General features: G+C 41.8%; 2 protein-coding genes across 2 annotated transcripts in view; both read right to left on the minus strand.

Moving 5' to 3' along the window:
* Positions 1 to 20,486: 20,486 nt before the first annotated feature.
* Positions 20,487 to 47,580, minus strand: cdh27 (cadherin 27). Its single transcript, XM_084315792.1, has 17 exons — positions 47,523 to 47,580; positions 46,251 to 46,373; positions 44,046 to 44,195; positions 43,510 to 43,651; positions 39,937 to 40,100; positions 33,790 to 33,921; positions 31,493 to 31,675; positions 30,097 to 30,407; positions 28,204 to 28,346; positions 26,284 to 26,508; positions 25,945 to 26,166; positions 24,683 to 24,804; positions 23,930 to 24,031; positions 23,759 to 23,848; positions 23,142 to 23,183; positions 22,914 to 22,991; positions 20,487 to 20,925 (listed from the first exon to the last, which is right to left on the minus strand). The coding sequence occupies exons 1-17, from the start codon at positions 47,544 to 47,546 to the stop codon at positions 20,713 to 20,715; spliced, it is 2,466 nt and encodes an 821-aa protein (XP_084171918.1). The 5' UTR covers positions 47,547 to 47,580; the 3' UTR covers positions 20,487 to 20,712.
* Positions 47,581 to 59,070: 11,490 nt separating this feature from the next.
* LOC311229718 (dysbindin-like) overlaps positions 59,071 to 72,089 on the minus strand; it is a gene marked incomplete at its 5' end in the record, with an annotated part of 17,557 nt that continues 4,538 nt past the window's right edge. The window contains 3 exons of the mRNA XM_084315793.1: positions 59,071 to 61,252; positions 63,749 to 63,877; positions 69,157 to 69,312. Of these exons, the coding sequence (XP_084171919.1) occupies positions 60,948 to 61,252; positions 63,749 to 63,877; positions 69,157 to 69,312 (590 nt within the window). The 3' untranslated portion in view covers positions 59,071 to 60,947. The remainder of the gene's footprint in view (positions 61,253 to 63,748; positions 63,878 to 69,156; positions 69,313 to 72,089) is intronic.

The raw sequence follows: 72,089 nt of genomic DNA on the forward strand, positions 1-72,089 counted from the left end.
TCAGTGACGCCTCAGAGGTCGCATACGGATCAGTAGCCTACTTGCGGGCCCAAGACCAGGGGGGAGAGATCTACACAGCATTTGTCCTCGCCCGCTCGAGAATAGCCCCACGCAAGCAACAATCTATCCCACGTCTAGAGCTCTGCGCAGCCCTAGCCGGAGCGCACCTAGCCACGCTCATCCAACGTGAGCTCACCATACCGGTGTCTAGAACAATCCTGTGGTCAGATTCCACGACGGTACTCGCCTGGATCAAATCGGACTCATGCAAGTACAAAGTCTTCGTGGGAGTCAGAGTCACCGAGATTCAAGACTTAACCGAAGAGTTAACCGGAGAAACAGAGTGGCGCTATGTTGATACAAAACAGAACCCAGCTGACGTCATCACCCGGGGGATGCCCCTGGATGACCTCACCCGTCGCAATGTCTACAGTGACGGCCCCGCATTCCTAAGACTCCCGGAAGGACAGTGGCCCATGCCTATCCCGAGGGAAGCAAGTCCAGAGGAGGTGGAAATTAAGAAGTCTGTGTTCTGTGGATTGAGCACCGTAGCCTCCACCGACCCTAACATAGACGATTGCACGTCCATAGAGAGTGCACAACAAAGAACATTCCTGCGGTACCACCCGGAGTGCAAGTCCCCCGCTGATATGTCAGCAGCTAACTACGAGGAAGCAGAATTGCTTCTACTGCAGCGAGCCCAGAGAGACTCGTTCCCCGATGAATTGGCCTGTCTACAGGGAGGAAAGCCCGTCCCATCCGAGAGCAGATTAATTCACCTGGCCCCCGAGAGCGACGCTCACACCCTCATCAGAGTGGGTGGTCGCCTACGCAGAGCCCCCAATCTACCGGATGACATTAAATACCCGATCGTATTGAACAGCCGACACAAGGTCACAGAGCTGATTATAAAGAAATACGATGAGGATGTACATCACGCAGGAGCAGAAAGAGTCTTCGCGGAAATCAGACGTCGTTACTGGATCCTACAAGGAAGAGAGGCGGTACGACGCTTCCAGCGAACATGTCTAGACTGCCGCAAGTGGCGCGCGCAGCCCAGCATACCAAGGATGGCTGACCTTCCTCCATGTCGCCTCCGAATCGGTGACAAGCCATTCCACTCAACGGGTATGGACTGCTTTGGCCCGCTGCACATAAAGAAAGGAAGAGGAACCGAGAAGCGGTGGGGTATTGTATTCAAATGCATGACCACCAGAGCGATACACATCGAGCTTCTCCCGACCATGAGCACAGACTCATTCCTTATGGCCTTCCGTAGATTCACATCACGGAAAGGAAGACCGTCTACCCTATTGTCCGATCATGGGACAAACTTCAAAGGCGGCGAAAGAGAGCTGAGAGAGAGCTTCCAAGCTATGGGCCCAGAACTTAAGACCCACCTCGCTCCAGCACAGGTTGATTTCCAATTCAACCCCCCAAACGCACCCCACTTCGGTGGCACTTGGGAACGAGAAGTGCGCTCCATAAAGACAGCCCTGTACGCAGTACTTTGGGCCCAGACTGTGGCGGAAGAAGTCCTAATGACAGTCCTCACGGAGATTGAGGGAGTACTTAACTCGAAGCCCCTCGGATATGTCTCCAGTGATGTGGCGGATATCGACCCAGTTACCCCCAACACACTCCTGATGGGGCGGCTAGATCCTGCATTACCACAGACAATGTACCGGCCTGAAGAAGCGAACGGCCGACGAATGTGGAGGTACAGCCAAGTATTAGCCGACAAGTTTTGGAACAGTTTCCTACTGCACTACCTACCGTCTCTACAGACCCGCCAGAAGTGGGTAAAGGAGAGAGACAATTTGACAGAAGGAACAGTCGTCATGATTATTGATCAATCACTGCCCAGAGCTATGTGGCCGGCCGGCCGCGTAAGCAAAGTGATCACCGGTGCCGACGGCAAGGTCCGAGCAGCTGAAGTGCTCGTCCAGGGTCGCACTTACACCCGTCCCGTGGCAAGGCTCATAGAACTGCCTCGACTCCCAGACACAATCGATGATGACCATGACCCTACAACCCTATGACTTTGTGAAGTTGACTGACCCCTACAGCAAACCCTTATGTGTAAATAGACAACGCGATTAATCTGTCTCTGTTTAACTGATTAGGTCTGGGACCTATTCAGGGGGCGGCTGTTGTGAAGGGCCAGATTAAACCGAATATATATATATTATTTATATATATATATTTAATTGTATTTGTATATTCTCTAATATTCCCTGATATCCCTTGTATATTCCTTGTACAATATGCATTGAATATCCATTCTAGCCTACTGAACATCCCATAATAGTCTCCATTCTACTATTGGTCGAGACCTTGGTGCCAGGCTGCCATACCCCTCAGACCCAGTTCAAACGTACCGCTCGACATGTACGAACAAGTCCTAGTTCTGCGTAGGAATTTGGCTACCGCACCACTAATGGGACTATTTGTTCATAGTGCGTATATATACTGCGCTACTAAAGTAGGACTTTCTTTTCAGTCCAGTTTCTTACCCTCCAATAGAGTCACAGACGTAAAGCCTCCCCGCGACGCCACGTGTGGGAGTAAGGCCAAGTTCGCCTACCATCGGTATTGAGACATTGTGTATATTAATATTTGAATAGTCATATTTGGCACTATATCGTCGAGTTGGACGTAGTCTATTAAGCTAATAATAGTCTGTTAATATATAGTGCTTCGTGCGGTGAGAATACTACCGTAGTCAGTACCCCATCGTTTCGGGCAGAGAACTGGCTGCTTACCCAGGGTGGTTGACCCTATGTGAAGCTGCACCCGAGGAGCCCCAGAGCCGACGAGCGAGTGGACCTGTATACCGGATTATTCTACCGACGACAGCCCGCCTTCCCAGGCACGGATTATGCTTTGGATACTTTGATTATTCCATGGATAAAGACCCCCGACACTGCCGTGTGTTGGAACCCCCCCCCCCCCTGGAGAGGACGCAAGGTGAGGAGACGCTCTGCAAGACGAGGTCGCTTCACGTCTCTCCCCCGTGGACCGGAGAGAGCCGGCCCACAAAGAGTCCACCTGCTTTCATCTGTGGTCCAAGGATCGCCGGCGCATTGAACGGCACTACAGTGGGTTCACCTGGGATACCCTTGGCCGGACGAGGCAGCCGGATTCTACCCCCCCCCCCCTCCTACTCCTGTCGGCTTACAAGCGACCGGATTAACCCCCTCTAGTGTATCTAGTATAATCATTAAAGTATCATTGCTGTTATTCCTTAACTATTCCAGGTCGTATATTTACCACCTGCGCCTTCAGAGATTGGACATTCTCTATTGATATACCGACGAATACTCCTTGCCATAAAAGTGCATACTATTTCAATTCATAAATGTAATTAAGTGATTAAGTGCTTCTTCTACACACCATCGCTGTGTAGAAATAAAGACCTGTTTCTAATTCGTACATTTGTGTTGGATCCGTTTCATCTACGTGAGAGTGTTCATGATAATATATTTATGCCGTGTACTGGGTGGCCGAATATTAAGTACAAAGGTAGTGGTAGTAAGTATCATATCTAGTAATACAGTCAGGGAATTGTACCCCTCAGTTACAATAACGATAAAAGCAATAAAGTCATAGTGATCAGTTAAGTTCAATGTTTAAAAAAAATAATAATAATAATAATAGTAACGTAAAAATGAGAATAACGTAAAAACAGTCATTTGCTTACCAGTTTGGGAGAACAGGTCCGCACAAATATTTCCGCTCAGTGGCAACCGGAAGTGCACTAAACCAATGCACTTGTATGGTAGGTAGCAATGTTTAGGTCTTATAATGCTAGTGTAGTTACGTTTTTATCAGTGGTCATAGTTGGGTCCATAGTGCTTTACCAAGTCCCATGGATCCATCAGTGGCCGTGTATTGTGTGCGTATGTACCCGTTCGCTCATGTGGTCAGTGGCCAGAGTTGGGTCCACAGGACTTATCCAAGTCCCATGGACCCATCAGTGGCCGCGTCTTGTGGTAGAAAGAAAGAAAAAGAAAAACGTATAAAGAAAACAGTCTAAAGTTTGAAAGTTTGGGAGGTCCGCAAAAACACGCCTTCAGCTCAGAAGCTGAGGCGTGTCAAAAACTTTTGAAAAACTGGAGGCGTGTCTCCTATTGTACCCATTCCTTCATCTAAAAAGTTTGAAAGTTTGGGAGGTCCGCAAAAAGGTCCTATAGGCGGAGCTGTTAATGCTGCCGCCAGGTAGAGGGTATATAAGGAGATGCCGACTCCCCCTCTGTCTTTTCCACCTTCGCTCTCATAAGAGAAGGATGTCTCATGTACTGCTGTGGACCAATGTGAAATAAACCATGCCGTTTAATGGCTAAAGATAGAAACCATGCCTCATGAACATATTATTGTCGCCCCATAGCAGACTCTGTCAACAGTAGGGGTCCATGCTACATGTCTGGTGAGCCCTTTTACAACTCTCTCTAGCAAATGTCAGTTGGATCTCAGATAGGTTAACCTTGGACAGCTGGCTTAGTGAGGCATAATGGTACCAGTCTATTCGTGGGCATCCCAAACCACCTTCCTCGACTGATGCATATTGTAAGAGCCATATGAGTGTTTTTAGTTATGGATTATTATTATTATTATTATTATTATTATTATTATTATTATTATTATTATTATTATTATTATTATTATTATTATTATTATTATTATTATTATTATTATTATTATTATTATTATTATTATTATTATTATTATCATCATCATCATCATTATTATTATTATTATTATTATTATTATTATTATTATTATTATTATTATTATTATTATTATTATTATTATTATTATTATTATTATTATTATTATTATTATTATTATTATTATTATTATTATTATTATTATTATTATTATTATTATTATTATTATTATTATTATTATTATATCAAATAGAAGGATATGTGAATGTTATGATTTATCTGTGTAGCCAAAAAGGGAATGCTTGCCCAGTGTTTGCCTATTCTGGGGAAAAATGGATTGGCCTCAGTTGTATTGTGGGCTGTGGTTCACCTGACTTGCCTGAACGGCACTGTCTAGGCAGACCCGTCACTGCGCAGCTGAGGGCATAAATTAGTGATGGTAATATCTTCAACGGCTCTGGGTGAGGGGTAGAACGGGAAAGGCACACAGTTTTCTGACCGCTTTGTTCCCATCTTCAATGTAAATTGCTTTTCTAAATAAATCGGATATCCATTGATATCTGACAACGGAACTGAAAGTGTGGAGACTATTATTGAATAGAAAGCGCGTACGGAATACCTCCCGACTACCACCAGAAGCGGACCCAGGCAGAGGCCGCTACACATATAATTTTGTTTTGTTGAAAGAGGGTTCCTTAACCGCCCACAAGAAGCAGCTCAAGGCCATATTAAACCTCGTTAGAAGAGGAGGAGGGAATTCCAAAGGCAACATGTATGTTACATACATTTTTTAAATACATTTTTACAGTATTTATCTTTCTCATCAATGACAAACTAAGTTTTGACCAGTTCAATAGATTATTTAAATTTGTTTGTGTAGACACCTGAATATGTTCAACAATAATTCAATGTCTCTAACCTAATTCCTTGTACTCTACTGTGTTCAAGATAACGTTGTGTAAACTCCCCTTTCTAACATTGACTGTTAATAGTGGAGCGTGCACTGGACTGCAGGGGGAACTGGTGTGACGTTGGGCAGGACAGATGACAGAAGAGGAAGAGAGGGCTGAAGGAAGAACCGAGACAGCGGAACACCCTCTTCGTCGTTTCTACACAGATGGGAGCGGACGCGTGGAGCGGAGCTCTAGACACTAAGGACACATGAGATATGACCCCCGTCTAGGGGCGGGTTAGTAATGTCGTATGCGATAGCTTAGCTTCCAGTTAAGGCTAAAGAGACATTGTGAACAGAGAAGCAGACGTGTTACTGCCGAAGAGCGTGGTAGATATTGTACCTGTTGCGTTTTAGTTAAAGTATAGGCGCCAGGACAGGGGCTCGCTTGATCCACAGCTTAGCTTCAGTTAGGCCTAGGGCCACAGTTTAGCCCGCGTGTCGCAGCAGCGGACTCCCCAAACGGACGTCGCCAGACTACAACCACCTCCAGCCGTCGCCTGCGTAACGTCAACCCAGCCCGCCCCTGCCTGTCGCAGGTGACAAACACGGGACCGTCCGACGGCCATCTCGCAACGCGGACCTTCATTGCGAGAGCAGGCCCGCCCGGGTTAAGTACACACGAGCCAGTTACAGTGAGTACTCCGAGTGCTGGAGCCTGGGGTAAAAATTCTCTTCGTGCGGCGCAAGCCCTTAAAGAGGCGAAGAGAATCACTACTTTGAACTGGCCCGTGTACCATTGTTTAGGGGCGCCGCGACATTTGTTATTTTGTTATTTTGTTATTATAACTGCCTGCTTAGATAGGACTTTTGTTTTCAATGTGGGCCCACTGTCTTTTGGGTAACTGTGTATTGAAATGTGTTGTGTGATAGCCCAGCATTTCAACCCTTAAAGGGACGGGTTCCATTACTGTGTATTGACCAGTGTGGGAATAGCGGTACCTATTGTGTTGCGTAAGCGGGAAGAGCTTTGGTCATTGCACCTCGTGTAAGCGGGAAGAGCTTTGGTCATTGCGCCTCGTGTAAGCGGGAAGAGCTTTGGTCATTGTGCCTCGTGTAAGCGGGAAGAGCTTTGGTCATTGCGCCTCGTGTAAGCGGGAAGAGCTTTGGTCATTGCGCCTCGTGTAAGCGGGAAGAGCTTTGGTCATTGTGCCTCGTGTAAGCGGGAAGAGCTTTTGTTAACCAGAGAATAAGACTTAGTAAAGAGAACGAAATGGGATCACTGTGTCTGTTAATGTGTTGTGTTGTTTAACCCCTTCTTACCCACGGCCTATACATCATTGGGACAGGTCTCTGCTCATCAGCAAGGAAAGGTACTGCTTTGGGGAGAAAGTATATCATCTATCACTACTGCCACCGGGTGTGGGAGGGTGCGGGAGGTATTAGGAGAAGGGTGGGTGTGTGGGGAATTACTGCGAGTCGCACTGGAGGGCAAGAAGGACCAGCGCACTACCCCTAGGTTAGTAAATCCTAGGCGCCATCCACTCCCGCTGCTAAAGCTCCACTCTAATACCCCTGCACTACAGTCAGGGATGCAGCCGGACTCAGATCTGCTGCGTTCCCACTACCTGGTGCCAGTGTACATCTACTCTCATAAAGTAGGGATAATCCACCTTGCTACATTTGGATAAGTGGTAATAAATTCACCTGCATTATATCCTTCAATCCTGGAGTAATTGTGACACTCAAGTAGACCTCATGGTACCAAAGCACCTCAAAGGCGCTAAAAACAAGATTACAAACATCACAAAAGAAACTGGTCAGACTACTACTTGACCTTACTCCTAGAACCCACCTCACCCCTGCCCACTTTGCCTTCCCAGGATGGCTTAGAGTAGACGACAGAGTACAGCAACTTGCAATGGGCTTGGTCTACAAGATACACGACTACACCACACAGGTACCCATGTACATGTCAAAATACTTCCCAAAGGTCAGTGAATACCACGCCCACAACACCAGAGGGAGTTCCACAAATCATGTGCAACCCAGATTCGGCACAAACAAGGGACTAAACACATTTCACAATTATGCCAATATAACAAGTGCCTTTTTGCCTTGTATGGATAATTACACCCCATCACAAAATACACTTTAATACATTCCACTAATAATCCTTAACGTTTTATTTTATTGCTTTGGTTTTATTTCATTGCTTTCGTTTTATTTTATTGCACGTTTGGGAGCTAAGTCTTTTATTTTTAAATCGGCACCTCCCTTCCGGAGCACGCATATTGTCTGGTTCCTGTTTAATGCGCCAGTGTCTCCATGGATTGAGACAGGTGAGGTCTAGCTCTATGTTCAATGATAGACTTCGGTCTAAAAGTTGTTAAATATTGTATATTATATTCCTAAACTGTGAAACGAGTTTGTAATGTAACTCATGTTGATAATATGTACCTGTGCAGTTGTTTTGTGGGAGGTTTGACCTGGTTAGGAGGGAACTTGATAAATGCACTTTAGTAGCTAGCATGTAGGGCGGTTCACACACAGCACGTGCCCTGGTAACATGCTAATGGACGTCACATCTTTTCTCAATCGTAGCTCGTGCTGCAGATGCCATGACTGTGTCCCTAATGCTGATGCATTGTGTGCCTTTGTAACAACAGGTATGTGTGTACAGTAGCTCCCATTGTTCTGCCTCCCAGGCAGTGTATATGGTTTTGATTTGCTTTGGCACCACCTGTTGGTCGAACGTGGTATATACAGGAAGTAGGATCTCACAGATAAACAGGAAGTGGGACCTGCAGCTGCTTAGAAGAGAGTTCTCATTATGAACAACATGCTGTTCTTATCTGTTGTAATCCTTTGATTTGCCCCTAAGCATTGTCTGTAAGTAATCCTTTATTGTTTGCAAGGTTATCTTTCAGTTTTGAAGTATATTGTCGTCGATGGGACTCTGTTATGTTCGTATTCTATTACCTATGATACATGCTAATGGCCGATACAGTAGATGTTCATAATACTTGGAATGTTTAGTACAACATGTCTACATATAATCGTTTAGTAAACTTACTGTATATCTATACTTTTTACGTGCACTAGTAGTAACACTATGCACTTCATTCTGTTTCAGTTTTACTCCTATCCTAGCAACATGTCAACAAGAACTACATTAAACAAGGAAGCTACGTTTGACTCTTGTGTTGCTTATTGAAGAGTTTGGCTGGCCGTCTACCTTTGATTAAAAACATCATTGGGAGGACAGCACACCCATGTTTTTGGTCCGTTTTGTATTGAATTGTTTATTTTTCCAATGTATTTTTCTAATGTGTAATTCTAATGTGTAATTCTTATGAGTAAGTGTCTCCATGGATTGAGACAGCTCGTGCTGCAGATGCCATGACTGTGTCCCTAATGCTGCTGCATTTTGTTGCCTTTGTAACAACAGGGTGAAAATAAATACAACCAACAGTCTCCCTGTCTGTCATCTTTAACACAACGCCGTCTAAGTACACCGGTCACACTTGGTGCCGTGACCCGGATGCCCTGGGTGGAGTGAGTTTAGGGGGGTGAGTGTAACGGAGGTACTGCATGTCTATCCACAGTCACGAGGGACTTGTATAGTGAAGTGGCTGTGGACGTTAAGTGGTACTGCAAGTTAAACTCACTCCCCCTTAAAAGGCATCCAGACCCATTACATCTTGGTATAGTGGTCTGTGATGCCGCCCGCGACGCAGTAGACCGGGGTTCAACTCCCACTCCGGGCAATCCCTTAACAGGGGTCGAATCTGAAACACAACGCAGAGCAATACGAGACCGGCTACACCACAACAATGTGGAACGCCCTACCCACAGCCATAAAAAGATGTGAATCTCTACCCACATTCAAAACCACTCTTAAAGAGCACCTACGGGAGGCTGCAATTCGAAACTGGCCACCATAAATGTCCAACCCCCTCCTAATAGACAGTCTCCTCCCCACCGTATGTATATATTTTCTCCCCATCGTATGTATATTTTTCTCCCACCCACCCACTCCCTCCTAATGTACAGTCTCCTCCCCATCATATGTATATATTCTCTGTTAGGATCTATGGGTAACAGTACTGTATATTTGCATATCGTATATGTCACAAATGTAACAGTACTATATACCTGTATGTCATGTATGTCCTTATGCCATAAATGTCATGATGTCATGTATGTTGTGTATGTCATAAATGTCACTATGAATTGAAAATGGGGGACCCTGATGTAAACAAGACAAACGTCTTTCTCTGGTCTGCATCCCCTTAACACATCCAGTGACATTCACGAGAATTCTCGTTTCTGTGGCCCAACGGTTCAGTGCTAGAAACGAAGATTCTCGTTTCTGGGTCGTTATTTCTTTTATTCACTATTTTCATTCATTATCCATCGAAACAGCCTGTGCAGGCTGTCCTGAATGGGTCTGCGATCGCAAACGTCCAATACCGCCGCCTACAGCGCTTGCGGCCGGTATTGCACATCCTTGGAAACCCTCTGGCTCAGCCTGTACGTCAATCTAAAAAGTCCGGTCCGGGTTTTCCTAGTCAGGCAGGAGTAACGTTTATAACACATGGATTGGAGAGAATCAAGCACCGCCGATTCATGTTCTTTGGTGGATTATGTTGGCAACATGATTGACATCAATACTTGGATGGCAATCAGATAATTGGAATATTCTTTTTGCAGTACATCCTAGTCAAGGTAAGGGCTATATGGTATCAATCTTGCGTTGATCCAAGCATGCCTTCGTTGTGATCCGAAAGTGTTATTGTAACGTTACTCCACAACGTATGCCGTTGGTGACGATCGAAGCATAGAACCCCCCCCCCCACACCCCACCCTTTCATGCATGCATGATGAAACATAATACCAATAATATAGCGTTGATTTCAGATTGATTGTTGATCCAGGCGAGGAATGGCACGGTTTCTAGTCAAATGCACTAAATGCTGCTTAGCGGCGTTTCCTGTGATTACACAGAATTACTCTAAAACTATACTCATAATCACCATGGTATAAAACGGGAATGTATGGATGCATTTTTTATTTTTTTTTACAAATTGAACGATAGATACTCGATGTCAAATGGGCAATAGTTTTATATCCATAGCCAGGGCCGCCTCAGGGGGTGGTCGCACAGGGCCTCGCAGGAAGGGGGGCCTCGCACAAAAAAAAATAAAGATTTTTTTTTTTTTTTTTTTTTTTTTTTTGCGAGGCCCCCCTTCCCGCGAGTCCCTTTTTCATCACAGACCTAAAATCTAGTTTTGCTTATATGCTTATATATTTCACATTAGACACGTTTGTAGAATGTTCCTGGCTCTGCGGCTCTGCAGCAGACATACTCACTATTGGAGCTCTGGGGCTCTGCAGCAGACATACTATTGGTTTCAATGAAGGGAGGGGTTACATCATGTGTACGCCGGCGTGCATCAGCTGCGTTTGACTATTTCGTGCGTGCAGCTTTGGAGGTTATGCTTAGTTATGCCAGCCAAAACGAAGAGGACGGTCATTCGGCAGATGGACTGAAGATGAAAGTTGTTGCATGTTAGACAGTTCAGTCAGGCTAGCCATCCCGGCTAAAGGCAGGGACAGCTAGTTAGCTTTAGCTACGTTATAATATTGAGTGCTAACGTGTGGTTCAGTCGGGATAGCCATGATGATGTCGGCTAGTAGCTAGCTTAGCTAAAGGCTAACTAGCGTTAGCTAACCTAGAGAGAGCGCGTGCAGCATTGTTATGCCAAGATGAAGAGGACGGTCATTCGGCAGATGAACTTCGTCAACTCCACGCGGTTGTCTCCATCCTCTTGGACGTTTGGTGAGTTTTTAATGCACTCTATTCTATTCCCGCCGTGGACATATCTCTCTCTCTCTCGGGAGCCAAACGGGCCGGCTAGCTGTTGTAGTAGCTACCGGTGTGTGGCCTGGTGTCAGCACCTGGTGCGAGGGAGGTGAGCTTGGTGTTTCATTATGAGAATATCTCCATGCTCAAGTCGGCTATAGTCCGCGAGGCACTTGTTGCCGGCACCGCTATGGTAAACACCACTCTGTAGTGGGACGTGTATTGCCTTCTTTTTCCCTTCTCTCTTCGGATGAGAAGAGGAAAACACAGCGGCTGTCTGAAGTGTTGGCCTGTATTGCTTTTCTCACGTTGTACAGTTTTTCAGTGGTAGCCGCATAGCTTGCTTCTGCGTTAGCTAGTGGTTAGCGATAGCCGGGTTGAGCTAACTGTTAGCCAGTTAGCTGTTTAGCTACGACGTTAGCTGCTCGTTTTCGCTCAGCTGGGAACGTTAGCTTGATGCTATCAGTTAGCCTAGAGTTAGCTGTTAGCTTGTGCTACGACCATTGACATTAGCCGTGAGAATAGCAGGCCCTGGCACTCTGACTACGACATCATCTTTGACAGAAGATGTAGTCGGGCCTGCACCATGACAAGGCTCCGGCCATAGCTTCTTTTTGTCCCGCCAGCGAGAGGCCTTTCGTCAACGTGGAGACCTGTGTTGCGGCCTTTCGCCCTGCGTTCCTTGGTGCAGGTAAGATGTCCATTGGACATTACCCCACTCTTCCTTCCTTCCCCTCCCGAATGTTTTGTTAATAACGATGTTTTTTTCCAGGCAAAACATGTTACTTCACAACATTTGGAGATACGACATGTGCTGTGTGTGAATTGTCTTGGTCGTTTGTGTAGCTTGGGTAGCGTTGGCCAAAGCTGTGTGTGGCCTGGTGTCAGTACCTGGCTACTCTATTTGCAGTTAGCCTATTTAGCTGATGTCTGCCATTGGCTCCTTGCTACTTTGTTTTCTCTGGTATAGACCCTTTTCTCTTTGGATTTCGCGTTTAAATCTTGCACAGGGCCTCGCATTTCTCCCAGGCGGCCCTGTCCATAGCTATGATATTTAATATAGTTTTAGCACTGCAAACACCGGCATGTATCCCCATTCATTAAAGCGCAGGCACACACGGCCATATGGCCCACAGCGACCTCTGGCGCTGAATGTGTTAACACTTGTGTGTATTGAGCCGTACTGTATTGTACCCATTCTGCAATCTGTTAAATAAAGTTTTCATTCATTCACACCAAACCAGATGGGAGCCATTTAAATCTCCAATTCTTGCGGATATCCGGAGGGCACAATCTAGACAACGGCATTGCCTCTGACTTATTCCAATTAATCTTGTAACCTGATATACGTGAAAAGGAGTCAATCACAGATAGAATCTCTGGTACCGCAGCCTCTGGATTGCTCGATAGCAACAGAATATTGTCCGCATATAATAGCATCTTGTGTTCTTCTTGACCTGCAACAATGCCTTTTATGTTCACGTTTCCCCTGATGGCCGAAGCTAAAGGCTCTAAGGCCAGTGCGAATATAAGAGGGGAAAGGTGACAACCCTGTCTGGTCCTGCGCAGAAGCTTGAAAGGGGCGGATATGTTCCCATTGGTAAGGACTGATTCCCTTGGGCATTCATACAGTAGCTTCCTTTCTGGTGATGAAAGTATTCAACCTCTACTATTTTAACTATGTTACATTACCAGAAAGGATTCAACCTCTACTGTCTTTAATTATGATACATCACAAGAAAGTACTCAACCTCTACTGTTTGTAACTATGATACATCACCAGAAAGTAGTAACGTAAATATTTGGGATGGGACTAGGTTACCCATCTCAACTCTATTCTCAACCCATTCTGCAATCTGTTAAATAAAGTTTTCATTCATTCATTCATTCTGTTGATAATGACGCTTACCACGACGTCTGACCGATCCTCTACCTGTTGTTGTTGCCCCATATCTCCATCTCCTGGCGATATCGAGGTCTGACAGGCACCTGCTGCTGGTCTCTCTTGCCTAACAGGCTCGAAATTGTATGCTGGTCCATCAAAGTCTCTCCGACGATTAAACCCATTTTCGTCTTGTAAGTGTAGCACCTGTGTCACTTACTTGTAACAGCTGTTCGCCACGGGCACAGTTCTAGGTACGAATGAGGAGAGGAGTAATATGCACAATTAAAAGAATAGTGGACCAGAGACAGAATTATAATAATAACCAGTTTATTAACTAAAAGCGCGCTAGCTAGACAGTAACAATACATACAGACGTAAAGTGGTTCGAAGTATCCCTTTTAGGTTTTTTTCGGTAACCTCTCCTTTAAGGAGGGTTAGTTCGATATCAAGCCCTAGGTTGATTCAAATACAAAACACAATATCAAAATAACAAAAGGTGAACGGGGTCGAAGCCCTTGGAATGTCCTTGTATTCTCGTTCAATCAGTTCAATCCGTGGAAGTTCTTATAATTCAAGTTCAATCAGTTCAATCCTACCGGACTGTTGAGGTAACAGGAGTTGAGCAACAGGGGTATTCAAATCAGGCTGGCATTAGCCTTGAGCTATATCAGAGGTTCAGTGGGTTGGCTCGCCATCTTGTATCGGTCCGGCACACCGCCTCGTCCCCGCGTGGGCACACGTGGTGATGGGTGGTCTGGAACTGCTCCCAGGGTGGAACGGGGTGCTAGAAAAACCTGGCCTGCGTCAAGCAGGCATTCAGACAATAAAAGCTATTTACCATCTTTTATCGCTTCATCATCTTTTCATTGCTTTCAGAATTAATAATCAATCAGGCTACTTTTAGCTATGCTAAGATAAAGTAGGCTATCTTATCACAGCACGTGGGATTATCATATGCCACATGCTAATTTAGGCTAAAGTGCGCTAGCATATGGAACGTTCCCCACGTTCATATAAAACTCTCAAAAACATTCAAAATGTATATAGACCTTGTTCTTATCGTACAGCATATCAATACAATTATAAGTACCTCTGAAATGGTTCCTTCCTCAGAATGAAACTACGTTAACGTTATTAGCTTGTAGCATGGAGCACACTCGACTGAACACCCTGGCCCGCCCCCCTTTGCACAGACGGGCAAGCATCTGTCACTGACTGACACTGTTACCGTGACTGTATTTATGTATATATGTATTTATTGTGGGATTGGGAGGGGGGCGTCTTTGATGTTTGATGTCTGTTTCATGTTTGATGTAACCAGTGCTTAACAATCTGTACCGAAAACAATTACCACCAACCATTGTTGTGTGGCATTAAAGTATCTTGTATCTTGACAATTGAATAGCACAATATTGATTGAAACTCACCAAAACCGCAGGCTACAGCTACTTTACTGCAACGCTTCTTTGGCTTTGCAACTGGGGGAATCTTTTATAACTGTTTGATAACTGGTTTTATCATGCTATTTCATCTCGTTATCCAGCAGCATTCAACTGCGTGTCTTTCTCCGTGGTTTCTGTAATCTCATTTGCGCGTACTCTCCGAATAGCTTGTTGAATTCTACCAATCTTGTCACCTTCCAAGTTACCGTCGTCGTCCTCATCCATTAATTGATTAATCTTATTCAGGTGACCAGTTAGCTGACCTAACTTAGCCTTCCTCTTTTTAATGGCATTACGGACCTTTTCCTCATGGACCTTTTGTGTCCTCTCAACCTTCTTAGGTTTCGACATTTTTGTTGTTATCCTTCTTTCAGCGCTCCAGTAGTTCATGTTGTTCCTTTTTCCTCTTGGAACAGAGTTTTCTTACTATTGTGAGGGCCGGCGATCCACTCCACTGGTCAAATTACTTACTTGTGAGTAGTACGTCCGTTGATAAAGAAAAGCAATGTCCACAGCCGCTCCAAATGGTTTATTTGCAAAGTCTTTCTTTACAGAAGTGGTCCTAAATCTACTTTCCTAAATATTCCTGTCACTACTACAAATACTACTACAAGCTACAAGTACTACTACAAGGTAAGAAAACTGTATTTTCCCAGTCTCCAAATCACTGCAGACTCGACATCTGAAGATTCCTTCGTAATGTGAAAGCCGTAAATCCACTTGCTGGCTCCTGGCTTCAGTCCATTGTTGAGTCCATCTGTTCAGTCTTGTTCAGTCCGGTTGAAGATGCAAACTGCCGTTCTGAGAGAACGTCAAGCTTAAGAGACCCAAATGTTCTAGAATGTTCGGTTATGACATCATACGGTGACATCACGAAGCTTCCATAACTTTCTATCATGACGTACTGTGGTTCTAGAATGTTTTTTGTTCCAGAAAGGTCTATTATGACATCACTACAAACGTTCTAGAAGGTTCTATGTTCTAGAATGCCCTATTATGACAAATACGACTGTTCAAAGACTTTATCTAAATCCAATCAATATTAAACATTCATATAATACAATAACCTAAATATATAGCGTTGGCTCTTACAGGCTATCATACCAAAATATAATCTACAGACATAGATCTTTAAAAAAATCATATGTAAGTTTCGTCACCTTGAGTGGTACCGATATCTGGTCTGGCCCATGGACTATTAGGGGAATTCAGGCGTCATAGCAGCACGGGGGAGGGGAGGTACAGGTACGGGAAGGGTAAAATAATAAAGATAGCTGGCAATATAGTTTAAGCTCTTCAAAAATGCGGTGTTTGTAATTTTCAATTCAAACTTTTTGATTTGATTTGAAATCTTTATTTCGAACATGTAAATGAATACAAACAAAATAAATAACTAAACAAAATCTAAACATAACTCAAACTAAATAAATAACTAAACAAAAGCAAAACATAACTCAATTTACATGTTCAAAAAGGAGTAGGAAGAAGTATACACTTATTTAACTTTAATACGGACTCATGGTCCAAATAAAAAAATAAAGCATACACAAATATAAAATTACACACAACAGGCAAAAATAACATCACTTAAAATACACATCAATGCCCCAATGTAATAACTATTAGATGTTACTTTTAATTGATGCTTGTGCTTTCCTGCAGATACATACAGTAGATACATAGAAACTTCAAGCAATGGCAGATAGGGAGGTGTAGTTGTTACGTCATTGCTGTTTCCCATGTGGTCCACCCCTCTTGAAATCGCAATGTACACATGGACACATTTCTGAATCGTCTCGTTTTAAACAAATAAAGCATGGAATGAATGAATGAACAGATTGCAGAATGGGTACAATACAGTACGGCTCAATACATACAATTGTTAAGGGGATGCAGACCTGAGAAATACGTTTGTCTTGTTTCCATCAGGGTCCCCCATTTTCAATTCATATAGACATTTATGACATACACAACATACATGACATTTATGGCATAGGGACATATAGGTATTTAGTACTGATACATTTGTGACATAAACGGTATTCAAATATACAGTACTGTTACCCCTAGATCCTGACAGAGTATATACATATGATGGGGAGGGGACTGTACATTAGGAGGGGGTGGGTGGGTGGGAGAGAAATATACATACGGCGGGGAGGGAATATATACATGCGGTGGGGAGGAGACTGTCTATTAGGAGGTGGTGGGGGTTTTGGGCATTTACGGTGGCCAGTTTCGAATTGCAGCCTCCCGTAGGTGCTCTTTAAGAGCGGTTTTGAATGTGGGCAGGGATTCACATTCCTTTACAGCTTTGGGTAGGGCATTCCACATTGTTGTGGCATAATTGCGAAACGTGTTTAGTCCCTTGTTTGAGCCGAATCTGGGTTTAACATGATTTGTTGAGCTTCCTCTGGTGTAGTGGTTGTGGTATTCGTATAGTGTATCTTGTAGACCAGGCCCATTGCAAGTTGCTGTACTCTGTCGTCTACTCTAAGCCATCCTAGGTTGTCAAAGTGGGCAGGGGTGAGGTGGGTTCTGGGGTTCAGGTCAAGTAGTAGTCTGACCAGTTTGTTTTGTGATGTTTGTAATTTTGTTTTAAGCGCCTTTGAGGTGCTTTGGTACCATGAGGTGCACGCATAGTCATAGTACCCTTGAATGAGTGCTCCTGCCAGAGTCTTCAAGGTATTCTTGTTTACCAGAGAGGAGATCCGGTACAAGAATCTAGTTCGTTGGTTGACTTTTTTTATTACATTGGATGCCATTTTGTCACAGGAAAGATTTGCCTCTAGGATGGAACCCAGGTAGGTAATTTCGTCTTTCCTTGTGACAATATTGTCACCCACTGTAACTGAGAAGCCGTCGGTCTTGCTGAGTTTGTTATTTGAACCGAAGAGAATGGACTCTGTTTTGCCCATGTGTAATGATAGTTTGTTATCAGCGAGCCATATGCAGATTTTGCCTAGTTCCGAGCTGAGGGTTTTTTCAACCTGCAACTTGTTCTTGTCAGAGACCAGCAGGGCTGAGTCATCCGCAAACAGGAACAAGTTGCAGTCACAGGCTGACGACATGTCATTTGCATAAATTAGGAAGAGTAGCGGTCCTAGTATGCTTCCTTGTGGAACACCACAGCTCACTGTGAGGGGGGAGATAGAGTACCGTTTACCTCTACCATCTGTTCTCTCCCCTCCAGGTAGGATTGCATCCAGCTCACTGATAAGCTATCAAAACCAATTGCTTTTAGCTTGTCCATCAGAATGGAGTGATTGACAGTGTCGAAGGCCTTTTGTAGGTCCAGCATGACCATGCCGCAGTATTTGCCCGCGTCCACCTCTTGTTTGATGTGGTCGTTCAAATAGAGGAGGCATGTGTCAGTGGAGTGGGACGTTCTGAAGCCAGATTGGAATTCGTAGATTCGATTTTTTTCCGCCAGGTACTTTTCGACCTGTTCGTAGACTATTTTCTCCATGACTTTCTCCCTGTCTCCGGCTGTCCCTGAGCAATGACCGGAGTGTTGAATGTCCCGTGACTAAGACGGGGAGGACGTGACCCTCCTTGCGCCGCCCCTGTGCCTCAAATAGATCCGCTATCAGCTCTATCTTTAATCTTTCAAAATGTTCAGTTGCTATCGCTATTAGCTCTATCTTTAATCTTTCAAAATGTTCAGTTGCTATTGCATGCACTCATCTGTGTTTCACTACACACATGAGTGCATGCTTACCAACTGTCCGTCTGCAACACTACTATCACCAACATCTAAGAAGGGAGATCCCCCCTTGAATGGCCCTTCTAAGGTTTCTCTCCTCCACACTGCATGTGGAGCTTTTTTCCCTATTGTTAGGTTTTAGTGAGTTTTTCCTTACCTTCGCGTGGGGTATGTCTGGGAGTGCTTGCATTCTTTCATTTATTTGCATTAATCTAAAAATGTTTGGACCTTATGGTGTTCTTGTTCTGTTCTTGACTTATTGTTATGTTTTCTTCTTGACTTGTTTAAAGAAGACCTGTACGGCCCATGGGGACATTAACGTGTGTTGTCGGGCCTTATAAATACATTTGATTTGATTTGATTTGAATAGAAACAGGGCGGTAGTTGCCTGGGTCTAATTTGCTGCCCTTTTTGTGCAGAGGGGTCACTCTCGCAATTTTGAAGTCCTTGGGGACGTGCCCCTGTTTTATAGAGAGGTTTATTATGTGTGTGATGACTGGGGTGACGTCTCTGAGGAATTTGGAGGGACATTGGCAAGCTTTAAATCCCTGCTTAAGACTCATCTTTTCTCTCTCTCCTTCAACCTACCTTGATCTCACCTGGTCGGGGACTGACCTTTAGATTAATCTGTGTAGTTTAGTTATGGTACAGGGTACTACATGGTACCACTGGGTAGTTTACTATAGGGTAGTTTAGTTAGGGTACAGGGTACTACATGGTACCACAGAGTACTACTTGGTACTGCATGGCATTACAGGGTACTACATGGCTTACATAGCTCTACATGGCACCACAGGGTACTACATGGCACTACAGGGTACTACAGGATACTACGGGGTACTACATGGCACTATGGGGTACTATAGGGTACTACATGGCACTACGGGGTACTACATGGCACTACAGGGTACTACATGTCTGCTCCTTTGCAGCACCACAAACATGGGAACTCTCTAACTCTTCCCCCCCCCCCTCTCCCCCCCCCCCTCCCTCCCCCTTCTCTCTGAGTACCCGTCTCCTGGCGCTGACCAAGGTGATGGATGCCTCGGGGTCCTGGCCAAGCTTGTAGTGACTGCTCTACATGCACCTCCGAGGCATTGGATCAGTTATTCACCGCCGTCTGTCCGTGGTCCTGTCAACTGATTAACAGACTGTTAACAGATTAACAGTCAACGCGGTTTCATTGCTGGGTTAAGTACTTCTATTCTATTCACATAATACGCTTACTTCATATATCTACTCCATTCACATATATGCCTACCACTTGTATCTATTGCTATGTCCGCCTACTACAATCTCATGAGCTGTCTAACGCCTGTCCCGTCTCCCTGTCTTCCTATGACTTGCTGTCCTGGAGTGTTGACCGGAGTGTTGGACGTCCCGTGACGAAGGCCGGGAGATTGCGACCCCCTCTGCGTGCCCCCCTGTCTTCGGAGGTCTCGTAGTGGTGACCGGAGTGCCGGATGTCCCGCGATGATGTCGGGAGTTTGCGACCCTCTCTACGCCACCCCCCTTCCCCCTGTCTCCGGCTGTCCCTGAGCAACGACCGGAGTGTTGAATGTCCCGTGACTAAGACGGGGAGGACGTGACCCTCTTGCGCCGCCCCTGTGCCTCAAATAGATCCGCTATCAACTCTATCTTTAATTTTTCAAAATGTTCAGTTGCTATTGCATGCACTCATCTGTGTCTCACCACACACATGAGTGCATGCTTACCAACTGTCCGTCTGCAACACTACTATCACCGACATCTAAGAAGGGAGATCCCCCCTTGAACGGCCCTTCTAAGGTTTCTCTCCTCCACATTGCCTGTGGAGCTTTTTTTTCCCTATTGTTAGGTTTTAGTGAGTTTTTCCTTACCTTCGCGTGGGGTATGTCTGGGAGTGCTTGCATTCTTTCATTTATTTGCATTCATCTAAAAAATGTTTGGACCCTATGGTGTTCTTGTTCTGTTCTTGACTTATTGTTATGTTGTCTTCTTGACTTGTTTAAAGAAGACCTGTACGGCCCATGGGGACATTAACGTGTGTTGTCGGGCCCTATAAATAAATTTGATTTGATTTGATTTGTGTACCTTTCTGTGTGTATTCATCCACAATCTATAGCTCAACATGAAACGATTTATCGTAGCAAAATAACAACGTTTACGTCAGCTAGCTTTTTGAACTTAGGGCCCAACTTTGTGCACTTGGTGGCCTGCAGACGTCAGCTAGCTTCTTGAACTTAGGGCCCAACTTAGGGCTTAGGGCTCAACTTTGTGCACTTGGTGGCCTGCAGACGTCAGCTAGCTTCTTGAACTTAGGGCCCAGGTTCTCCAGCAGCTCCTCGCTCAGGTCCAAAGCGTCATCAGAGATGAAGATGTGCTCCAGGTCTGAGACTGTGTCAAAGTCGCCCTCATCAGCATAGAGGTGGGGTTTGTAGTCCACAACATTCACCTCTGTGGCCTGAATGGAGGATAGCCTCTGCAAAAAGGGATATAAAAGTCAGACCTTACAGTACAGACTGGACTCAGGTTGACAGACTGGACTCGCTTGTATCGGGGTCAAAAATTGAGACAACCAAAAGAGGGTAACGTTTGGGTTGGGTATCAAACTCTGTACTTTTAAGGGTATCGACTGATTTACATCAGTACTAGTACCGATTCACGCTAGATCAATCGGTACCATATTTCGGTACCTTTACATGTTTAGAATAAGAGTGTAATATACTAGACAAGAGGGAGAATTTTCCACATATATATATATAATACTTTGTCTGGTATTTCCAAAGACCCAAGAGATAGGACAGTAATATATATATATATATATATATATATATATATATATATATATATATATATATATATATATATATATATATATATATATATATATATATATATATATATATATATATATATATATATATATATATATATATATATATATATATGTATTACTGTCCTATCTCTTGGGTCTTTGGAAATACCAGACAAAGTCAGAGGAGTTTGATAATATTTACTGAGGATGGCCAGATAAATGTTGATATTTAAACATTTAAAAACACAATACATGATCATGCGTTTTATTTTGTGTGGTGTGTAACATGTTCTAAATAAATAAATAAAATAAAATAGTGTTATTACAGAGAGTTAAGTACTAATAAAAAGGTACCAATACCGAATTACCGAAAGTAAGTAATGTAAAGACCCAATGAATAGAGCGGCTGGGTAGCGTAGATGTCTAAGCACTCGCCTACCACCGCAGAGAATCCAGCTGTCCGGGTTTTAATACAGCTGTCAGCGGTACCTCCGGCTTGCCAGTCGTCCCTACGAACACAATTGTCAGTGTTCGCAGGTGGGAAGCCGGTGGGGTATGAGTCCTGGTCGTTGCAAACAGCAACTCATACCTGCCTGTTCAGCAGGGAGGGGATCTGGGGGAAATAGCGTGAACCTCTGCAGTCTGCACATGTTACGTTCTCCCAGTGAAACTCCTCGCTGTCAGGTTAAAAGAAGCAGCTGGCGCCTCCACATGTATTGGAGGATGTGATAGTCTAGTCTACACACCCTCCCCAGACTGACAGTAGGGCAGCATGTGATAGTCTCTACACCCTCCCCAGACTGACAGTAGGGCAGCATGTGGTAGTCTCCACCCTCCCCAGACCGACAGTGGGGCAATGCGTGCAATGCCCAGGAAGGGAATTGGCAAAAGACCCAATGAACTAACTTTCAGATTGTGTTTCCAAATGACACAGCATGCTTGGGTGGGAACTTGACACCAGGAGGGGTTTGGGTTCAACGGTCACCAACGATAATGGAAGAAAGCGGAGAGTGATGTTGGCATTAACCTTCACTCCATTGCTGAGGATCACTGGGAATATATCGTTGTATAAGATGGTTGGAGGGAGCTGGAATTATTTTAAGATGAATGGTCACAATCAGTGGGATTTTTTAATGCATGCCACATAGAGTGCAAGGAAATATTTTCTGTTTTCCAGGAATTACAGAATGGAATTTAGTTTTTTTTAATGAAGATTTCAGCACATACTGGTACATATCAATAGCTATACAATACTGTACGTCCAGGGGGGGGAGGAGGGGGGGGGGGGGGGGCGTTACAAGGTGAAAAAGGCACTTAAGTTCTTAAGGTGATCTTAAGGTGTACAACTATACTGGATTATAATTTGTTAATTTATAAGAGCTTTTAGTGGCTCCCACACTGTTATAACAATGCTACATGTAATACTTGTTATGGAAGCAAATTATAATTGGTCTGATAATTGCTGTAATTCTCATATGTTTTATATATGTTTTACAGGGTCATTGTGAGCTCTCCTCCGGGTGTGCATAAACACACGTAACAATGCATTCAGATTGTGAATAGCCTCAAACAACTTAATACATGTTCAGAGAACATTGCAGTAATTGTGCAGTAGAGAAAAGTTACAACAGATAATAACACATTATACACACCTGATGAAGCAGGGTGGAGAAAGCTGCATCTGACATGAAAGTCCTTCTGTTGGGAAGGGAATGCGCTTTGCACCCTTCCTGAAACACAAGATGGTCAAGTTAACACTTGTGATTAAATGCCTTGTAGTGAGGATGATGATGATGATGATGATGATGATGATGATGATGATGATGATGATGATGATGATGATGATGATGATTAGCATACACCATAATTGTTAAATATACCTGGTAATGGAGGCCATTATCTAGCACCCATTGTGAGGACATCTAAGATTGGGGATAAAGGAGGCATAATAATAGGTATTGGGTTACAGGTATGGGCATGGTAATAGTAGAAAGACATAAATATAGGCAATACAATTATAGTAAAGATAAAAATAAGCAGTGTAAACAAAATAATTAACTGAATATAAGCATTTTATCTGAGGATCATGGGAATATTGAGGCACTTCATTGAAAAACAAAATCTAACAAAAGACTGTTTTGTTTATTATTTTATCTTAATGTACTTGTACTTAATGTATTTTTTTAATTAAACAAATGTACAGCAAATGAACGTTGTATTTTCTTTACATTGTTATTTCTTTATGTTTATTGTTCAAAATAAACTATTCATTCATTGAAAAATGTAATCTCACAGGTATAGTTGACGATATATATTTTCAAGTCGATACGTTGTTTTACATACTTAGTAAAATGTCCTTTTGGGAACTAATATAAAAACAAAGAATTAGAATGGCAACAAAATATCTGAATCCCAGCACAAAATAGAAACGTGTTAAGGGTGACTTGTCCCTTTATGTAGACCTTTGGTGTATTTGTAGTAATGGATACATTATTACCTTGTATGAAGAGTTTCCATTGAGAGTATGGTAAAGGCGTTCTCTCCTGTGATCTATTACATCATATTGATTGTAACACTGATCTATAACCTGTGAAATTGAGTGAGAGAAGGTTATTGTGTTATTGTCCCAATTATGAAATATTATTGAAACTCATCTGTTGATACATACATTCAGATATTGGTTTTGTTGTAATCCATATGTAAATTCCCAAGAGGAAAGATCCTTTTGGGTATGATCGTCTGTGTACTTTGTTTGGGGTCCATCAGGTACCTTGGTTAAAAAGAAAAAAGAAAAATCTAAATAGTGTTATGAATTAAATACTTGAGACAAATTACCAAAATCCCATTCTGAAATAGATTAAACAACATACTAGCAGTAAGATAGTGATAGTGAATCGGAGTGCAAATGATAGGCTACAACTCTACGTCTTATACACCGTTTTATACATGGTCATTATTAGATTAGTCATGAAAAGAGTTTTGGCATCCAACCAGAGTGCAAATGTAACAGTAAAGTGCAATAATAATATACAATGTACAGGTGATTAAACTGGGTACAAAATATACAAATTAGTACTACTGAGTGTAGTGTGAATCAGATGTATGTACAGAGTTGTAGTATAATATGTACAGTGATACAGGTGTAAATACAGTATGGTAGTAGTCATACTGGCCAGCAGTGTGACTAGTAAGAGTAGGATATGTACATATATAGATATAGTAAAGGACTATGTGCTGGTAAGTACGGGTACATGTACTGTATGTATGCGGTGAGAATAAATATATATATATATGGTATATACAGCACTGTTGTACATGCCATCATACAGAGTATATGGGTAGACTATAGTATGAAATGATCTATTATCTATTAATTTCTGTATCATATGTGTTCATTTGCACATTGTTTAAAAGGACTTACATGGCAGTCATTTCCTGGATTCTCAATGTTGGATGGGAGAAGAGTTTCTCCTCCAGGATAGTTGTCTATCTGGACGGCAGAGAAGGCTTTACAGGACATGAAGAGTGCCGACAGCAGGAGGACTGACAGAGGGACATGACATAACCAGTTGGTTAAGGGTAGAAATCCCATGGCACACTTTCCTAGGTGTTGACTGTTGACTATTTGTCCTTCATTGATGTCATCAGAGGACACTGAATCCTTTGGTTAATTGCAGCTCATTGAAATGATGTATAATGAAAAAACGACATCACCTAAAGCTTTTTAGAGGAATAATGTTGAGGGGGAAGGGAGTCAATTTAGTAGGTTTTATATACATAGGCTACATACATACAGTGTATGTACAGTACATACATACACATACATACATACATACATACATACATACATACATACATACATACATACATACATACATACATACATACATACATACATACATACATACATACATACATACATACATACATACATACATACATACATACATACATACATACATACATACATACATACATACATACATACATACATACATACATACATACATACATACATACATACATACATACATACATACATACATACATACATACATACATACATACATACATACATATATACATACATACATACATACATACATACATTGTATTGTTGTATTGTATTGTTGAGACTTTATATGCTGTGTGATTTTATATGCCCTTTTTTGTGCTTAATTCTATATGTTACAGTACACCCGACGTAAGGGAAACCTCAGTTGCCTTTTCGAGTTTAAATAAAGGTTTGAAATTAAATGAAATCACACAGCTGCAAAAAGGAACAAAAGATAATAGTTAGGGAGCAAGTCCCCCCCCTATTAAAGCAGTAACAGACCGGTGTGGATATATATCAGACGACCGCTCTACCTCCTGAGCCACTGTCACCGCATAATATATTATATTATGCGGTGACAGTGGCTCAGGAGGTAGAGCGGTCGTCTGATAGTCGGAAGGTTCCCGGTTCGATTCCCGCTCCACTTGGGCAAAGTGTCCTTGAGCAAGACACTTGACCCCTAACTGCTCCCAATGAGCAGGTCGGCACCTTGCATTGTTGCCTCCGCCATCGGTGTGTGAATGTGTGTGTGAATGGGTGAATGTGAGGAAGAAAAATTGTAAAGCGCTTTGGATAAAAGCGCTATATAAATGCACCATTTACCATTCATTGAAATAAGAGTTACTTACGCAGCAGGATAAACAGGGAGAGGAACACTATCAAAAGTGCCCCATAGCCGACTTTATTGACCGTCGCCCTCCTCGCCTGGCAGACGGGCGTGACGGAACAGTCGCACACGGTCACAGAGAGGTTGTAAACGGCAAACTGGCTCTGCGTGTCAAAGATCTTCAACTCCACCGTGTGATGGCCGGCGTACACACTGGAGTCCCTCACCAGCTTCACCGTGTGACCTGGGAGAATTAAAAGAGAGGATTCGTGAAACGGCTGTCCACTTTAAGTCACACTGGGCGACAGTGGCGGCTTGGGAGGTATAGCTGTCGTCTGGTAGCCTAGAAAGTTGTTTCTACCATATGAAGGATCTAGGCTCCATTTTCCTGCGACGTCCCCTTGCAGTTTAAATACGAAAGGCCCGGCGAAGGGCTCGGCATCCAGGTCAAAGGCTGTGAGGTTGGTTGCGGTCGGACCATCAGAGACACACATGTCCACGTGCTGCTCTTCCAGCTGCGGCACGTTGTCATTCATGTCCTGTATGTGGATGAGCAGGGTGGCTGTGCCGGTCATCTGTGGGTCACCTGTTCACAACCCGGGGATAGGAGGGGTTACTTTTGTTCGTTTGTTTTATTAAGATCCCCATTATAATTTTCATAGCAGCAGCTATTCTTCCTGGGGTCCAATAACTTACTTGGTGATGACACCGAAATATACATTCAACACTCACCGTCCATACATTGACAAAGCACATAGAAAAATAAAAAAAAATAAATAACACACCTAAACAAAACAAACACTGCAATTAGACAAAGCAAATAGACTCTGAATCCACCATGATCTAATTAGTAGATAAATATAATTGAACATAGATAGCCCATGTATCTCCCCAATGATGACGTCACAGCAAACACTCAAACACAACATTCAAATGCAGGGATTTTTTTTAAATTCAATACAGCCCTATTACTTACCAAAATGAATTAAAAATGATAATCTTTAAGCTTTTTCTTAAAACCATATATATTATTATGTTGTGTAATATGATTTGAGAGTCATAAAGTTAAAGCATTCCTCAGTATATCACTGTACATTGAAATGATGTAGTCTTGCATTCTGGCAAAGTGAAACACCCTCCAGCAGCGTGCCTAGTCGAATAATTATGTGTATCAGAACTAAAAGATATTTCTTACCTATTATCTGCTTAAAATGGTAATCAGTAACGTTACTGTGTGATTCATCTGAACACTAACAGATTTATCGTATTATAGTATGATTAGTCAACTACTGTATACACTGTACTTAATCTGTTATTCCACAACCCTGGACGACAGAAAACTAGCATCCCAAATACAGTGGCCATTTAAATCAGTGATACTATGGAAGATATGCTGCCCCCCCCCCCCCTCGACCTATGTCAACTCATGTTCAACCCAGATTCGGCTCAAACAAGGGACTAAACACGTTGCGCAATTATGCCACAACAATGTGGAACGCCCTACCCACAGCCGTAAAATAATGTGAATCCCTACCCACCTTCAAAACCGCCCTCAAAGAGCACACGGGAAGGCTGCAATTCTAAACTGGCCCCCGTAAATGTCCAAACTCCCAGCCCCCACCCACCCCTCTCCTAATGTACAGTTTCCTCCCCCTCAAATGTATATATTTTCTGTTAGGATCTTGTATGTCATAAATGTAACAGTACTGTATATCTGTATGTCATGTATGTCATAAATGTCATGATATATATCTGTATATCTGTATGTTGTGTATGTCATAAATGTCATTATGAATTGAAAATGGGGGACCCTGATGTAAACAAGATGAAAGTCTTTCTCTGGTCTGCATCCCCATAACAATTGTGTGTATTGAGCCGTACTGTATTGTACCCATTCTGCAATCTGTTAATAACATTTTCAATCAATCAAGCAATCAACTACAGCAGTTATGTCTCTAGTAATCACTTGTTGACATTTAATAATATTTTATATTGTTATTGCACTTCACTGTTACCTTGCACTCTTATCTTATCTAAGACAAGGTATTGCTATATCATCTGCATCATTTTATGGTGCTGTAATTAACACACTGTCCGCAACGACGTCACCGGTGGCCATATTCAAACTCCTTTACTGGCAAAACTAAATTAATGAGTGCAAAACTGTTTAGAGTTTTTGGATATGTGCGAGATTATGTGCAAAATAAATCTGTATTGTTTTTTGGTGAAGTGCCCCTTTAGGCACCAAAAGGTAGAATTAGAACTGGGCAATTGGTTTTACCATTGTCAACTGCATGCATGATGACGGTGTAGATGTTGTTGACCACATAGGAGGACTCTCGGTCCAAACTCGTGACTGTGGTGATGATGCCTGTGTGGGAATCCACAGTCACCCAGCCACCAGGATCCTGTCCTACCACGTACCTGTTTGTGGATGTAAGGAATAGACTCAATCTGAACACAACAACAAACCATAAAGAAAAACATTGATTTGTCTCTGCTACTACTACTACTACTACTACTACTACTACTACTACTACTACTACTACTACTACTACTACTACTACTACTACTACTACTACTACTACTACTACTACTACTACTACTACTAGTACTACTACTACTACTACTACTACTACTACTATTACTACTGCTGCTGCTGCTGCTACAATTACTACTACTACTACTACTAATACTAATACTAATACTACTACGACTACTACTACTACTACTACTACTACTACTACTACTACTACTACTACTACTACTACTACTACTGTTGTGAAGGGCCAGATTAAAGCTGAGAATCTACGGTTTATTGTTTTATATACCTTGTATATTATTTATATATATAAGCTATATCCCTTTAAGCCTGCGTTTAAATCCTAGTAATATTCACTTTCCTCATTGGATAACGCCCTTGACGTTCTCGGCGCCAGACAACGCGCCCCTGAAGTCAGGTTCAAAGGCGAGTCTGGGCATGTTGGAACATGCCTGGTGCCGGCGCATTGATTCGAGACGAGAGCTGAGGCTTGGCACTAGAAAGCCACTTAAGTATATATATCGTGGAAGGCGCAGCAGCAGTAGTGTGATTCTAATGTAGTGTGAAGCAGTTAGTCTAAACAGAGTGTTGTGAACCTAACGTGCGAAGTGAATAGTAAAAGTGTCAGAGTTAATGCAGTAACGTCAAGTTCGACTTAGCTTAATGTGAAGTAAAGAGTCGTCATTTAGTGTGAATCGTGTTACAGCAGTTTGTTCGTTTAGTAACTAGTGCAACCTTAGCAAGTGTGCGTGGACTTAGTAGTTAGTGCCAATACACGAGGAGGGCCTAGTCGTGGACCTACTGGACATGTGCATATTGGAACCTACGGTGGCGATTGCAGAACCAGTATTGGTTGGATTATAGTGATTGTGGAACGTACTACCGTGGAGAAGAGCCTCGTTAATACCCACTGTCGTTTGGATTTAACCACCTTGAAGATCTTACCTCGGGCTAGCTTCGAGGACCAAAGCTAGCTGGCTATCGTCATTGCTATCGGGCAATGGGATTACAGCTATTGCTTTGTTGCTGAGCATTTGGATTACAAGGACTGGATCTATACGAGAACCCCTTCTTATTCAAGTGAACAGACTGAGTATCCGAACATTCTTCTTTCCTCCAGAGCTTACATCTCTGGGAGGATACCCCCTGTCTCCAGCGGTACCATCGTTTTGCCCCTATAGTGCCACCCTACGCCAGGCGGCGTTTAGTCTATAGTATCCCAGCTTAGGAATTATTCATTTCAACTGACTTTGCTACTGACTGACTTTATTCATATTCTTCGCCATACAAGCCCTTAATTCCCATTCTGTACAATTGCTGCATAATAATAAATATTCTAAATGATATTTCTTTGTCACCGTGCCGTATTATTCTGAGTGTCTGCCATATTATAACTGTACTTTCTGGCAAGTAATAATAATAATAATTAGCAGTGGTTTAATCTATCACAATCTTTAATACAGTCAGGGTTTTGTAACCCCTCAGTTACAACTACTACTACTACTACTACTACTACTACTACTACTACTACTACTACTACTACTACTACTACTACTACTACTACTACTACTACTACTACAACTAGTACTACTACTACCCACTAGTGGAACAGATAATAGGTATCCCACTTACACAAACTCTCTGGCATGACTGGAGTCCGGATCGGTAGCAATCAACGTTGCCACCAGGGTTCCGATATCTGCATCCTCATTCACCACAGCCTCGGTGACGGTCACACTGAATGTTGGCGGATCATTGCAGTCCTCTATTTGAATGATGATTTCAGTCAGCGAAGTTGACACGCTTTGATGTGAACCAGTGCTGGTGTCAACAGTCCACAGTCCAGTGTTGGTTCTCTCCTTCACTGTACAGGAGAAATACGGCACCTCATTCTCCACCGAGATGGAAAGCGTTCTGTTTGCTCCCTCCTCAAAGTCCAAAGGCTGAAGACGTCACATGGCACAGAAAATGTTAGGAATCTGACTTTTGAGTTTAAAAACTATTCAATAAGACATCACTGGTCTTCCTTCTAAGAACATAGTTCATAGTAGGGGGTGGCAACCACCAGAGAGCTCCTGTTACAGTTGATACGTGGCCACCATACGGTACTATTGCTATTTATAATTTTGTGTGAAAGATTAAATATAGTGATATGATAGGCTATTGCAAGGTATTAATAATTCAACACTTTTTTATTTAATTTGACTACAGTCAAAAGCTGAAATAGGATCAATCTAAGCAATTAAAATGTCAAAATCTATTTCACCCGTGATCAATGTCAGAATCAAGAATTACTACATGAATTTCAAGGCCTTTCTGACTTTTGAAGTGGTCTCTCAATGATCATTATTTTTCATTGTCAATATAATTTGACAAAATGTCATTATTTCATTAAAAGCTAAAAGTACTGTACTGTGAAAAATATCACGATACATCAACGTATTGAGAAAATATCACGATACATCGACGTATTGAGAAAATATCACGATACATCGACGTATTGAGAAACTATCACGATACATCAAAGTATTGAGAAAATATCATGATACATCAACGTATTGACAAAATATCACGATACATCGACATATTGACAAAATATCATGATACATCGACATATTGACAAAATATCACGATACATTGACATATTGACAAAATATCACGATACATCGACATATTGACAAAATATCACAATACATCAACGCATTGACAATACAGTATATTGCTGGGGGAAGTATTTTCCCCCACTCAGAGTTTCCATTGTGTTTAAGTATATCTTTGAGTGTATTTTGTGACTTAAGAAGTGTATTTAATATCTTTGGATTTAACCAAATCAAATTAAATCATATACAATTTATTGAAATGAACATTAAGTTAGTTACATCATCTAAAAACCTTATTAACAAAATATTCCAAATCCCATTAGGATGATACCGTGCTTAGAAGTGTTCCAGAGCAATAGAATATATAATAATAATATAATAATATAGAGAGGCGACAATAAAAAACAAAAGCATGCGGTCTAACTCACTTTTACAACTGTCAGGATTCCATCGTTGGTCTTAGGGTCAATGTCTATCTTGAAGTTCCCTCCCACATCGCCGTGGATACTGTATCTGACTCTCCACGCTGCAGTGTTATGTGTGTCCCTGTCTGTGATGTGGAAAACCAGAGGAGACGATCCAGTTTCCCCTTCAAGCACCTTCCCGGTACCCTATCATTAAAGGTATAATGAGTGGAATTATGAAAAAAAATAAAAAAAAATAACAATGTCTCATATGAACAAAATCCTTCTCAATTATCATCTAAAAGACACAAGTGTGTGGAGGTGTCCTTCTCTTCTCTCCTGTATGTTCTGTCTTTAATTTTATTCCGCTGTGCACTGGAAGTTTCTGGGGCGTCAGCCTTTGGCCAGCGAGTGCGTGTTATATGTAGCCTAATATATTAACATATTGTACAATGTGTACATTTATGACAACATTTTAGTGGTTGGTTTTTGGGTCTCATTCCCCAACATTTTCCAAAGGGTTCTCTTGGAAGACTTATCTTGGAACCGACTGAGACAGAATCAATGACAAGTTCACTCTGAGTCCCCAACGTGCTGGTAATATGTCTTAAGTGGCTCAAACGGTCGCACCTGTGACATCTGCTTGGGGAATGACACCATGTCTTAAACACGAAAGCGTGTCCCTGTTCAAGTCATTTGCATACAAAACAATGCCTCCAGAGCTCCTTATAAGGCAAAGTAATGACGCAGCCACGTGAAAATGGAATGGCGGAAGTGCCATGCGAGTCTTGCGACGCATCAAAATTAGATTAGATTAATGTATTGGCATCATATATAGTACGCACAGTACTGTATATGAATGAATGAATGAAAACTTTATTTAACAGATTGCAGAATGGGTACAATACAGTACGGCTCAATACACACAATTGTTAAGGGGATGCAGACCCCTATATATATAGCCTACGGCGTAATGAATGAACGCAGTATAGGCTCACTATTCCATTAATGACTTGTTTCATTAGGATCTAGTAGACACCACACACATGCTCTGCCCCACGCACAGCACAGGCACAGTCCACACACATGCTCTACCCCACGCACAGCACAGGCACAGTCTGCATACATACAGACCGTATATATACTGTACGCAGGGCAGAGCACACATATACAGCATCCACCAAATCCCAATGAAACAAGTAACTAGAATATATTAAGCCTATAATACCATTCACTCATCAGACATGTAGGCCATACTGGCGCACACAAGACTTGTTATGGAATATTAATGCAGTATATTTCCACCGATTAGCTTTAGTTCTTATTTATTTATTTATTTATCCACTGTCATTTCAGTGTTGGTGTATAGGCTATATATTGTATTTCAATATAAGTTTAATTGATTAATGATATATTCAAAGGAATGCAGGTTTATATCAAACAAAGGTCTGTCCCATTGTATACCATTAAAACAGATATGTAACAAATAAGAAATACAAATTCCACAGAAGGCATTAAATAATTATTATTTTCAATCATTTCACAATAATTGCATAATTGTGTTTGAATATTTAATTAAAGTAATTATACATTTGTCCAAAATAGCTGGTTCAGATATGGTTAATCCAGCTGCCCTGTGATCAGATGAATCCATATTATTTATTTTCCCGACATCAAATGCGTAATTTCTTATCGTACAAATATTGTCATATTTATTTTAATTATGATTAAATAATTAATTCCAAGGAGGCCTGTAGCATTGACATGAAGGAATCACTATAAGAACACAGTCTGCCAAGTTAATAAAATGTTCAATTAGTCAATTAATCATAAGTGTGCTCCTCAGCACTCTTAAATCTGCTCTCAGCCACGCTCAAATCTGATCTCAGGAAAATGTGGTGAATCGCGCTACCAGCCCTAATATGTCTTAAATGGGCAGAAATCTGCCTAAGAGGACATTTTTGGTCGTAAATCCGTTCGGGAATGAGACCCATTGTCTATGGAGGAGTAATCCCAGATTTGACATCGAGGTGACGTTATAACTTTGAGGGTTCTCTCTGATTTCTAGTTTAAGAGAGTGGTGTATGTTCTTCACAAATTGACTGTCCTAAGTCACAGGAATAATATTATGTGTTAGTCTGGGTGGCATAGAGGTCAAGTAAACATATTTTATAATATTATTCTCACTCACTGTCATCGTGGAGTGTGCTGAAAACAGGTGTGCTAACGTGGCAGTTGAACCTATTCTGATTCTGATATAGTAACATGATGCATCGTACTGTTTGTCAGAAACCACTGTGACGTCATCAACGATTGCTTACTGATTGACCACTGATGGTCGGGAGGTGGTTGTTGCCGTCCTGTACGTGGACGATGACGGTTGTTGAGCTGGACAGGCTGACTACTTCCCCGTGGTCCTTAGCCTCCACCAGAATCACGTATCGATCACCCACCTGAGTACACACAGACAGGTGGACATGGTGGTCATACTGTGAGTACACACAGACAGGTGGACATGGTGGTCATACTGTGAGTGCACAGACAGGTGGACATGGTGGTCATACTGTGAGTACACACAGACAGGTGGACATGGTGGTCATACTGTGAGTACACACAGACAGGTGGACATGGTGGTCATACTGTGAGTACACACAGACAGGTGGACATGGTGGTCATACTGTGAGTACACACAGACAGGTGGACATGGTGGTCATACTGTGAGTACACACAGACAGGTGGACATGGTGGTCATACTGTGAGTACACACAGACAGGTGGACATGGTCATACTGTGAGTACACACAGACAGGTAGACATGGTCATACTGTGAGTACACACAGACAGGTGGACATGGTGGTCATACTGTGAGTACACACAGACAGGTGGACATGGTCATACTGTATGTACACACACAGACAGACAGGTAGACATGGTCATACTGTGAGTACACACAGACAGGTGGACATGGTGGTCATACTGTGAGTACACACAGACAGGTGGACATGGTCATACTGTGAGTACACACAGACAGGTGGACATGGTCATACTGTGAGTACACACAGACAGGTGGACATGGTGGTCATACTGTGAGTACACACAGACAGGTGGACATGGTGGTCATACTGTGAGTACACACAGACAGGTGGACATGGTGGTCATACTGTGAGTACACACAGACAGGTAGACATGGTCATACTGTATGTACACACAGACAGGTGGACATGGTGGTCATACTGTGAGTACACACAGACAGGTGGACATGGTCATACTGTGAGTACACACAGACAGGTAGACATGGTCATACTGTGAGTACACACAGACAGGTAGACATGGTCATACTGTGAGTACACACAGACAGGTGGACATGGTCATACTGTGAGTACACACAGACAGGTGGACATGGTCATACTGTGAGTACACACAGACAGGTGGACATGGTCATACTGTGAGTACACACAGACAGGTGGACATGGTGGTCATACTGTATGTACTAGAAAAAGGCAAGGTGAGGGCAGCCACTTGTGATGCAAAAACAACATTTCCAAAAAAATATATATATATAAATGCACCATTTACCATTTTACCATTTACCAAATACTCATCACAGGTCTTTGTGAGACACTGAAAAGTAAAGTAAAGCTCATATGGATATAGGTTTCGGCTACAGGTATTGCCCCTGAGGGTGGAGGACAGGGTGTGGAGAAAACGATCCCCAGTCAGAGATGAAGAGGAGCTTCATGGCACACCGCCATACTACTGTGATACAGCTGTCATTCTCAACTGATTTAGAGGAAGATAATCTTCTGAACGAATACCTCACATAGCTCAAATGTTCTCGCGCGGGGTGAGGTAGTTTAGTTAAAAAAAAATATATATTATACACCGTTTGAAAAAAACGGTCTCATTTTACAAAGTTATTGCCGGCGTAAAAATGGCTAAATATTAAAGTTACTATATATCTAAAGACCTTACGAAATATACATTTACATTTTAGAGCAGGGGTCGGCAACCCTAGACATGCGTGCCACCATTGCCACCACGCGGCAGCATTTTCATAAGAAGGAAAAGAAGGAAATAAAAGTTTGTAAATGCTTTTAAATCTGCCTTCAATGTGTAACTTTTGTCTTTCATTCTTTGAAAATTGTAATTGTATTGTAACATTTTATGCTGCTTTTTTGGCCAGGTCTCTCTTGTAAAAGAGATTTTCAATCTCAATGAGACAACCTGATTAAATAAAGGTTTAATAATTAATTTAAAAAAATGCTGATAAGCGTTTTTCATATTTTGCAATGGACTGCATGTATCTTGTTGAAATCCTCCCACAGGATATTTTTTGTAAGTCGACTTTTTTGCACACCCCTATGACAGCTGTCAATTCACCTTTTGAACAGCCATTGGCTGTTGCACGGCTTTTATTCTTTTTTAATTTAGTTTGATTGAAGGTAGCCTACGGCCTCCCGCTCATGGTAATAACACAGTGCAGCGGTTTAGTTTGGTATAGTTCTAGATGTCATGATGGCAACCCCGTTAGCTAAGAAAGCTAAAGTAGGCCTAAAAGCTTTAGCCATTCCAGCCCTCGTGGACAGAAGAGTACGGTTTGTGTGCTTTGTGTGCTTTATGTTTGGAAAATGTTGTTTGCCAAACGTCAAGGGTTAAGCACCATTTTGAGACCAAGCATGAGAAAACTTTCAAAGATCAGGCGGACAAGGCAGAATCCATCAAACGTGCCGTGTCGAGGTATGGGAAGAAAGTCAGCACCCTCAAAGTCTTCACCACTGCTAAACACCATGCGACTGAAGCAGCCAGCACCCTCAAAGTCTTCACCACTGCTAAACACCATGCGACTGAAGCAGCCAGCACCCTCAAAGTCTTCACCACTGCTAAACACCATGCGACTGAAGCAGTCAGCACCCTCAAAGTCTTCACCACTGCTAAACACCATGCGACTGAAGCAGTCAGCACCCTCAAAGTCTTCACCACTGCTAAACACCATGCGACTGAAGCAATCAGCACCCTCAAAGTCTTCACCACTGCTAAACACCATGCGACTGAAGCAGCCAGCACCCTCAAAGTCTTCACCACTGCTAAACACCATGCGACTGAAGCAGCCAGCACCCTCAAAGTCTTCACCACTGCTAAACACCATGCGACTGAAGCAGTCAGCACCCTCAAAGTCTTCACCACTGCTAAACACCATGCGACTGAAGCAGTCAGCACCCTCAAAGTCTTCACCACTGCTAAACACCATGCGACTGAAGCAGTCAGCACCCTCAAAGTCTTCACCACTGCTAAACACCATGCGACTGAAGCAGTCAGCACCCTCAAAGTCTTCACCACTGCTAAACACCATGCGACTGAAGCAGCCAGCACCCTCAAAGTCTTCACCACTGCTAAACACCATGTGACTGAAGCAGTCAGCACCCTCAAAGTCTTCACCACTGCTAAACACCATGCGACTGAAGCAGTCAGCACCCTCAAAGTCTTCACCACTGCTAAACACCATGCGACTGAAGCAGTCAGCACCCTCAAAGTCTTCACCACTGCTAAACACCATGCGACTGAAGCAGTCAGCACCCTCAAAGTCTTCACCACTGCTAAACACCATGCGACTGAAGCAGTCAGCACCCTCAAAGTCTTCACCACTGCTAAACACCATGTGACTGAAGCAGTCAGCACCCTCAAAGTCTTCACCACTGCTAAACACCATGCGACTGAAGCAGTCAGCACCCTCAAAGTCTTCACCACTGCTAAACACCATGCGACTGAAGCAGTCAGCACCCTCAAAGTCTTCACCACTGCTAAACACCATGCGACTGAAGCAGTCAGCACCCTCAAAGTCTTCACCACTGCTAAACACCATGCGACTGAAGCAGTCAGCACCCTCAAAGTCTTCACCACTGCTAAACACCATGCGACTGAAGCAGCCAGCACCCTCAAAGTCTTCACCACTGCTAAACACCATGCGACTGAAGCAGTCAGCACCCTCAAAGTCTTCACCACTGCTAAACACCATGCGACTGAAGCAGTCAGCACCCTCAAAGTCTTCACCACTGCTAAACACCATGTGACTGAAGCAGTCAGCACCCTCAAAGTCTTCACCACTGCTAAACACCATGCGACTGAAGCAGTCAGCACCCTCAAAGTCTTCACCACTGCTAAACACCATGCGACTGAAGCAGCCAGCACCCTCAAAGTCTTCACCACTGCTAAACACCGAAGCAGTCAGCACCCTCAAAGTCTTCACCACTGCTAAACACCATGTGACTGAAGCAGTCAGCACCCTCAAAGTCTTCACCACTGCTAAACACCATGTGACTGAAGCAGTCAGCACCCTCAAAGTCTTCACCACTGCTAAACACCATGTGACTGAAGCAGTCAGCACCCTCAAAGTCTTCACCACTGCTAAACACCATGTGACTGAAGCAGTCAGCACCCTCAAAGTCTTCACCACTGCTAAACACCATGTGACTGAAGCAGTCAGCACCCTCAAAGTCTTCACCACTGCTAAACACCATGCGACTGAAGCAGTCAGCACCCTCAAAGTCTTCACCACTGCTAAACACCATGTGACTGAAGCAGTCAGCACCCTCAAAGTCTTCACCACTGCTAAACACCGAAGCAGTCAGCACCCTCAAAGTCTTCACCACTGCTAAACACCATGTGACTGAAGCAGTCAGCACCCTCAAAGTCTTCACCACTGCTAAACACCATGCGACTGAAGCAGTCAGCACCCTCAAAGTCTTCACCACTGCTAAACACCGAAGCAGTCAGCACCCTCAAAGTCTTCACCACTGCTAAACACCATGTGACTGAAGCAGTCAGCACCCTCAAAGTCTTCACCACTGCTAAACACCATGCGACTGAAGCAGTCAGCACCCTCAAAGTCTTCACCACTGCTAAACACCATGCGACTGAAGCAGCCAGCACCCTCAAAGTCTTCACCACTGCTAAACACCATGCGACTGAAGCAGCCAGCACCCTCAAAGTCTTCACCACTGCTAAACACCATGCGACTGAAGCAGCCAGCACCCTCAAAGTGCTATCGCATTGCTCATTGCATTGCAAAACGTGGAAAGCCATTTAGTGATGGCGAGTATATCAAGGAGGCTTTGCTCTGTAGCTCAGAAATTCTGTTTGAATGCTTACCAAACAAAGAGACAATCAAATCAAGAATAAAAGATATCCCCAAGTGTTGAGCGACACATCGAAGAAATGTCAGAAAATGTCAGAGCACAACAAACATTATGCAAATAAATACATGAGCAAGCTTAATTCAGAGTTCACAAGGCGATTTGGGGACTTTCAGAAGTATGGACCCGTGTTCTCTTTCTTGATCAAGCCAGACAGCTTTGATGGACACGAATTGGACTTATCTCTGATAGACTGGTTGGATACACAGGACATAGAAATGCAGCTGATTGAGCTGAAGACACTGTGGGTGGCCAAGTTTGCAGAGCTAAGCAAACTAGAAACCACGGCAGTGAAAGATCACGGAACCTGCATCTTCTCCTGCTGGACATCTGTACAGGAGAAGTTCAGCTGTCTCCGGAACGTGGCAATGGCTTTGCTGACGGTCTTCGGGTCAACATACCTCTGAGCAGATCTTCTCGCACATGAAGTACGTGCTCAGCCCCTCCCGGAGTCGATTGATAACTGACCACTCCGAAGCATGTGTGCAACTTAAAGCCCCCAGAAAATGCAGCTCAGCAAAGCAAAACAGGGCCAGGGATCACACTGACTGGTAGGCAGCCGTTTATTTTCCTACACATGGGTTTGCATGTGAACTTGAACTTGAATGTGTATAATTTATGTAGCTGTCTCCATCACTTTCCCCCCCCCAACTCAGATTTATGGTTGATACAACAAACAAGACGAGTGTAATCAATGTTGGTGTGGTTAATAATGATGTAATAATGTAAAAACGATCATTAAAAATACCTGATTATGAGAGAAAATGTGTCATTAAAATGCTGGTACGATGCGTGTAGCCTATATGGATGGAATATTGTTGATATGGCACACTAATTAACAAGAATTTCAAACTGGCACTTCATGTCATAAAAGTTGCCGACCCCTGTTTGTATGCAATGATCTGTGTTTTTTAAAGTAGGTTATTGACTTACCGTTTCAAACTTTTAAAATGTGCCATTAATTTCATGCTTCAGTCTATCTGCTTGTTTAAAAGATAACTAAAACTATCCTTTAAAATCAAACTTAAAAAAGATTTCATGAAAAAATATTGCTTTGTTAGCTATCTAACCCAACAGCAATGCATAGAACACAGTGAAATGGCCCCTTATGAGCTCTTCTGGTCAGGCTGGCCAGCCCAGCGAAATCCCTATCTCCAATTCTAGCATAAAATGTGAGTGACACAAATGTAAAACAGTTACCAAAGTTACCTTACTTGAATGTCTTTTTATGGCTGTTTTTAAATGTTTAATCCTATATGACAAAACGAAGCTGACTTGCCTCATACTCTAAACATCCCTTGAAGGAGATCGCACCGTGCTCATCGAGAAAGAACTCCGTGTTAGGTGGGTTTGGATACACTGATTTGATTTCATAGTGGAAGGTTGAGTTTGGCGACCCTCTCATGTCGTTGTCATGGGCGTGCACAGTCAGTAGATGGGTACCTGTTTGCAAGAATAAAAGACAGATAAAAACTCTGTTAATAATAATAATAATAATAATAATAATAATAATAATAATAATAATAATAATAATAATAATAATAATAATAATAATAATAATAATAATAATAATAATAATAATAATAATAATAATAATAATAATAATAATAATAATAATAATAATAATAATAATAATAATAATAATAATAATAATAATAATAATAATAATAATATCTTAAATGTATATAGCGCCTTTCAGGAGACCCAAGGCGCTTAACAGCTAAGGGAGGGGGACAGGGAACAACGTAACAACAAAATAATGATCAAAAGGAAAGAAAGAAAAGAAAACGAAAGAAAAAAAAAAAACGGGGAAATCATTTACAAATTTGGTGAAAAGGTGGGTTTTGAGATAGTCTGTTAGATTAGATTAGATTAAAATGTATTGTCATTATACAGTACAGTATTGTTAATGTATTGTCATTATACAGTACAGTCCAATGAAAAGAAGTTTAAAATGTAACAGTAAAGTGCAACCGCAATATACAATGTACGGGTGATTAAACTGGGTACAAAATATACAAATTAGTACTACTGAGAGTGAAAATGTAGTGCTAATCAGATGTATGTGCAGAGTTGTAGTATAATATGTACAGTGATACATCCCTCTATGGCGAGCTGCTAGGGCTGGACCTCTGGACTTGAACTGTGCTGCACTGTCTGTATCCATGTCCCCAACCACTGCACTTTTACTGTCTTATTGTTGTCTCACTGTTCTGTCCTGTTTTGCACTTATTTATTTATTATTATGTTATTCCTATTTGTGAAAAAATCATGCACTGTAATGTCGAATCACGTTCCATTTGTATATACAATATGGTGAATAAAGTAATCTGAATCTGAATCTAAATACAGACAGATGTGGATAGATATATATGCGTGAGAATATATATATATATATATATATATATATATACATTTAGTTGCTGCTAACACAATGGCCTTATTCGAGTGTAGTGACCTGTGTAACCCAACAAATGTTGCATTTATATAGCAGCTTTTATCCAAATCGCTTTACAATTTGTTCCTCACATTCACCCATTCACTCACACACCAACAGCGGAGGCAACCATGCAAGGTGCAAACCTGCTCATCGGGAGAAATTAGAGGTTAAGTGTCTTGCTCAAAGACACTTCGACAGACTGCCTGGGATGAGCGGGAATCGAACCGGGAACCTTCCAATTACCAGACGACCGCTCTACCTCTTGATCCAATGTCGCCACAACAACATGGTTTGGCAACAGCACATAGCTGATATTGGGAGTAGAGAACAAATAAAGATATTGTTATGACAGCTGACGCTGGCTCTCCATCACTCCTCATCCTCCTGGATCTGACCGCAGCTGTCGACACTGTTGACCATAACATCCTCCTCCACCGACTGCTGTCGACCTTAACATCCTCCTCCACCGACTGCTGTCGACCTTAACATCCTCCTCCACCGTCTCCTGTCGACCATAACATCCTCCTCCACCGTCTGCTGTCGACCATAACATCCTCCTCCACCGTCTCCTGTCGACCATAACATCCTCCTCCACCGACTGCTGTCGACCATAACATCCTCCTCCACCGTCTCCTGTCGACCATAACATCCTCCTCCACCGTCTGCTGTCGACCATAACATCCTCATCCACCGTCTGCTGTCGACCATAACATCCTCCTTCACTGTCTGCTGTCGACCATAACATCCTCCTTCACTGTCTGCTGTCGACCATAACATCCTCCTCCACCGTCTGCTGTCGACCATAACATCCTCCTCCACCGTCTGCTGTCGACCATAACATCCTCCTCCACCGTCTGCTGTCGACCATAACATCCTCCTCCACCGATTGCTGTCGACCATAACATCCTCCTCCACCGACTGCTGTCGACCATAACATCCTCCTCCACCGACTGCTGTCGACCATAACATCCTCCTTCACCGTCTGCTGTCGACCATAACATCCTCCTTCACCGTCTGCTGTCGACCATAACATCCTCCTTCACCGTCTGCTGTCGACCATAACATCCTCCTTCACCGTCTGCTGTCGACCATAACATCCTCCTTCACCGTCTGCTGTCGACCATAACATCCTCCTCCACCGACTGCTGTCGACCATAACATCCTCCTTCACCGTCTGCTGTCGACCATAACATCCTCCTTCACCGTCTGCTGTCGACCTTAACATCCTCCTTCACCGTCTGCTGTCGACCATAACATCCTCCTTCACCGTCTGCTGTCGACCTTAACATCCTCCTTCACCGTCTGCTGTCGACCATAACATCCTCCTCCACCGTCTCCTGTCGACCTTAACATCCTCCTCCACCGTCTGCTGTCGACCATAACATCCTCCTCCACCGACTGCTGTCGACCATAACATCCTCCTCCAACATCTGCACTCCGCCGTAGGTCTCTCTGATTCTGTCTATAACTGGTTCACCTCATATCTCACCGGGAGAACTGAGTATGTCTCCTTGGTAGAGGCAAAATCCAGGACACACATGGTCACCTGTGGTGTCCCTCAAGCATCTGTCCTCGGCCCCACCCTTTTCACTCTCTACAGTATAATGCTTTCCCCTCTGGGGGAATATCTTTCCATGCTGATGACACACAACTCTACCTCAAAACCGACCCAACCCCCTCTGCAGTTGTGTCAACATATACTCTGACCACTTGCCTGGAGGAGATAAAGGCGTGTATTAAGCACAACTTCCTACAGTTAAACAGCTTCAAGACTGAAGCCATTCTAGTCGGCACCCCACACCAGGTCCAGTCATCCATCATAACCAGCATCACCTTCTCTGGCCAGGACATTCCCCTCTCAACATCAGTCACCAACCTGGGTATGGGGTTTCTGCTCAGTTGCTCCCAGTCTGTGGAATACTCTCCCCGACCATCTGAGGACACCACACACTGTGGATGCTTTTAAACGTGGCTTAAAAAACACCTTTTTAGTAGAGCTTTTTTTTAGATCCTGATATGCTTCTTTCTTATCTGTTGTATTGAATGTAGCTGATATGATTCTATGATTATTATGATTATTATGATTATTATGATTATTATGATTATTATTATTATATTATATATTATATGTTATATATTATTATTATTATTATTATTATTATTATTATTATTATTATTATTATTATTATTATTATTATTATTATTATTATTATTATTATTATTATTATTATTATTATTATTATTATTATTATTATTATTATTATTATTATTATTATTATTATTATTATTATTATTATTATTATTATTATTATTATTATTATTATTATTATTATGTTAGAAAGCTGTAATTCTCTCCCATTTTTCTGCCGGTCAATATGACATGAAAATGTTAAAAGGAGACATATTCTTTACCTTGTGCCGCGTCCTCATCAATGCTGACCTCAAACAGATCTCTATCGAAGAGTGGTGGGTTGTCGTTGATGTCCAATATGGAAATCTCAACCCCAAGTTTGGTGTGCAGCGACTGGTCACCCCTTATAGCCTCAAACTTCAGCTGTTATATGAAACACACCGTTTGAAGTTAGTTACTACGATTGTATAGAATCTTAAAGGAAAGCAAGTGTTGGTGCACGATTTGCCACCAAGACAAATTCCTGTATATTCATTGTAATTGACTGATTGTAACTCTTAACTCTTAGGTATAGTCTGTAATGCTGTCAAACGGCGACCTCTAGGCAAAAGAGCCCTGTTTAGGTATTGTGCTTTGTTTACATCTTTGTTTTGGTCTGACGTGTGGGTTGGAGTTTAGTATAACTGGTTATTATTATACTGTGAACTCCTCAAGGCCTCTCTTCGCAGCCCCCTCCCATAGATCCACTGAATCCAATCCACACATCACACAAAAACCTACCTTTAAATGATGGCATAAGTACGGATATCGTTCTAACCTTGAGTTTCTTGTGCTTCTCATAGTCCACCGCCTTGTGGACGTACACCATGCCCGAGCCTTTATGAATGGAGAGGAGCCCCTTCGGCTCCTCGTCCACTCCCTGCCCGTACAGCTCAAAATGCACACGGAAGGTCCGCTCGATGTTGATCTGGGATGAAACAGAGGAGGTCAGTCGTTCATCACTGAAGGGAGTTGCGTTCTCAACACATCCACCAGCGTGGTTTGGGACACAGCCCCACATCCTGTGTTGTTTGTCTGAATGACTTGACGGACATGTGTTTAGCATGTGTCATCGGTTATTATCATGTCTGACTTGAATGAGAAAGTAGCAGATAGGGAAATCTACCAACACGCTTTTCTTCACACTTTCTCTCTTTCTATCACACACACACACGCGCACGCACGCACGCACGCACGCACGCACGCACGCACGCACGCACGCACGCACGCACGCACGCACGCACGCACGCACGCACGCACGCACGCACGCACACACACACACACACACACACACACACACACACACACACACACACACACACACACACACACACACACACACACACACACACACACACATGCACACACACATACACTTGGCTCGGGAGGTCATCTAGTAATCGGAAGGTTCCCGGTTAGATTCCAGCTCCTGCCGGGCAGTGTGTCGAACTGTCCTTGAGCAAGACACTTAACCCCTAATTGCTCCTGATGAGCAGGTTGGCACCTAGCATGGTTGCTTCTGCCGTCGGTGTGTGAATGTGTGAATGTGTGAGTGAATGGGTGAATGTGAGGAACAAATTGTAAATCGCTTTGGATAAAAGCACTATATAAATGCAGTCCATTTACCATTCACTCTATCTACTGTACACACACTATCCCTCTCTCGCTCTTTCTCTCTCTACACATCAACTTGTACACACATATGCGCACACACACAACGGGTCCTACTAATCACCACAAAGTAGTAGTACCCCAAAATACCTCAAAGTACCCCAAAATACCCCAAAATCATATGTGTCCTTGGGCAAGACACTGAACCCCAAATTGCTCCCAATGAGCAGGCTAGCACCTTGCATGGCATCTGGCTGCCATTGCTCTGTGAGTGCATGTGTGAATTGGTGAAGGAGAGGCCATTATAAAGCTCTTTGGGGTACTTTGGGATATTTTGTGGTACTTTGGGGTATTTTGGGGTACTTTGGGGTACTTTTGGGTATTTTGGGGTACCTTGGGGTATTTTGTGGTACTTTGGGGTATTTGGGGGGTATTTGGGGTACTTTGGGGTATTTTGGGGTACCTTGGGGTATTTTGTGGTACTTTGGGGTATTTTGGGGTATTTTGCGGTACTTTGAGGTATTTTGGGGTATACTTTGGGGTATTTTCGGGTATACTTTGCGGTATTTTGGGGTACTTTGGGGTATTTTGGGGTACTTTGTGGTGATTAGTAGGACCCCACACAACTGTTTCATATACGTCATTATCCAGATATCTCTGTGCATCACATCTATAATTCATATTATGTATGTCAATGCTCCACTTGTTTTGTCTACTCTCCATGGTGATTGATTGATTGAACATTTTATTAACAGATTGCAGAATGGGTACAATACAGTAGGCTACGGCTCAATACACACAATTGTTAAGGAGATGCAGACCAGAGAAAGACTTTTCGTCTTGTTTACATCAGGGTTCCCCATTTTCAATTCATAATGAATTGTAAGTAAGGGTGCAATTAGCACTGTGCAATCCATTCTTTGTGGATCCCGCCCTTTTTTCCCCACCTCTGTGAAGGTGGGATGACCTCTCTGATCTAGAGAAGCTAGACCTATATCATATCTATATCATAATGATATTTTTGGCCATAATTTTGCCCAGCACTTTTGTCTATATTAGGACAGTAATTAGGACAGCCGAAACCCGTCCAATCTTTCGCTGTCGACTAAAGGCGCACTTCTTCAACCATTATCTGAAATTTTAAAAAAAAATCATAAAAAAAAAATCTAACCCTAACTAACCTTAATGACGTCATGCACTTGTCCTAATAAACTAACCTACACTGTAGCATGCAACACTTTGATGAACATTGTTACTCAGCTGATAAGAGTTGCACCCTTCCTGATGACTTGTCGTACAGAACTTGTAAGTCACTTTGGATAAAAGCCTCAGCTAAATGACTAAATGTAAATGTAAATGTATATACACTCACAGTGCCCAGAGCATATGGAAAGGGTCCGGGGTGGCCTTCCTCGATAGTGAAGGAGTCAATGATCCATGCTCTCCTCCGACGACTCAGCAACTCTGAACACAACAAACTGGATAAGCTGCACACCTGAAGGAATGGCAATTAAAAAGATTGCTGGGATTATGCTTACAAAATATTCAAGAATTTTATCAATTTATTTTTAATAATTTTCAGCGAGCGGTTTCTTTATGGATGTATGCACAGTAGTGAATTCCTTCGTACATGTCCCCCTTTTCAAAAAGTGAATTTAAAGTAAATAGCCCTAACCTGTATGCGAGGTAGAGGATGTTTGTTTCAGCAGCCCCTAAGCAGTTTGGACCCTATTATTAGTATTTGTTTTCACAATATGTGGATAAACTAGTTTAAGGCTGTGTGGTTGTTAAACCAGTTCAAAGCATGCAGTCTGCATACCACTCCATACCGACTCCCCTTCTCTTTTGAGGAAAACACAACCGTTTGGTTTCACATTACAGCAGGTTGATCCCTGACTGCCTATAGATATTATGGCAAGATGAATGGGATTGTACAGCCCTGTCCTATAGTCTATTCTATTGTACTTTTATTTTAATTTAGTTTATATATTCCATTGTATTTTTTTCTACCATAATTGTCTGTTAATGTTGCACCAAACTACCAAAACAAATTCCTTGTATGTGCAAACTTGGCAATCAAGACCTTTCTGATTCTGAACCTCCTTATACTCTACTATGCAAAACTGGAATTGTACATATATATATATATATATATATATATATATATATATATATATATATATATATATATATATATATTATTTTCTTAAATGTTTTACTCACGTGAAAGTTGTCACGTGTTGAGTAAATATGGTGAGATCCTATAGGTCCTAAACATCTAATGGCAGCAGCAGTATATCTCTGCAGACTGTGAGCTGACGTGACAACAACTGAAAACGTGCTTGTGATGGATTTTCATAGCGTTATAACATTCTACGATGGCAGCCTCAAGCGATATCTGCTGCAGAACCAAACACGTGTTTATCTTAAAATCTCACAAAACATGGAATCTGTATCAGAAATGACACGTTTCACTGATATTAAATGGTAAACAATTGCAGCACACAGCTATAATATATCAAAATGATATTCGTAAAGACTAATTATAATTATGCTATGCTAAAGCCATTATAAAAAACCATTTAGCAAAGTGTTTACCATACCATTGATTACCAAAGAAATCCTATAAATAGTTTCTACATACCAGGAACAAAAAGCAGAGCATCATGATAGCGCAGGGTAAAGATAGCAGCGTTTATTCCATGACTTGTTTGTCTGACATATGAATACAGACAGCCAGGAACCCTGCCTTTTATGTGACAACTCCACCCTCCTCACCTCACCTCCACCTCCACCCCCCCCCCCCCCCCCCCCCCCATATGTGTGTGTGAGTGTGTATGAAAAGATCTTACCTGGGACTAACGTTCATGTTGACGGCGTTGAGCTACATTCCTTGTTAGTTCGTTGAAACTGCTTCTTTTGGTTGAGGAAGAAGTCTGTGCAGTTCATCTCTGTATTTTAACAATGTTGTTTAACCCTTTCTTCCCCTCAGCTGTCAGACTTCTGAATCAAAACTCTACTTAGCCACTGCACCTCATTGTATACCTGTGTATATAGCCATAGCTTATGTAGACTTTATTTTAATGATAATTGTTTATTCTCACCATTGCACATTGTGCTAACCATTGCACTTTACAGTACAGTTTTATTTATATGTGTCTTATATTGCAACTGACTGTTGATTGTCACATCCTGGTTGGATGTACACAATCTCGTTGCACTGTCTTGTACTGTGTAATGACAATAAAGTGAATCTAATCTAATCTAATCTAATCTAATCTTAACTCTTAAACCACACTTATACATTTCTGGAAATGTTTTGGTCAGCTCTCATAAAACTCTTATAGCATTTATTTATCTATCAAGATATTAACTTATTTTCATCATTTACAATCTTTAGCCCACATTTAACTGAAGTTACACCACAAATATATATATAAAAAAAATGTAGGTTAAATGTTTAACATGCGGGCAGAAAAGTGGCCATTTTTGTTTTTGTTTTTGAGGACTGTATACTTTTTTTGCACTTATACTTTATACTTATAGCACATGCATAAGCCTGGTCTCCTTTGAAAGATAACATTCTCTTTTAGAAAGATCAGTTTTAGTGCTAATGAAATAGAGTAACATAGGTCTGAACTTAGAGTAGAAATACTTGTTACTCACGTTTTTCTGTAGTAGTTGCAATATCCAAATCTAATATTTTATAAAATTGTATAACAATCTGTTCAGAAATGAGTGATTAGGAGCAATTTTGGTAAACTGTAAAAAAAAAATTTAAAAATTTAAAAAAGCTTTCAGTAAACCATTTCCTCATTGACTTCAATACATTCTGCAGTTTTTTTTTCTTTCTGTTTTCACTTGTGACTTTTCACCTAGATCCCTGAATCGCAGATCCCCACCTGGGGTATCATAGGAAAGCCACACTCATTGGCTAGAACCCTGTCCAATAGTTTTCGAGATCACCAAAAGATTGACAGAGCTAGAGCCCCAGGAGTCGGGGGTGGTAATCAATTTATGTTACAATAAATATGGGCAATGTTTCACTTTCTTGCTACATTTTACATTTATTGTCCACAAAATGTCAGCTTTCAAAAGCAGGTTAAATGTTCATTCTCTTGTTGGTGGACAATACATTTTAGACATTTATAGACTTTTTAGACTTTAGGCCAAGAAATCTCCCCACCTTTCCATTACTTTCACATGCAACGTTTTACTGGGTAGATGACAGAAACAAGAGCTGCCAAGTTTGACCAGTCTCAACAGATCCAGGGTATAAATCTATATGATAGATATGAGATATGTATAAATATAACGTTTGGCCTGTCAGGAGATATGTATACTATATAACGTTTGACCTGTCAGGAGATATATAACGTTTGGCCTGTCAGGATATAATTATATATATATATTGTGACGAGCCTGGTGGGGACCAGACTTGTCACGGTTCAAATACAAACAAATGCAAAGGTCCACACAAGAGCAATATCAATCAATAAGAATATTTATTGAATTAAGGCAAAATCCAGTTTGATAGGCGAATGGTCATAAACAGTCCGATGGTCAAAAACACAAAACAGGCTAGCAGAAAATGGGATTGTTCAATACTCAGGGTAGTCGTCCGGTCCAGGGTCAGTACACAAGGGGGTTTCTCAGCCAGTCCAGGGTCCATACACAATGAACACCTACTCCCCTTCACCTCTCCTCTCACTACCTCTCACCTTCACAACTCTGAATACTACAATCTCTCTCTCTCAATAAACAACAACTCCAACCTCACCTCTGCTCAACTTACTCCTAACTAACCTAGTGTGGCTTTGTAGTGTGTGGGTCTGGGCGTGTGCACGTGAGATGTGGGTGGACTAATGATGTGCAGGTGTGTTCTATCAGTACTAATTAGCTACCTAATTGACTCTACTCCTTCCGTGGCAAAAGTATCTCCCATCCTTCACATATCCATGAGAGGAGGGGTGAGATCTGCCACAATATATATAACGTTTGTCCTGTCAGGAGATATATATATATATATATTAAGGCTGTCAAAGTGAACGCGTTATCGCCCGATTCTATTAACGCCACTATTTTTTTTAACTCACGATTAAAAAAGAAAATGTTTTAAAACTTTTTTTTCCCCTTTTTATTTTGTATTTTTTTTTTACTAGACTTCACTCAGGTGTATTATTGATGCTCTCATTGATACTATGTTTGTTTCTGAAGTGTGTGTGTGTGTGAGATATGTAGAGAGAGAGGGGGGTGAGAGAGATGAGGAAGGGGCAAGATAGAAAGAGAGCTGGGAGAGTGTGTGTGTGTGTGTGTGTGTGTGTGTGTGTGTGTGTGTGTGTGTGTGTGTGTGTGTGTGTGTGTGTGTGTGTGTGTGTGTGTGTGTGTGTGTGTGTGTGTGTGTGTGTGTGTGTGTGTGTGTGTGTGTGTGTGTGTGTGTGTGTGTGTGTGTGTGTGACAAAACGAGAGGCTCAACGTATTAAAGACGAGCTGGTTGTGAAACTTGGCTCGGATGAGTTCACAAACCTGGAACGCAAGATGAAAGATGACCTAAAGAAGTTTGAGAGTGAACTTAAAACTCTTAAGAGGAACAAATTCGAATGACATGCTGAGGACTTCAAGAGAGGTCTACAAGTGGCAACAACCGGCGTGGAAAGAACGACGTCCAGCGGCCTCACGCCAGAGGGAGCGATTCCCACGCAACGAAGGGAACCGAGGAAACTACACAACCGAGGAGTCTGATCCTGCCCTGTCAAGTGACTCGACCCATTCCCAGGATGCGCGTTTTTTAGACGCACGTCCACGGCACGGCTCACGACACAACAACCAACGAAGAGGGACCAGGGGAAGAGGACGAGGCGGGGGAAGAAAAGACATCGACCCGCCATCTGTCGTCACCAGGAGCAGGAGCAACAGGCCGTGATTAACATCTCGGACTGTCCCCTCACCCCAGCCCAACAATCGGTATTAGGTAAAGGTCTATCATTCGTTCCAACAAATAAGGTGAATGTCTTTAAATTGAAAGTGGACTGCTACAAATTTTTCAGACTGTTACACCTTAAACACCTTTTTAGAAATACTGATCAGACTATATCTACTAATCCTATGAATAAATTGAAGAAATCATCAACTTATTGTCCCACTAGTACTCTGAATCCTACCTTGGTCACTTTCAGTAAACTAGTTGAGCGAGACATCCAGACATTTGTGAAATCATCAGACAAGACAATCAAGCATCAAAATGTAACGGAGGTTGAAAGAAGAGCTCTAAACGAATTTGACAAAAATGACAAAATTATTATCAAGCCGGCAGATAAGGGTGGCTCTATTGTAATACAAAATGTTAAAGATTACATGTATGAAGCCACACGGCAACTTAGCAATACTGCATTTTACAAGTCTCTTCTTCACAACCCTGTTGAACAGTTAATGACAGACAGAGATAAGATACTAGATGATGCACTTAAAAGTAAGAACATCACAAAAAAACAATACGAGTTCCTAAAAGTTGAATTCCCTGTCACACCTGTTTTCTATCTATTACCTAAAATTGATAAAAAATTGACAAACCCGCCAGGACGCCCCATAGTCTCAGGAAACAATTCCTTATCAGAACCTCTAAGTCAATTTGTAGACTATTTTATCAAAGATATTGTAAAGACATTACCTTCATACCTTGCAGACACTAGGGATGTGTTGAAGTCGTTAAAGACTTCCATCCCACAAAATGCATATCTAGTATCCTTTGATGTAGAGAGTCTTTACACTAATATTCCACATGAGGACGGCCTGGCGGCCATGTCATTTTTTCTGGGTACAAATGATGAAGTCTCCTCTGATTTTTTACTCAGCTTGACGAATTTTATTTTGAAATCGAATTACTTCATGCTTGATGATAAATGGTACATTCAAATCCAGGGTACTGCCATGGGTTCTGCATTCGCACCTAATTACGCCAACCTATTTATGGGCCACTGGGAATCCCAGTTTATCCACAACCAAGATGCCTCGCCCCTCTTGAAAAATGTAATTTTTTTGGAAAAGGTACATAGTCTAGATGACATTCTCATGGTGTTTGTTGGCTCGGAAGATGAGTTATTCCAGTTCAGGGAGTATATCAATGGTACACATCACACTTTAAAATTCACGATGGTACACAGCAGAGAACATATTGATTTCCTAGACTTACGGATATCAACGGATAATGAGGGAAACCTGAACACTACTATTTTCCGTAAACCAACAGACCGCAACACTATTTTACATGCACAGAGTCATCACCCGAGACGTATGGTAGAGAATATCCCATACGGACAATTCCTGCGCCTTAAACGTATCTGTAGTGATCCTACAGACCTAGAAAGAAAGGCAGACGAAATGAGTAACAGATTTGAACAGAGGGGATACAAGGCATCAGTGGTGCATACAGCCAGAAATAAGACAAAACATGTACAGAGGGAAACCATTTTGGAATCTGACAAAAGAGACACCCCTGGTAACAGAGTCACATTAGTTTCAGAATATAGTACGTCATCTCAAGTTGTTAAAAACATTATTGACAAACACTGGAACATACTCAAATGTGACCCTCTTTTAAAAAACATTTCTTCATTACCACCAAGATTTTGTTTTAAAAGGGGAAAAAACATAAGGGACGCTGTCGTCAATTCTATGTATAAATCCCCTGTAGTAAGTCACTCTAACTGGCTAACAGAGCTGTGTGGTAACCATCCATGTGGTCGATGTACCCATTGTTCAAACACTATGAAAACAAAAGTTTTCTACCATCCACAGTCTGGGCAGGAATATAAAATAAGGGACCTTATTAATTGCAACACCTGTGATATACATGCTGAAATGCCCCTGTGGTAAGGTCTATGTTGGACAAACAAAACGAAATTTGAAGGTGCGAATAGCAGAACACAAGGCAGCCATTAGGAACAACAATATGGATTATGCCATTGCGAGACACTATAAGGAGAGAGATCATGGATCCACAGCCTCTCTAAGGTTAATTGGAATCGAAAGAGTCACCCTACCACCGAGGGGCGGTAATATAGTAAAGCTTCTCTTACAAAGGGAAGCATACTGGATTTTTACTTTGAATTCTGTAGAACCCCATGGTCTAAATGAATCCCTCGAGCTGAATCCATTTTTGTAACCACTATCCGTTCTGTGTAACCTATATGGGTGTGGTTTTAAGTCTGTTTTAAACTGTTTATCAGGTCTAATGACCTAGGTATTTGTCACTTCTCTCATATTGTTTTATTATATATAATTTTCAAAAATGAGTATGTATGTGGTCTCTAGACATTTCTATACATAAGAGTGATATGTATCCTGCAAAATGATAAAATTAAATGTAATAATTGAGTAGCCAATGGGCTTGATGTGTTACGATTTGTCACTTCTCTCATATTGTATTATATATAATTTTCAAAAATGAGTGTGTATATATGTGGTCTCTATGCATCATTTTTATACATAAGAGTTATATGCATTACATCCTGCAAAATGATCAAATTAAATGTGATAATTGAGTAGCCAATGGGCTTGATGTGTTACGATGTGGGGTGGAGTATGCTGTACATATAATGATGATCATTGACACCTGCTGCATAGCACCTGAGGAAGCGATAGCGAAACGCGTTGTGCAAACAATAAAAAAGCAAAAACCAGTCCTGTGGAGTGTGCGGTCCCTTCTTTCCCTTGAAGGTATTCTCCTTTTAGTTTATATATATATATAACGTTTGGCCTGTCAGGAGATATATATAATGTTTGGCCTGTCAGGAGTTATGTGTATATATATAACGTTTGGCCTGTCAGGAGATATGTATATAACATTTGTCCTGTCAGGAGATATGTATATATATTAGGGATGCTCGATATTGGCTTTTTTACCGATACCGATATTCCGATATTGTCCAACTCTTAATTTCGATACCGATACCGATACCGATATCAACCGATACCGATATATGCAGGGTTTCCCCCCAAAAAAACTGAATAATTTCAGGTAATTAATAATTTCACTGGATGCATTCAAAAGGCTTTCTAAATGTAAGCATTATCTGTGCAAAATATGATAATTAAAAAAGTAAAAATTAACATTACATATCTCTTGTTGTTGAATTAAACCAACATGCATACTTTTGACAATAAATAAAATAAGAATTGGTTCTTACTTGCTTGCCTGGGTAAATAAAGGTTAAATAAATGTAAAAAAAAAAAAAAAAAAAAAAAAAAAAAAACGATATTTTCCGATATCACATTTTACTGCCGATATCGGCCGATAATATCGGTCGGCCGATAATATCGGACATCCCTAATATATATATAATGTTTGGCCTGTCAGGAGATATGTATATAATGTTGGTCCTGTCAGGAGATATGTATATATATAATGTTTGGCCTGTCAGGAGATATGTATATAACGTTTGTCCTGTCAGGAGATATGTATATATATATAATGTTTGGCCTGTAGATATGTATATAACGTTTGTCCTGTCAGGAGATATGTATATATATATAATGTTTGTCCTGTCAGAATATATGATATAATGTTTGTCCTGTCAGGAGACATGTATATATATATAATGTTTGTCCTGTCAGGAGATATGTATATATATATATAATGTTTGTTCTGTCAGAATATATGATATAACGTTTGTCCTGTCAGGCGATATGTATATACTATATATATATAATGTTTGGCCTGTCAGGAGATATGTATATATATATATATATAATGTTTGTTCTGTCAGAATATATGATATAACGTTTGTCCTGTCAGGCGATATGTATATACTATATATATATATATATAATGTTTGGCCTGTCAGGAGATATGTATATAATGTTTGTCCTGTCAGGAGATATGTGTATATATATATATATATATATATATATATATATATATATATATATATATATATATATATATATATATATATATATATATATATATATATATAACATCTGTCCTGTCAGGATATATGATATAACGTTTGGCCTGTCAGGAGATTTTCAGATGAACTCCGCAGGAAAGAAGAAGAGGTGGTCAGGTGCTCAACGCAGGAAGTGGGTGAAACGGCGGGACTAGACTTCAAGGAACCCTCTCGTGAGCCTTCCTCTTATTACTTACTCTCAAATATACCCATGATGCTCTACTCTAATATACCCAGAGTTCTTTGCAATAGCTCTGGATAACCTGGATATTTGGATAGGTTCTGTGATACTCTCGGCTGAAATAGACTCAACTCGGAAGAGGGCTGGGGTGACACTATTTTTCTTATTTTCATATTTTAAACAATTCTCATTTTATATATAGAAAAAGAATGTATTCATATTTTGTAATTCTCTTGATATTTGACTTTGTAAAAGTGTTTTAGGACACTCCCAAACACATTTACCAACGTTTTTGGTTTGAGCATTCTTTGAGCTACACCACAGAGTTTGCAAACCTTGACAGGCCTGAGGGGGGCAATAGAGGCTAGGTCATGGGGTCGCGTGAATACTTTCCCTAAGGGGGTTGCACTTCCGTGTTCGGTTTGCGTGGCCTGATTGGCCACTGACGTTTCTCTCAGCGCCCAATCGCGTTACTCCTAACAATTGCGCCATAGCTTTCAGTTCCACAGCCCAAGTCCTTCAGTTCCACAGCCCAAGTCCTTCAGTTCCACAGCCCAAGTCCTTCAGTTCCACAGCCCAAGTCCTTCAGTTCCACAGCTCAAGTCCTTCAGTTCCACAGCCCAAGTCCTTCAGTTCCACAGCCCAAGTATAAATAACGTATTGTTTTCATCTCTCTATATTAACGTAACTAGCTATTCATATCAATCGACATCACATCAATATAAATAACGTATTGTTTTCATCTCTCTATATTAACGTAACTAGCTATTCATATCAATCGACATCACATCAATATAAATAACGTATTGTTTTCATCTCTCTATATTAACGTAACTAGCTATTCATATCAATCGAAATAACGTATTGTATTGTTTTCATCTCTCTATATTAACGTGATTCCATCAACACAATCAGGCCGCGCAAACCGAACACGGAAGTGCAACCCCCTTAGGGAAAGTATTCACGCCATGGGGTCAGCCAAATTAATACATTTGTTCCTGTCTTATCTGTTAAGCCTTAAGGTCCCCCTATAGGGGTACCCTGCTTTTCTTTATCATAAATCGATCAATAGAGACCATATTAGATCCCCAATTATCATATCATTGGAAAGCCACACTCATTGGCTACAACCCTGTGCAAAGATTTTCGAGATCGCCAAATGATTGACGGAGCTAGAGCCCCAGGAGTCGGGGGTGGTAATGTGTACTTTTGCGTACTTTGGGGCACGCCTCACATATCGGCATGTAACCCGAGAACCGCTGAACGGATTTTGTCATCTGAAAGGGCAATCGACAGGCAACAAATAGGGCTTTAATTCCATCTATATATTGTATTAAAAGAAATGCACACCCGAGCCACTAGAGGTCGGCAAAGTGTTAAGAGGTTAATGTTTTTTTATTTATTTTTTTGTAGCCAAGAGTAAAGACCATAACCCTATCAAAAACAGTAGTCAAAGTGTATATTTTCATTTTTACCGATGTTTTATACGATTTATCGGAAATACGAATTTATCGGGAAAATGCTAATTATCGTAAAACCGCAAGGAAATGACTAAATCCAGATCCTACCCTGCCATTGGAAAGAGGAGCATTTTCCCTATCCATAGATGTATGATTTGCCCATAATAAGGTCAAGGTCAAGTTCAAGGTCAAATATGAATTCATAATTAAAATCGATTATCATTTATTACTGTATCTACAAATCCTTCTGTTTAATCATCTTCCCTTTATTCATTTGCTTAGATTTTTTTTTACACTTGATCTCAATAAGGTGGTGACTGAGCTCAGTGAGCGACCTCGGTTACGGCACAATTGTAACATGGTGTTATTCACCGGCACAGATGCAAAAATAAATCATAATTCATATTCTCCTTTTCTTCATTACAATTTACTCAAGCCTAGTAACAGACACAATATTTCTGACACTGGAAATACATACCCCCATGTCCCTACTGTAGATGTTCCTAGATACCAAGAACATGCAAATTGACCTTGCAGAAGTGGAGCAATCTTCCATTTACTTAGGCATACATAGGCACACATAGCCATAATTTAAGATATCATTTATGCATTCACAAATATGAGAGCTCTGTCATTGAAGTGGGTGGTGGCAGCGTAACAGCATTCACCCTGATGTAAAGTAGCGATTTTTTATTGGTTTGTCATGACAAACCAATTACATAATCCAACATATGTGTAAAGAAACAACATATTCCAGTTAACGGTATATTTTTTTAATGATTCATTACGGTATAAATTAGGTTAACTGGAGCTGCGTATTGCTGGCTCTCATATTTGCGAATGCAACAGCGTTCACCCTGATGTAAACAAAACAAGTCATTGATAAGCGACGGCCATATTAGACACATAGCCATCATTTAAGATATAGTTCATGCATTCGCAAATATGAGAGCTCTGTCATTGAAGGCGCTTGTCGCGGCTCATGCGCGGGCGTAAGCGATAACTGGCGGCGATAAGGGGGGCGTGCTAGCGTAGGGTCACGTGGGCTTAGTGGCCAATCAGAGGAACCCGGAAACCGAACAGCGTTGTAGAAGGCATAGACGCTACCCGGTCGCACCAAATGTTTACAGCACATTTTGTGAATGTATTCGACAAACAGGTCTGGAGATGCATTCAGTTGAAAATATTGGGCCTAATCGGGAGGTGTAGTCTGACGTCACTGGTTGTTCCACCCGTATAGGGATTTATCATTGGGAAATGGATTATCGGCTATTGTAACAATTCTGCCGCATGGTCATTGAAAAGCTTTCCATTTTTGCACAAAACAAGTTCCCTTCTATCACTAACATATTGTTTAAGCATTTTTGGTTGAAATTTAATTTGGCACATTGTGGATGAATACGCACAGAAAGGTACACCATGCAAATGTTAATGCTTTATTTGTTTTAAAGGGGACATGCATTATAAATGGCCTTTTTCTGTGTTTAGCATGGTTTTATAGTAATAGGGGTTAGTATCAATGGGTCTGTGTCTCTAATTACCATATTGACTCATTAGTCTAGTCTCGAGTTCACGAGATCTTCCCTCACTCAACTAAGCTGTTCTGATTTGATGGTTTTGCTGGCATGAATAGGGCACTGATTTGCATAACTAACGCCCCCTCTATGGTTGACAGCGACAGCAGAGCGAGTGGAATTATCTTCACTTGTGTGCGTTACCTTCTATTCATCAACCAGACAGTTGCCAATACCGTGCTTTCCCGTTCAATTCCACACTTTTAGAATGCATGGCTTAAATGGAGCCAGTATGGGCTTAAATGGAGCCAGTATGGGCACAAATGGAGCCAGTATGGACACAAACTGAGGTCTCATTTGAGGCGATGATGTGTCACTGACATGTTGCTCATGAGCATGTGACCAGTGTAGACTGAGTACACGACCAGTGTTGACTGAGTACACGACCAGTGTTGACTGTGTACACGACCAGTGTTGACTGTGTACACGACCCGTGTTGACTGTGTACACGACCAGTGTAGACTGTGTACACGACCAGTGTTGACTGTGTACACGACCCGTGTTGACTGTGTACACGACCAGTGTAGACTGAGTACACGACCAGTGTAGACTGAGTACACAGCCACTGTAGACCGGGTGTTACTCACTTCACAGAACACAGTGTTGTTATATGAAGCTTGTTGAAAGGTGTTTACTATATGAAGCGTATAAAGTTTGTTTGTTGAAAGGTGTTTACTATATGAAGTGTATAAAGTTTGTTTGTTGAAAGGTGTTTACTATATGAAGCGTATAAAGTTTGTTTGTTGAAAGGTGTTTACTATATGAAGTGTATAAAGTTTGTTTGTTGAAAGGTGTTTGTTATATGATAGGTATAAAGTTTGTTTGTTGAAAGGTGTTTGTTATATGATGGGTATAAAGTTTGTTTGTTGAAAGGTGTTTGTTATATGAAAGGTATGAAAGGCCATGAAAACAAACATTGACGCACCAAGAAAATAAAGGTATTTTAATAAAACTTTATTTCATTCCCAAGAACATTATTTATTCCCAACTATCCACTAGGGCTGACCCCTATTAGTCGACTAATCGGTCGAAAGGAGCCATAGTCGAATAGCCAACCTCTTAGTCGAATACAAAAAAAATATATATTTATAATTATTATTTTTTATTTATCATTCCTTCCAAAAGAAAGGAGGCCTAGAAGCGTGGCTAACACTAATGGCACGCATACCAGAGGCTAACTGCCTACGAAAACAGGCACAGAGGCACTGAAAGAGGATTTCACCCATCTAATGAACACACTAGACTAGACAAATATCAAGATGTATCCATCAGTGGACCAATTGCATGCTTTTGCAGAGGACAAGAAGCCTTCAGTCGACTCCTTCAGACATTAAGCACCCCCACAGCCCAAATGGAATGATAAAAATAAAAAAAAAAAAAAATAAATAAATAATTATTAAAAATATATATATTTTTTGTCGACCAATAGTCGACTAACGGCAAATTTTGGCCAATCATAGTCGACCATCCAAATCCTTAGTCGGGGGCAGCCCTACTATCCACTCATTGTTAAAACAATGAAACCTTAAGAAATGTTTTCATAGGAGATCCGAGAAAAATTTACAAATAACAAGGACCTCTTATTGTTTCATAAACCAATAAGTGTAATCCTGAAAACATCTTTATTTACAAATGTACCTGCTTCATACATCACTTGTTAATAAGCTTGTTGTTTTTCTGTACTCCAGACCATGTTAATACTGTTCAAAATACAGTAAAGCATGCTTATGATGTGGCGGCTTCCATACGCAATGAACTATGACCTATGACCCCTATAAAAAAGGTAACTGGGATGATTATGTCATCTAAAACATGCCAAATGTACGAGGAAACAAAACCAGGAACCTTTGGGAAGATTGCTCTGTATATGTATAGTTCAAACATTATCCCAAAACCCCCCAAAATGCACACAATTCCCACCCTACAATCCTAAATATTTTATAGCTGTATTTTCTTAAGTTTTGCAACACTTTACTGAAGACATACATCTATTCATAAATGGACTGCATTTATATAGCGCTTTTATCCAAAGCGCTTTACAATTTATGCCCCACATTCACCCATTCACTCACACAGTCACACACCAACGGCGGAGGGACCATGCAAGGACACTTTGACACGCTGCCGTGAGGAGCGGGAATCGAACCATGCTTACCAAAAGACCGCTCTACCTCCTGAGACACTGTCACCCCACTAGTCACAATTAATCACAATGCAGTAAGTGTGTTTTATTTATTAAAGTGTTTCTCCACAGAGAATATTATGAAAGCCATTTAATCTTTTTTTCTTGATATCCTGTTTAAATATCAGGGGAACCCACGTGGGGTGATATCCCCATGGTTTGAAAAGCCTCTTATGGTTTCCTTCACTATCATAACAAATCACAATCCATGACGGCTATATGCCTTAAGTAAAGTGTTACAAAATAATCAAAATAAGCTATCAGGGTGATAAGAACCACTCTATAGAAGACATCGGTGTATAAGAGTTCAGATTCAGCTGCAGCCATCCAATAATGCCCATCCGAGAATGGCTTATGAAGGTTGCTTTCAAAATACAATCCACTGCACGTTAACCGATCAAGCAATTCAAACTCTGCGATCTCATTACTTTGTTACTCTTGGATTAGGCCTACTGGATTATTGGATACCCACAAAATCTGTATGTGTGGACGATTTCTACCAATTTGCAGACTGTAATCAAAATTATAATCTCACAGTCTCTAGATAAACATATTTCTAAGTAGTCCAGTGAGTAATCGCTTAATTTTCCAAAAGTATCTTTAATGTTATTACTATATCTGACTGTAATCCGTGTTTTGTCACAGTAGATGAAATGGATTATTATAGGCACCACTTTTTCTTGTAATCAGACCATTGTAATCCATTACTCTTGCGGCCCTGAAAGCTACTGTCCCGGGGATGAGGACCTGGCAGAGCAGGGGTTGTCCACGACGACCACGATGGCTGGCCGAGTCTTCTGCTGCTTGGCTTTCCCCGGAGGCGACGTCAGCTCCTGCTCCTCGTCGTCCGACAGAAAGACGGGCGTCTCCACTCCGTCCTCCTCGTTGTCGTTCTGGCTGTTGGAGGACGAGGCGGAGGACGTGGAGGACACGCGGGACTTTGCGTCGAACACCTCGAGGACGTGTCGAAAGAGTCCGTTGCTTATGACTTCCTCCTCTTCTTCTTCGTCGTTATTGTTGTTGTTGTTTCCTTGGAAGGGAGAGTGAGAGGGACACCGTGTTAGACCAGTCAGACCACAGCTGTGTACCAGGGGGATATCCCGATCCGATCACGTGATTTTCCGAAGATCGGGATCGGCAAAAAAAAAAAAAAACATGTTCACGTCTTAAACTCATACGGTTTTAAATTGCATATTCATTTATTTATTGTCACACAGAGCAGAAGAATTTTGCCAAAACAAACCAATAGTATCCAGCTGCAGAACGGCAGACCAGCCACACTCTCAGACCCAAACGCATTTCCTTTGATTTAATTATACATCAAATGATTTATGTCAAGGATTGCAATGCCTCGCTTGAATGAAGTTAACTTTTCACCTGGATAACGTCAACATTCAGTGAATGTAATGTGAGAAATTGGGATAAAAAAATACCGATACCGAAAAATCGGTATCGGTAGATACTCAAAATCACATGATCGGGATCGGATCGGGAGCAAAAAAATGTGATCGGGACATCCCTAGGATGGGCTCAACTGTGGTGGTGGAATACTGTAAATGGTAAATGGTGCATTTATATAACAGCTTTCCTCCAAAGCACTTTACAATTCTATGCCTCACATTCATCCATTCACTCGCACATTCACACACCGAAGGCGGAGGCGACCGTGCAAGGTGCCGTGGTTACAATGCCGGGAGGGGCGGGACTCGAACCGGCAACCGTGTGATCAATTTCAACTCGTTCTCAAAGTAAATTTTCTCCAGGTTCTCAGAGTAGGAGATTCATCTTGAATTGAAAGGAATACTCTTCCTATTCTTGCTTTTTCACTTTATAGTGTGTATAACATTGCTGTATATACAGCATATTTACATTTATATTTTAATATTTACAGCATATATATTATTTGTCTGAATATACCTGCATATAACCCCTCTATATACTTACGTATACACCTGCATCTACTAACCCATAACTCTGTATGATAGCATGTACAATGATGCTGTATATATATATATTTATTCTCACCACAGTATATCTATCCACACCTGTCTGTATTTACCTGCACATAGTCCTTTTACATATCTATATCTGTACATATCGATATATCGATCTATTATCAATGATCCAATAGGATTTATGCAACGTAAAAAGATTGGTTCATATTGCGATACTCTTATTTTGAAAATCCTGTGGCGAGTCGTATCCGCCCAACAGCACAGCAGTAGCATGATGTGAAACGCTGTGTAGACATTACAGCAGGGCAGGGCTACAGATAGAGTGTGACTATTTTGCGACCCAAAATAAGTCCCTGCATTTCTTTTTTCGCAACAGGTCAAATGCATCTAACATGCTTTGCATCCTCGCCATTCCTTTATGCGCATGTCACGTTAAAGACTGAAATTAACGTTATGTTAGCTAACTAAGCTAAGCTAACCCTGATCAGAGCCATAGAGAGAACAGCAGAGGTCCATTAGTGGGGACTGGGGAAGGGGCATTCTCCCTTTGTGTGTGCGTGTGTGCATGTGTGTGTGTGTGCGTGTGCGTGCGTTTGGAAAGACCAGATGAAGTCAGAGGAGTATATTATATTTATAGTTTATAGTAGATTTACTGAGGATGGACAGATAATGTTGATATTCAAACATAAAAAATACAATACATAATAAATGTATTCATGGTCATCATGCAACATAAAACAATTGTAGGAATGGTTTGGGAGAGGAAGGGGTTTTAGGTTGCATGTTGTGAGTTCCAAAAAAATTTACTTAAAGTTTAAAGCTCAATATGTCAAAACGTGGCACTTTACAGTGAACAGGAGGTCTATTTGTATTCAAAACAATAGATTGTCTTTCATTTAAATGTCTGGAAGAGCTCAAAAATAAAAATGTCAAATGACTTTTTTTAGTTGATCTAAATGTTACTGATTGTGTTAAATGGTCATATAATATCGTCTCATATCGATCGCAGGCACCTGAATCGTATCGTATCGTATCGTGGCAGACTTTGTGATATCTGCAAATATCGTATCGTTGTCCAAAGAATCGATGAAACTGGTGATGCCCACCCCTAGTACCTACATCTGATTAGTACTACACTCAGTAGTACTATTTTGTATATTTTGTACCCAGTTTAACCACCTGTACATTGTATATCACTGTTGCACGTTACTGCTACATTTGCACTCTGGTTGGATGCCAAACTTATTTATGTTGTACTTTACTTGTGCTGTATAATGACAATACATTTGAATCTAATCAAAATTTTGACATTTTAATCTTTATGTGGAAATAATTCAATTATTTCCACATAAAGATAAACATTTCTAATTTAGATTAGATTCAAATGTATTTATACATATTATATTATATTATATTATATTATATTATATTATATTATATTATATTATATTATATTATATTATATTATATTATATTATATTATATTATATTATATTATGTGAAGAAGCAGGAATACCAGTGTGCTCCAGTATTCCTTTCAAGTCATGGGTTTTATGATGCAATCCTCCCACCTGGTTCCCCTTCATCCCCGGAGGAGCTGAGGAAGACGTCCAGTGCCTCCTGGTCTGAGATGTCCAGCAGCTCCATCTGCTCCAACATGTCCACGTTCACCTCCATGGACGACACGCTGCCAATGGGGGCTGACGGGGGACGAGCAAGAGGTCAGCGACGTGCTCTGATAGTTTACTTAAGTACAAATACCCTGACACAGAATGACTCAAGTAAAGGTGAAAGTACCTCATTTACAATCCTACTTAAGTAAAGGTACAAATACCCTGACACAGAATGACTCTAGTAAATGTGAAAGTACCACATTTATAATCTTACTTAAGTAAAAGTACAAACATCCCGACACAGAATGAATGGTGAAGGTGTCATGTTTCCTGCCACGCAGTGCTCTCTCCCTCTCTCTTTCCCCTTCTCCCGCTCTCATTATGGGTCAAGTAGGTGCAGGTGTGGTGTTCAGCGTGGCAGCTGATCTGACGTCTGTGGACATATTACATCGGGTATATAACCCCGCCCCAGATGTGGAGAAGCTGTCAGATCGTAAACTCTCGTTACCAGTTAGTCGTGTTACTGCTCGTATTCACTATTCTGATACTTCTAGTTGTTCGCCTGGGTCTCATGTTCTTTGACCGTGTCTAACGCTGTACTCTCGTCCTCTCTCCTCAGCCTGCTCGGCGAAGACCTGGTGACACTGGCCTGGCTCACAAGGAACTGCTCTGACACCTGCCCGGTTGACTATCCCTGTCCCTGCTCTGACCCCCGTCTGTCTGACTCACTTGTCCCCACGCACACCCCCGGAGAATTTGCGTATCGCAAATTTGTGTATCGACCCCTGCCTGGACATTGACCATTCTATTAAATATACCCATATTGGGTTTTATCCAGACCTGTCTGCCGTTTCTCTTTGTCTGCATATTGGGTTTCAAACACAACCGTGATAGAAAGTACCTTATTTACAATCCTACTTAAGTAAAGGTACAAATACCCTGACACAGAATGACTCTAGTAAAGGTGAAAGTACCACATTTATAATCCTACTTAACCTGTTAAGCCTTAAGGTCCCCCTATATGGGGACCCGGCTTTTCTTTATCATAAATCGATCAATAGAGACCGTATTAGATCCCCAAAAGCCACACTCATTGGCTACAACCCTGTGCAAAGATTTTCGAGATCGCCAAATGATTGACGGAGCTAGAGCCCCGGGAGTCGGGGATGGTAATGTGTACTTTTGCGTACTTTGGGGCACGCCTCACATATCGGCATGTAACTCGAGAACCGCTGAACTTTTGTCACCTGAAAGGGCAATCGACAGGCAACAAATAGGGCTTTAATTCTATCTATATGTAGCATCCTGAATATTCTGCTAAGTATTCAGAAGTGCTGACTAACTGTTACTTTCCCTGTGTGTGTATAAAGTGTGATAAACAGTGTTCCTTTTGATATCTCGCCCGGTCTAATAACGAGGTGAAGTGCTACTCTTCTCCGGCTTCATTATGGATCACTAACATAACATTGAAGCATCTTTCTCCCGTGCTGAAGTGGTCCTATAGTGGGATCAGTTGCGGTTGCCAGCAGGGGGCAGTGGTGGCAGGTGGAGCGGAGGAGAAAGGGAAGCAACGAGGAAGAGAGGATTACCTGGGAGCCAGAGCACCAGGAAGCTCTCTTCGGCAGTGAACTCGACCATGAACAGTCGCAACGGGCGTGTGCTCAAACAAGCCCCGTTGAAGGAGTGATGTTGAAGAGCCCCGTTGGAGAGCGATGGGTGATAAGAAGTACTTGCTAGTTGACGTGTTATCCTAGAAGTACCAGCGATAGTGTGTGAGTAAGCGATACAGAACGAAGGACTAACGTCCATAGTTAACGGGTTATAGTATAAAGGTGCGGTGTATTAGCATGCTGCTAACGGCTCCATCTGACTCCAGTAGACTACCGGGCGCGCGGCGCTGAAGACCGGTGGTACAGTCAGCCACGTTGCGTTAGTAGTACAACCGATAGCAGGAGGGTGCACTCAGACCCGCAGTTTAGCTGTGTTTAGGGTAGCCAAACAGTATTAGCTCGCGCGCCAGCATCAAACAACAGCCGCAGTGGACGTCTCCCCGACGCCGCAGAGGACGCCTCTTCCCACCAGCAGAGGTCGCCACCACAGCACGCTCCTCCAGTTCACCACTGCCCATGCTGTTCACCCCAGCCCGCTGGCTGTGCTCGCGGGATCGCCCGACGCCATCTTGTCACCTGGACGAGAGGTGATAGGAGTGGGTCCGCCATCTTGGCTAAGTACGAACGGTACCTCGTGTGCCCACAGCAATGTCCATTCAAGCGAACGCTAACGACCAGTGTCTAAGGGGTACCCCAAACAATATAAGCCGGCTTTAGTGTAGGTTTTATTTGGTAACGTGGGCCCACATTTACTTGGTTTCTTTTGTATTTTTGTATTATTATTATTATTATTATTATTATTATTATTATTATTATTATTGTTATTTGAATTCCCAATGAATCATCTACTTTGTGCCTGGGTCTCCCCTAATCTAAGCGGGGTTATTATTAATGTATTGAGCATGCGGTGCCTATGATGGGAATAGTGTTCCCCTACATTACCAGTGAGAGCACCCGGTGCCGTTTATGAATACGTGCTATCTGAATAATCTGAAGTACAACTTGTAACTGATAAACTGACCAGGCTTCATATAAAGTAGACAGAATTGGGAGCACTGTGTGTGTGTCTGTTTCTTCCATATATGCTAACCTAACCCCTGGGTAAATACTTGTGACTGGTATAACTATTTAACCCTTCCACCCCATTCGCAGCACATTAATTAAAGGGTCTATACAGGTGGTCAAGGAAGGGTACTGCTTAAAGGGAAGCCCAATAACACTATTGAACTGACAGTGAGAGTGTGTGGGGAGCTACTGCTGACCGCCTTGAAAGGCGAGGGAGACCAGAGTACCATCCCCCAGGTTAGTAAATCCTGGGCCCCATCCACTCCTGCTGCACGCCCTCCAGAACGACGTTCCGGGCCAAAGACGGGGGTACATATAGATCCAATTCTATAGTATCCTGCTACCAGGTGGCTGTGTACTACTACTCCCATAAGCAGGGATAATCCACCCTTCTACATATATATTGTATTAAAAGAAATGCACACCCGAGCCACTAGAGATCGGCAAAGAATCGTCCACATGTGGGCCCTTGGATGTTAAGAGGTCAATGTTTTTAAATATTTTTTTTGTAGCCAAGAGTAAAGACCATAACCCTATCAAAAACAGTAGTCAAAGTGTATATTTTCATTTTTACCGATGTTTTATACGATTTATCGGAAATACAAATTTATTGAAAAATGCGAATTATCGTAAAAAATGCAAGAAATGACTAAATCCAGAGTCAACCCTGCCATTGGAAAGAGGAGCATTTTCCCTATCCATAGATGTATGATTTGGCCATAATAAGGTCAAGGTCAAGTTCAAGGTCAAATATGAATTTATAATTAAAGTCGATTATCATTCATTACTGTATCTACAAATCCTTCTGTTTAATCATCTTCCCGCGGTTCATTTGCTTAGATTCTTTGTACACATGATCTCAATAAGGTGGTGAATGAGCTCAGTGAGCATTTTCTCCTACTCGTATACATTTTTGATCATCATCATCATCATCAAAATCATAAATCATAATTAATCATAATTAATTTATTCATTACAATTTACTCAGCCTAGTAACAGACACAATATTTCTGACACTGGAAATACATACCCCCAGGTCCCTAGATGTTCCTAGATACCAAGAACATGCTAATTGACCTTGCAGAAGTGGAGCAATCTTTCATTTACTTAGGCATGTACATTTAGGCGAAAACGGTCTACAGATTAACAGGTTAAGTAAAAGTACAAATACCCTGACACAGAATGACTCTAGTAAAGGTGAAAGTACCACATTTATAATCCTACTTAAGTAAAAGTACAAATACCCTGACACAGAATGACTCTAGTAAAGGTGAAAGTACCACATTTATAATCCTACTTAAGGAACACACCAACATTTTGGGAAATTAGCTTACCGTCTTCTCCAGAGAGAGACAAGAAGATAGATACCAGTTTCCTCTCTGTGGAAAAGCCATCTGGCTGCATATAGACGCACAGAGAGGAAACTGGTATATCTATCTTCTTGTCTCTCTCTTTAAGTAAAAGTAATATAAGTGCTTAAAATGCTGAAAGTAAAAGTACATATTTCCTGCAGACGAGTGCTCGTGCATATATCCAGATTGTCTTTGTACAATAATCAATTCAAACTCGCTCACTGTGTACATATAGAATAGAATCTTTATTGTCATTGTTGGTACAACTAAATTGGGTTTAGAGCATCACCACTGGCATACAAACATACTGAATATAGCATATACATAATAATATCAATAATAACAATGTCCCAAGTGCAATAAATAGTACAGTGACAGTCCAGTTGAGTTAATGGATGGAGGGGGGGGGGGGGGCGTTGGCTTGCAATGGATGGAATAGTGTATAGTGTATAGTGCAGCAATGCAAGTGCGGTTCACAGTTATTGTTGTAGAAGTGGGAGTTATGTCACCGGGGGTTGGGGATGGGGGGTGCGAGGGGGGCAAGTTGATCGTTGAGCAGCCTGACAGCCAGTGGATAGAGAGACTGTTGGTCAGTCTGCTAGTACCGGACTGGATGGATCTGTACCCTCGACCAGAGGGCAGCAGTTGGAAAAGATGGTGTGCTGGGTGGAACTGGTCCTGTAGGATGTTATTCACACGACGTAGGCAGCGGGAGGTGAAGACTGTGGAGATATCTGGAAGGCTAGCTCCAGTGATCCTCCTCGCAGCCTTGACCACTCTATGGAGGGCCTCCTTTTCTGCCCTGGTGCAGCTGGAGAACCACACCAGTAGTCCGTAGGTGAGCACTGAGCACACTCTCTACTGCGCAGTGGTAGAAGTTAGCCATCAGTCCCTGTGGGAGTTTTGCCCATTTAAGTTTCCCTAGATAGAAAAGGCGTTGCTCCCCCAGGACAGGTCATCAGTCATAGTCACGCCCAGAAACTTAAAATTTGAAACCCTCTCCACCTCCTCGCTTCCAATGAACTTTGATTCATTTCCAATGAATGTTTCAAGTTTTGTTTTTATTTGTCACATATAAGGTAAATGTACATTACATTTAAAAAATGCTTGGTTCTGTATGAGCCTCCTGAGATTGTGCTTCATACAAAAAGGAGGTAGAGATGTAGATGTCTGGAAGTAAATGAAACCCAGCCCTGGAGTGCGCATGTACAGTATATATTTTTATGTATGTACATGTGTGTGTGTGTGTGCGCGCGTGTGTGTGTGTGTGTGTGTGTGTGTGTGTGTGTGTGTGTGTGTGTGTGTGTGCGCGCGCGCGTGTGTGTGTGTTCAGACTCACGTCTCCTGTAGTCTCTCACAGTGAGGTGTGCTGAGGACAGGTAAAGGTCCACGTCATGCTGGAAGACTTCTTCAAAGAAGCGCTGTCTCTCTTTCAGCTTGAGCTGCTGGGGCGCGTCCACATCGGACACCCTCTGCCCGTGGTCTGCCGCCTCCGCTGGTGAAACAACACAGATATCCACCATTATAACAAAGGACGGAGTAGGAGCTCAGAAGGGAAGTCGTTTTAAAAAGGTGATTTTCCACTTCTCATTGGGGAGGATTTATGTAAAGTATTATCCCACCACTATGAACATATTAAATATTAAAAAGAACTCTGACTACTGGCAGGAAAGAAAAACTTGCAATGGAATTTACTTTTTAAGACCTTTGATTACAAAATATTAACATTTCAGTGAAGTTTTAAATGTAAATTTTTTTATTTAATTATAATCTTTTTAATATTGAGCAATAAATCACATAATGTGTACTTGTCCAAAGACAATATACTCTTTCTAGGAATAAGACTCTTTTATATTTAATCACCAGCTTTGGTGGAATTCTACTCTGATTGGACTGTGGCCAGATAAGCAGAAGTGTAACCAGCAGGGGGCGATGCTGAGCCAGAGAGAGAAACACAGGAGAGGGATGCAGCTTAGAAGAGTTCTCCATGAGCAGAAACAGACTGGATAGTATTGATCATGCACACAGTGGCGTGCTACCCCTCCCAAGAAGACTAGAACATGGCCAAACACATTGAATACTATATACTGACGGGATGCACCACCGCATCGTTTGGAAACGCCAACCAGAACGACCGCAGAGCACTGGAGAGAGTAGTGCGAACGGCTGAAAAGATCTGCGGATGCAAGCTACCCACCATAGACAGTATATTCACAGAGCAGTGTGTCAGCAAGGCACACAGGATCCTGAAAGACCCCGGCCAGCCACCCGAACCACAAACTGTCTGAGCTCATGAGCAGACGGTAGCGCACTCTCAGGTCCACAAGAGAACACTGAACAGCTACTTCCACCGGGCAAACAGACTACTGTATTACACACAAAAGCACCTTAAGTGACTTACACACCACACAAGCACACTTATTACACACACACACACGTGGGCAAATACTGCGGCATGGTCATGCTGGACCTACAAAAGGCCTTCGACACTGTCAATCACTCCATTCTGATTGACAAGCTAAAAGCAATTGGTTTTGATAGTTTATCAGTGAGCTGGATGCAATCCTACCTGGAGGGGAGAGAACAGATGGTGGAGGTAAACGGTACTCTATCCCCCCCCCTCACAGTGAGCTGTGGTGTTCCACAAGGAAGCATACTAGGACCGCTACTGTTCCTAATTTATGCAAATGACATGTCGTCAGCTTGTGACTGCAACTTGTTCCTGTTTGCGGATGACTCAGCCCTGCTGGTCTCTGACAAGAACAAGTTGCAGGTTGAAAAAACCTTCAGCTCGGAACTAGGCAAAATCTGCATATGGCTCGCTGATAACAAACTATCATTACACATGGGCAAAACAGAGTCCATTCTCTTCGGTTCAAACTCAGCAAGACCGATGGCTTCTCAGTTACAGTGGGTGACAATATTGTCACAAGGAAAGATGAAATTACCTACCTGGGTTCCATCCTAGAGGCAAATCTTTCCTGTGACAAAATGGCATCCAATGTAATAAAAAAAAGTCAACCAACAAACTAGATTCTTGTACCGGATCTCCTCTCTGGTAAACAAGAATACTAGTGATGCACGATATATCGGCCGCCGATATAATATCGGCCGATATGGCCGTTTTTTTTACACATCGGTATCGGTCCGATATCAAGATAGGACCGATATTAAAAAAATATATATATATGTTTTTTTTTTCTTTTTACATGTTTTGGCCTTAAATAGTTTCAAAATATCAGTAATTTCTGAAAATAAGTTACAAAAGTAAAAAAATTATGCGTTTTGGAAAATTATTTTATTTGATTATCATAAAAAAGTGTTTTCTATACAGAGATATCGACATCGGTAAATATCGGTATCGGCCAGAACAGCAATATTAATATCGGTTATCGGTATCTGCCACAATTTTCACATCGGTGCATCACTAAAGAATACCCTGAAGACTCTGGCAGGAGCACTCATTCAAGGGTACTACGACTATGCGTGCACCTCATGGTACCAAAGCACCTCAAAGGCGCTAAAAACAAGATTACAAACATCACAAAACAAACTAGTCACTACTACTACTTGACCTTACCCCTAGAACCCACCTCACCCTGCACACTTTGACAACCTAGGATGGCTTAGAGTAGACGACAGAGTACAGCAACTTGCAATGGGCCTGGTCTACAAGATACACTATACTACGGTTGAGGAGCCGGGAAAAACAAGCATCTCACATTTTGTGTGTACATTTAAAAAAGCTGTGACAATAAAATAATCTGAAGCTATTTATTTTTATTTTCATAAGCAGTAACCCCAAACCAAACAGCAGCCACTACAAGCGCGTCTCTACATACCGACAGCAGCAGTCTCCTTCCTATCGATTTATAATCTGTGAATGTTTTCTCAGCCTTTGAAACCATTTTCTATGTTGCTTGCTATTGTGTAAGTATGATCCACTTCAATACCTTCAAAACCTGGTACAAGGTACAAATGACCTCACCAGCACAGATGTCAGGATGCTAATGAAAACATATTGTCCTAATAGTCATCTTACTCTACTTCCCTGTACTGTAGAGACCCCTGCCCACTCCGGATTGCCTTGCAAATTCTTGATTCTCCCGCTATATTAATCTAGCTTAGAATCGCACACAATCCCATTTTCCACCTCATCAGTGCCATTGTAATAAAGCAGAGTGCAAATCCCATGTCCGGAAGGAGGGGGGGGGGGGTGCACAAGAGGACTGTAAATACCAGAGTACGTGTCCAGCAGAGAGGGAGAGGGAG

The sequence above is a fragment of the Notolepis coatsorum genome, assembly GCF_963971535.1.
Source record: "Notolepis coatsorum genome assembly, chromosome: 6".
Lineage (NCBI taxonomy): Eukaryota > Metazoa > Chordata > Actinopteri > Aulopiformes > Paralepididae > Notolepis > Notolepis coatsorum.

What these genes read in the sequence shown, in the direction of transcription:
- cdh27 (XM_084315792.1), bottom strand. Translation starts at nt 47,546, where the DNA reads ATGATGCTCTGCTTTTTGTTCCTG. An exon ending in TTCCATATGCTCTGGGCACT is followed by an intron (nt 44,196 to 46,250) that starts GTGAGTGTATAT and finishes GTTTCATCCCAG; the next exon opens with ATCAACATCGAGCGGACCTT. An exon ending in CATGCATGCAGTTGACAATG is followed by an intron (nt 26,509 to 28,203) that starts GTAAAACCAATT and finishes GGTTGTGAACAG; the next exon opens with GTGACCCACAGATGACCGGC.